Here is a 60,943-nt window from a genome sequence, read left to right on the forward strand (position 1 = left end):
GGTGATTACTGATGCCATAAACAATAGTGTCAATTTGTTAAGTCAACAACAGGAGTCACTGTGCACTTATTCCTCATGTAGGATCTCTGTCCTTAATGTGCTGTACATTGTGATTCAATGCTATAACTGGTACTCCAACAGTATTTTTCACTTCGTGTTTCTATGTGGGTGCAAACTGTTGAAATCTTTACTTAATATATGCTAAACTGATCTTCTGTATATAAAGAGAATTGAAAATGAATCTTGATGTGAATGGAAGGGGAGAGGGAGCGGGAGAGGGGAGGGTTGCTGGTGGGAGGGAAGTTATGGGGGGGGGAGCCACTGTAATCCATAAGCTGTACTTTGGAAATTTATATTCATTAAATAAAAGTCAAAAAAAATAAAAGATCAACTGTTTGTACCATCACAAGGAGAATTTTTTATTTACTATAATATTTGCATTTCCTCAAATCTTTATTGCCATTAATTAGTGAGCTTTTACTCTGTTCCACTGAAGTTAATCCAACGACAAGTGCTATTGCCAGAGGAGACTGCTACGATATGATGGAAGAATAGGAGGAAATCTTTGCTACTGACTTCCCTGTGTAGCAAGGAAGAATCACTGCACCATGTATGAGGGACTCGATTTACCTCAGAAGGTTATTTTGTCTAACAGATCAATACTGTGGTCTTGAGCATTAACCCAATACTCAGTTTCCTCCTTGATCACCTATCCAAGACACACATCTCTCTTCACTGAGGGTAACTCTAGAGTTAGGCCTTATACACCACCTCTAAGGGGGATAAAACAGCTATTCCCATTGGCTGGCATTCTAGGACTGGGGCTGTACCAATGGGGTGTACACCATATTATTACCATAATATGTCCTGGAAACAGCATTTCTTGTCTTGGGGTGGTGGTTTGTTGTTTTGTTTTCTTCCAATCCTTGATGATCTCATCTGGCTTGTCCTCTAATGAGACATTTCCCCACTTGATAGCAACTATCATTTACTATTTTAAGTGAAAGAACTCAAACCTACACAATCTGGCTTCAGAATCTCTAAGATAACCCTGACTCCTTGCTGAATCAGGTATCATTTTTATAGGGAAAAGGCAAAAATACGACACTTAGTTATAAGCTACAGGCCCATGACTATTCTAACAAAAAGGTGTTGTCACATTATTCTGACAAGCTTGAGGGAGTAAGCATCATTTACTTTTTAGCATTTCACTCATTTGTTTGTTGAATTGTGTGTACCACACACACATTTCGGAAAGTTTGTGGAAAATGAATTTAGATGTTTGTTTTGTCGCTATATATTTTGAAGTCCATGCAGCTTCTTCGTAATATGTATTTCCATCAGCTTTTGACATCTTGTATGCATGGATTTCAAAATTTTTGTACCAAAATACATTTATTTAAAAATTCTGTTTCCAATTAGTTTTTTTGAAGTACCCTTGAATATACTTGTATCATGCTGTGCCTATATACATATAATATTGTGTTTTCACCAAAGCACTTGAGATTAACTTTCACAGATGGCCAAATTCTATTTTAGATCCACCTCATTCATTCTCTTAAAAGATCCTGAAGAACAGGATATGAAAGTGCTGGGTTTTTAAACTGACCAAGTACATGCCTACAGTATAGTAAAAATAATGGTAATAATAATGCATGGGACTAGATAGAACAGAAAACATCTCTAAGGCTGTAAGGATAATATTATAGTCTCCTTTATGGTAGAAGAGACTGAATCTCTCAGATTTTAGCTGTTAAAGTAGTTGAGCCAGTAGTCGCTTGTCATTTTGGCTCCAAAATCTGCACTGTTTTCATTAAACACAACTGCCTTTCAATGTGTACTAATTCCATAAAGTTTTTAATTAACACACTGTAATTGTTAATATCCTACTTGTGTCACGTATGCGAGACTGTTTTTATATGGATCAATGCATGTAATTTTTAGGTTATACTTTAATATTTCAGTTTTAGAAATGTTTAATCCTGGCCGGTGCCGCGGCTCACTAGGCTAATCCTCCGTCTTGTGGCGCCGGCACACCCGGTTCTAGTCCTGGTCCGGGCACCAGATTCTGTCCTGGTTGCCCCTCTTCCAGGCCATCTCTCTTCTGTGGCCCGGGAGTGCAGTGGAGGATGGCCCAAGTGCTTGGGTCCTGCACCCCATGGGAGACCAGGAGAAGCACCTGGCTCCTGCCATCGGATCAGCGCGGTGTGCTGGCCACAGCGTGCCAACCGCGGCAGCCATTGGAGGGTGAACCAACGGCAAAGGAAGACCTTTCTGTCTGTCTCTCTCTCTCACTGTCCACTCTGTCAAAAAAAAAAAAAAAAAAAAAAAGAAATGTTTAATCCTGACAAAAGATGAAATAATACAATATATATACTACTTAGATATACCAGCTGTTATTGTTTTGTTACATCTGCCTTATTTATACCTATGTTGTGTATGTAGAAATTTTTTGCTGAAACTTCTGAAAGTAATTTGTATCATAAAACTTTATATTCCAAGAGCATGAGCACATACCTGCTAAGAATAAGAACATTTCCACTCTTTTTTGAGGAGTTTATTAATACATTAGATTCTCTGGGTCATAGCAAATGAATGATAATTACAAAATTCTCACCAATTCTCTTGTTAATGTGATATTAATACAAAGAGAACAGATTAAATATAGATCACACATACAATCCTGAGAATATAATGTACATATCATATCTGATAGTGTTAAGGTAAATCAATATAATATTATCTAATGTACACATTGTATAAAATGCATGCTATGTTCAGGTTTTCCAATGGGGATGTTTGGGAAGAAAAGAAACATGAGTCCCTCCCTGTGTGATTCACGTGCGCATATTCAGGACAGTTGGTATGAGATATCCAATGCCTGTGGACCTGAAAATACCACTGCAGTTTCAGAAGACCCCCTAGCAGCAGGAGGAGGACTCCATCATGGTAGCTAAGACTTGTGTAGAAAATTTTCTAAGGAGCATTTGCATTCAAATGACGAGCATGAGATTCAAATCTTTCAACAGTGGGGAACTGAGACATTGGGATCACTTGACGAGAGCATCGCTTTGCCAACTTTTAGTGTTGCTATTTATGCATTCATTTACTTCACAATATTAGGCTAGATGCTGGCAGTCCTTAAATTTATGGCACAATTCTAAACCTTGAAAACCTCACACTAATGATAAAACACATGTAAATAAATAAGTGATAGTAGACGGTCTTCTGGAGACCGAACTGAAGGTGAAGTCAAACAGAATAGAAGCAGTAAAGTGAGAACACTTAGGGGACTGTGAAGTCACAATGAATTCTAACAGATGCTGAAAGATGGAGTGGATGAGGCTGAATAGAAAGACTAGAATTCAGGACACCATTCTGAGCATGCTTCCTTGGGTAGCCATAGAAGAGACAAGAGTCCTACGAAAACAGGAGATGGTTCTTCCTTCCTTCGAGGGCTGGAGAGGAAAGAGGAGGGTTCAAGATTGTGCATAGGAGATTCGAGCATCAAACTTTGCTTCCTTTTCCTCTCCCAGCTTTCAGACTGTGCACAGCCAGGCTTATCTTCCTAAGCAAAACAAGACAAAACTGTATCACTGTTCTAAGGAAATTGAAGGAGCTGGGAAAATCCAAGTCTGATTCTTGATACTTTTCCTAGAAGCTCTCAACTTCTTTATGTTTGAGGGTCCATAGCCTAGAGCAGACATTTTGCTTTTCCTAAAGGACCAGGGAGAGGCAAAGAGTGGATCAGCCAACTGACACATGGGACAACATGGTGGAGTGTACCACAAACAGACTTCAATAATGTGCTGGAAAGAGGGTAACATATAGTCACTGGCACCTGCTAGAAAGATTAATTTGGGAACCAGAGGAGAAGTTCTGAGAATGTTTATTATGTTTTATCATAACTATTATTATTATTATTATTATTATTATTTTAATTTATTTGACAGGTAGAGTTATAGACAGTGAGAGAGACAGAGAGAAAGGTCTTCCTTCCATTGGTTCACTCCCCAAATGGCTTCCATGGCCGGCGCTGCACTGATCTGAAGCCAGGAGCCAGGTGCCTTTTCCTGGTCTTCCATGTGGGTGCAGGAGCCCAAGCACTTGGGCCATTCTCCACTGCCCTCCTGGGCCACAGCAGAGAGCTGGACTGGAAGAGGAGCAACCAGGACTAGAACCCGGAACCCATATGGGATGCTGATGCTGCAGGCGGAGGATTAACTAAATGAGCCATTGTGCTGGCCCATCATTACTATTATTTTAAATAAGCAAATGTATTTTTTCTGTTACCAACACAATGATTTGCTTTCCAAGGAAGGAGATTAATCTTGTCCCTCTCAGATTTATTTTCAGTCACGATTCCCAGTGAACAAAATGCAAGGAAAATAATAGAGATATCTGCAAGTTCAGAATCTGGATCAAAGCCCACTAGAATATGGCCAAGGAAAATTAGAATGTGGCCTTGAGGTTGAAAGCCTCCTTTCCTCCTTCCTCTTTCCCTCTTTCTCTTTAACTGATCAACCTCTCCCCTTACGTGTTTATGTAAAATGCAAAGACATAGAAAAGATGGAGTCCTAATCTAGAATGGTACTGGAAATTACGTTGAGATCCCACAGAATCCCAAAACTACTTAGAATCCCATGAACTAGAAAGATGCATTACTAAAAGTTTTTTTACATCTCCTTTAAGCATCTATTTCAATGCTTCTATTAATTCCATATTCAATGTGTATTTGAATACTATATGTAAAATGCAATCCAGGTTCAATTACATATGATATGTGTGGATTCTCTTTCTTAATATTCTGTCAATACTTTCCAATGCCATTGAAATTCTCTGAAAGTGTCATTTTTTTTTAAATTTTTTTTTTTTATTTTTTGACAGACAGAGTGGACAGTGAGAGAGAGAGACAGAGAGAAAGGTCTTCCTTTGCCGTTGGTTCACTCTCCAATGGCTGCCGTGGCCGGCGCACCGCGCTGATCCGATGGCAGGAGCCAGGTGCTTCTCCTGGTCTCCCATGGGGTGCAGGGCCCAAGCACTTGGGCCATCCTCCACTGCACTCCCGGGCCACAGCAGAGAGATGGCCTGGAAGAGGGGCAACCGGGACAGAATCCGGCGCCCCGACCGGGACTAGAACCCAGTGTGCCGGCGCCACAAGGCGGAGGATTAGCCTAGTGAGCCGCGGCACCGGCCTGAAAGTGTCATTTTTAAAGACTGCATAGTATTTCCTAATATCAATTTTCCTCTCATGAAGTTTATACCAAATGTGTCAGTTATAAATAATTCATAGATGTGGCCAACTCCAACACTGTCTGGAAACACTTATGCTGACAGCCAAAGCATCAAATCAATGAGTCCTAAGAGTAGAAAAGATGTGAGATTTCTCACTCTAGTGACAGGCAATGTTGTGATTAGTACATTGATCCTATGTCTCATCTCCATGGTGAATTTGGAAAGGAAAGGTCAAATCTTTAGTGGGGTGAACTGGCTACATTCCTCTAATCAGTGAGAGAAGTGTGATCAGAACCCAAGTCTGCCTCACACCCAAAAGTATCCTTTTACTTCTCTGTGTATTCCGACTCAGATTGTGCTATGTGATTCCCGTGGGCCACTGAGTATCACAGGTGTTGTGAAACAAGACCCAGTTTACAGCTGTAGTTGGTGTGCAGTGTTTCCCCAGTTGGATGAAATGGTTCTGTTTCTGTCATTCAGCAGCTGAGTCAGCTACCCTGATGCAGAGGAGGTCTTTTTTGTCTTTGAAGATCTTTCTTCCCTTGCCCTGGTATCTTTTTCCTGCAAGCTCTTATACCCACAGCACACATACATGGGCACATTCACATGTTCAGATTCATGCTGCTTGCAGACACACACACACTGCTGGTGCCAGAGACCTGGGCTGTCTGCTTGGAAGTGTCAGTAGACTCACAGAAGGAAACCGGGAGTCAAATGGTCTTGTTCTGGCCTCGTGGCCATTACTGCCACATGGTGTCACTGTTGACGCACAGGCAGACTAGCTGCCCCGGTGCAATCTCCTTTGTCCCAACAAATGGGAATGGGTCTCCCAATCCCAACATTCTCTCTCTGAACAATTTAGTGACTTGGTAGTCTGATCAAATCTCTGCCTGCTTTCTGGTTCAGCTCTTTCATGGGCACTTCCTCCCACTGGGAAGATTCACTGTCATACATTACACAAATGTACAAGACACACAGGTATAGGAACTACCTGTCTCAGGTGGGCAAACTTGGTCTACAGGTTCATGGACCTCCCAGACTGGTTGTCTAGGATCAACACTACTCATTGGTAACATGGCTTCTTGAGTTTAGACAAGTATTGGAGGCAAGCTGCTACAGATAGTTTAGTTCTTTTTTTTCCCACTCCTTTAGCCAAAAAGATTAGAAAGGTCTTTGCTGCTGAGTGGGGGTGGGGTGGGGGGGGGGAGGCTGGATGCTAATCCAAGGCCTGGAGGACAGAGATTATCTCTGCTGACCTCACTCTCAGAGACAAAGTAAGTCCTTCTTATTTTTAAGGTCTAGGTTTTTCATTCTTTCAGAGGAAAAGTGGTTCTTTTTTTTAACAATTGTTTTCCTTTTTAGTATGTGTGTTACTCAAAAGTTCCATGCCTTCTCTTGGGTAGCCACTTTTTCTTTTAGAGTGAACAATTGACCCCATGAGTATCCCTACATGTGGAAGGAAGGGCAAGGCAAGCATAAGTTTTATTACAAGCAGGTGACACCAATGTTCTGGCGCAATACCATGGGCCAGGATCAGGAAATTGTTGGCACAGAAACATGAATACCATACCCAGGTGTACCTCACTGCTACTTTTTGGTACCAGTTACAGGTGCTATAAAGCAGGGGAGATGTAGATACAACTTCCAAAGAACCTGGGTGGCCTTATCCTGCAACTGGTGATGGCTCTATTCTCTTGAGATTGAAAGGGCATGCTGGGAGATTAGAATATGAAGGGAACCATAACACCTGTGGCAGCTGAAAGACACCGGGACACCTCCTTTCTTGGGGTGGACATTCGAAGGAAGCCACCTCTGAGGCATGGAAGATACTTAGTTTCTTTGTCTATTTAAAGGAGTGTGGGAAAATCTTGGAGTCTAAGAAAATCTTGGAGTCTTGTGCCAGTCTGGCATTCAGATGCCAAGCCAGATTAAATTCAATCTGCAGACATTAAGGTGCTGTGAGACTGTTCAGATTACTGGGAAGACCTGAAGTTTTGTGTGGCAATGCTCATAGGTTGGAACCATCAGTGACATTCATAATGACCCCAAAGAAAGAAGCAGACATCCAAGGGCAGGTCAAATGGTGAAGAATGGATCTACTGAGAGTGATACAGAACTGTCCAGTGCAGACTTTATAACCTTAGTAACAATTGACACAACTAATTCAGTGTTAGTAATTAGTGTGCATAGCAAATTATATGCCATTAGCAACATCAAATGTATATTCAGTCCTTCTCAACAAAGCCTTGTGTCATCCTAGCAAGAATGGGAGAGGACTGTTGCATCACTCTTATTTAGTATCATATGCTGTCCAGCTCTCTTTAAGACTCCTTGTCATTGATTATATTTTGTCTTCTGGGGCATAGATTCCTTGTCCTGAGCCTTTTTCTGTCAAAGTTTAAACATACTCCAGGCTCTTCCACCTTAATCTTTCTATCATTTTCAAGTTACTTATTGCATAAGCCCCTCCTTTTTGGATAGACCATGGACCAAAGCCAGTAAGAGTGATCTTGTTCTGTTATCTGAGTGATCAGTTGCCACAACAGTTGACATGCTTGGGGCTGGAACTCAGTGCTGCAGCTCAAAATCTATCTTCCTTTGAGATACAGCTAGGACTAATCCTATTATGTCCCAATTCCCTCTTTGCCTCTGTCATCCTGAGAAGTCCAATGCTCTACAGACATTATCAACTGAAATCTTCATTATAATCTTCTCTGTGTACTCCTAATCTCTCCATCCACTTCATCCCAAACCATTTCTCTGAGCCTTCTGCAATTCCTGCTGAATGGTTGGCCAACATTTTTGTGCCTTAATCAACTTGTGCTGCCATGTAAAATATGATATTTTGGGGGAGATTAAACAAAAGAAAATTAAAATCAAGGTCCCAGCAGAGTAAGTTCCATGTAAGATCTTCCTTCCTGGTTTGCTGACAGCTGCCTTCTCATTTGCCTTCACATGGTGGGGAGACAGTCAGCTCCAGTCTCTCCCTTTTCTCACAAGCACATAGTTCCATCCATTCTCAAGACCTCATCTAAACTCTGTCACCGCCCTAAGCCTACACCTCTGAATGCCATCACTTTGGGGATTAGGACTTAAACAAATGAATCCTAGGAGTATACAAACATTCAGTATGTAATGTTTTGCTCCTGCTTCCACATTCATGTCATTCTTATATTTACAATGCATTCATTCTACCCCAACAGCCATCAGAGTCTCAGCTTGTTTCTCAATTAACTCTGAAGTCCAAGGTCTCATCTAAGTATCATGGAAATCAGACATGGGTCACACCTGAGCTACAATTCATTCTGAAGTAAAATTTACCTCCCATTGTTACATACTGTAAAATTTTATAAGACACATGTTCCCAAATATAAGATGGGGCCAACACGCAAGATAGAATTTCCCATTCTAAAAGAGAAATAGTAAGGCAATAGATAATGACCAGCCTTCAACAAGTCAAAAACTTAGCAAAGGCAAATGGCATTATATCTTCACGTTAGGGAAAAATTCCCTTTGGTTTTAGGTTCTGGCTTCCTCTGGAATCCTGAGGATTCTGCCTTGGGGCCACTGCTCTTCCTCCACAACTGTGCAAGGTAAGGATTGAGTCCCCAAGGCTCCCATTTGCCACGACATAGCCTGTTGAAAGTTGAAACTGAGGTGATGAGCCCTTATCTGACACACTATGAAACCAAAGTATGAGCCCTTATAGTGCTTGAATAGCCTCCAGGGCCATTCTTCCCTTGTCTTGAATAACATGTTAGCAACCAGAGAGTTCCATGACCTGGTCCTTTAGGAGGTCTGATAGCCTTCCTTCTTGTCCTCCTGTCTTCTGTCTATCCTCACGTCTTTTTGCGGTGTTCTTTGCACTTACAGAGAAGGTGCCTCCTTAATTCTCATAACCACTTCTGAACTGTTAGGCTTGTTTTTTCTTTTTCTTTTCTTTTTCCCCCATCACAACTCCATACTCATACCATCTGACAGTATCATGGTATCAGTTAGAGACCCAGCCAGGGAACAGATGGCATGCCAAAGTAGGAAAATTCAAAGAGGATTTTAAAAAAGGAGCATTTCAAAAGATGTAAGGAGTAGGGCAGGGATTTAGAGCTAGTAACTGAGGTCATGGCAAGGGAGGCAGGAGAGGGTGACTAATCCCAAGATAGGAGAATCATGGGGATGGTTTGCCTTGTTTGGCCAAGGGAAAACACCTGTGGCAACCTGAGGAATAAGTGTGCATTCTTCCCTCCAATCTCGTGAGGTGTTCCCCACTAACTGAACCCTACAAGAGACCAGAGGATACTGAATTCCTTTGAGGTGTGGGTATCTATGGGTCACAGAGCCAGTGCAGAGCTGATTGAATGGGCATGTTGACACAGTTCAGAACAGTCTTTCTCTTCTCCATCACTGTTGTCTTCTAATGGCTCCTGGCCCCTCCTCTTCATCCACTGAGAACTTGCTTATCACAGCCTCCTCTTCCCTCCCACTCATAGCATCCTCAGTGACTCCAACATCTTGGTGCCTGCCCCATCTGGCGCTGCTGCACTCTGGGTTCACTGACCAGTGTTGTTCTGGTGATCTTTACCTTTCACTCCCCACCAGGCTGGCACACTCACATTCCACCCTGGAAACTGACATCTGTAGAAACAGCACTGACTTTGAAATCTCCCCTGTATCTCAATTCTGCAAACACCTCCTTTGCTAACAGCTCACTGGCTCAAATAATCCTGCTGCAAAAATCCTTATCACAAATTCAGTCCTCCAGTTGACATACCTCAACATTCTCGCAATTGAATAGCCCCTTCTGCTTTCATTTTCTTCCTTGTGCAGCTCAAAGTCCATGGCTTATTTTTATTATTACTGTCTTGAAGTTTTCTCAGTCTTTTTTTTTTCTCCTTCTGTCGTTCTTTTGCCTGGTAAAACCCCAGTCCGTAATGACTCAACCATGCAAACACATGTTCAGTGCTTGTGTGCCGACAGCTGAAGACTGCAGGAGGAAAGTGAAGTAGCCAGGCAGACTGGCTACCCTTTAAATAAATTATATACTCATAAAACTCCAACAGCCACTTAATGCTCACTGACAACGCATTTGTATTTGTCTTTTAAAGTGATTTTCTCACTTCTTGAGTTAATACTGTACCTTTCTCCACAAATTTCTTATTTCACTTTCCTATACTTTCAACCATGCTCTTAATCTCATTTCTTATTTCCCTTAAATATCAAAATCATCTGCTAGGAATTTCTTCATCTTCTCACTTCCAAGTTTAGAAACCTACCTGCATCGGAACTCATATCTGTCCCTCTAAGTGCTAATTTTTATGGAAGTTCAATGCTTCCACACCTTCATTTGGTCTCTGGATTTCATATCCCTTAAGCTTTGCCTACCATTTGATTATTCCTTCACTCTCTAGCTTTAGGAATCTTTTGTACCTTCTGTCTGAAGACAGTTAAGTCACTCCTTTAACCTTACCCTTCTCCAGTCACTGTATTTCTCCACATCACTTCTTCTGCCTTTGCTTGTTACCCTCCACCCCTTGATTTGTTCCACCTAAGTGACAGCTTTTCCCTAGGCTCCTTAGCTGGAATTTCCTGCTGTATCCAACCTCTACCTGGTGATGCTCCCCAAGGATCAGTCACAGGACTTGTCTTTTCCTTTGGAGTTTATGTCCATTCCATTAAATACCACTTAACATGTCAATAATATTTTTCCCTCTAGGATTGTCTTCCATGGTAACAGGAAGTACAGGAAGTACATATAAACTTAAAAACTTGTAACTCAGGTGTGCCCACTTCCTGATTCTCGTCATAAGTGCTCCTTTGTAGATGAGGATAGTTGGGCATGCAGGAGTCATGAGGCTTCAGCCATCTTAGAGGGAACAATATGCATTCTAGATTGTCTTTTTATCATCATGGTCTGGGTACAGAGAATAGATGCAGGTCTCATCTGCTCTTTTTCTGTCCTCTCATTGTGCCAGGCACAGGGCAATAGCTGATTGAAACACAGTACCACAACCTTTCCCAAGGAGCTGTCAAGTCATCCACTTCCAATTTATCTGATCTGGCACAGCAGATAAATGTGATTTGCTATCCTTGGCCTAGACAATTTCCTAAATTTAATGATCTTTCCATTAAAGACTCTTTCTAGTTCTCCAATTTGGGAAGCCCATTGAAATGACAAAAACCTCTTGTAATGTTGTGAATCATTCCATGGAACACGTGTAATATCTACATCAACAAACCAGTCTTCTTATTTAGATTTATGAAGCTATTTTTCTCCAGGCCTTTTCCTTCCTGAAGCCTTAAATTCACAGCTTATTTACAAAAACCTATGACCCCTTCTATCTCTGTCTAAAAGCAGTCAGCCTCACGGTATCTTAGTTGAGATATACTAGGCTTTGCCAATTGTATGCCTTACCATGACATTAAATGGGTTCATATCACCTTAACTACATAAAGGTGTGGAATCTTAACTACTTTGCTGGATTCCTTGCAGAAACTGATGTACCACCTTATAGCAGAAGTAAAGAGGTTGAAAATAAATGTCTAGTATACCACTTTTATTTTGAGTTGTCAAAAATGTTTCTAGAAATGGATTTTAGAAAATAATTTTCTTCATTTCTCAGCCTGAGGATCTTCTTTCCAACTATACAAGAAAATATTCCTGGCAGGGAGAGTATTTGTTATAAACCCCTCTATTTCAGTAACAGAAGCTCCAAGGAACAATTATGGAGCTTTTTTCATACAATAAGAATTGTTTCTCTGCATCTCGATTCATTCTTTCTTCCCCAACAAGCTGGGCATGTTTTAGCAATTTCTTTCAATCTATGTCCTGGACTGTTTCGATACTTGATTTAATGATCATTTCCTCCTAATACTCTTAGCATTTAGTCTGAAAAGCAAGATGTTTGGGAATCCAAATACCAGGATAACAATGACAATAGACTTCTGAGGAATGAATAAGGATTTTAATTTTACCCAATCTTTTTCTGAGGCCATGCCTTGGAACTTTGTATCCATAAATACATTATATTTTTTCTTAATCCAACTTAGATGGATTATTTTTCCAACTCTTCAATTAGCATTTGTCAGTTTTAAATTCTTATTGCATATACGTGGTTTTATCAAATAATCTAAATATAACTACTCATTAATAGTCTATTTTATATGATACTCGACTTAGTAAATAAGAATTTGTTTAGTTTTCACTCTTTTCTCCCAAGCAGCAGGAAATGAAGGACGGGACTCACATTTTGCCTTTAAGGTAGTCAAGATAGAATCAGTTGTCAATAATCTCTCGAACTGAAAAAGTAGGGACGTTTCCTTATCTCATCAAAGTGGACCTATTGAAACTGTGTAGAAAGAGAAAATGTTAATCAGATTGAAGCACCTTAATTCTTTTTCACCAGATGAATAATCAATACAGATAAATTTGGGTCTGATCTGTTAAAGGTTAAGATAATTAGCAACTAGGGTTTTGCAAGATCTGATATTTCCATAGGGGTTGTAGAAGGTAAGGAAGAACTAGGCATTAGGTAACCTGTAGCACTGATGATTGAACTAGAAAGGACTTTACTCCTAAACTGCCATTCAGCATTAACAGTTGCATTTATAAATAAGTGTGGCCCAAGTCCTTGTTTGATTCAATGAGCTACATACTTGAGATTTGAACAGGGAAAAATAACCTAGATTCCCTCCAGGTATAGCTTTATAGTCCTTAATATCAGCAATAATGTCTCTAAATATTATTCTGGCTTTGGAAACAAATTAACAATTTTATTTTGAGACATAAAGCGTTTTAATTCTTTCTACTTATACAGTATTTGAAAAACATATTTATGTATAAAACCAAAATTGTGTGACTTCTTCAAGAAGGATTTCAGGTTGAAGATTAGTATACAGAAAAAAAAGAGGAGGTCAAGATAATAGCGGTGGGGGAGCAACAAGTAAAGACATCATTAAAAATGAGATGCTGTTTTTGAGCATTACATGAAAACAAGAGAAAAGGAACTCTGAGCTTCAGAAGTTTATTAAAGCTAGCAAATCAGTCCTCCTTCTTACAGTTAGGAAAACAAAATTCACTTGAAGATAAGTGGTAGAAAGTTATTGGGATAAATTCCATGAAAGAAAAAAGTACGGAGGAAAATAACATTTTAAGATAAGAAAATATGATGGAAAAACAAGTCAGGAAAATGATATACATGCTCACACACTCAAACACACAAATCCTAACTTTATTTATAAGAAGATCAAGAAAAAATGACTATGCCAGTATCAATAAATATCCATAGCAACAAGATGTCATCTTTATTTTTTTTTAAGATTTTATTTAATTCTTTGAGAGATAGAGTTTGAGAAACAGACACAAAGGTTTTCCACCTGATGGTTCATTCCCCAGATAGCCCCAATGGCCAGAGCTGGGCCTCTCTGAAGCCAGGAGCTTCTTCTGAGTCTCCCACCTTGGGCCATATTCTATTGCTTTTCCAGGTCATAGCAGAGAGCTGGATGGGAAGAGGAGCAGTTGGGATATGAACCGGCGCCTATATGGGATGTTGGTGCTGTAGGCAGATGCTTAGAATACTACACCACAGCTGCAGCCACAAGACAGTGGTCTTAAAGACCATTTCACTTTCTTTTAGAGGAGTTGTTGGAGAGTTGAGTGTGGAAAAGAAATACACAAAAATGAGATGGGAACATTTTGACATGCTAGATAGGAAGGAAGTTATAAAGACTGCTAGGTTCATGTCAAAAGGATTCAAGAGTCACTTTAAAGAGGCTTATACTGGCCAAGGTAGGAAGAACATGAGCTTTAGTTAGAATAAAAATTATAATGGGTTAAAATCCATTAAATGTGCTTAAATGAGTTCATAATGACTGTATCTAATGAGAAAATATCAATCATTTATTTTGCCAATTCTTTTTTTTTTTTTTTTTTTTTTCACATTCTAATGAAGGAATTTTATTTTTATTTTTTTTTTTATTTTTATTTTTTTTATTAAACTTTTATTTAATGAATATAGATTTCCAAAGTATAGCTTATGGGTTACAATGGCTTCCCCCCTCCCATAACTTCCCTCCCGCCCGCTACCCTCCCCTTTCCCGCTCCCTTTCCCCTTCCATTCATGTAAAGATTCATTTTCAATTCTCTTTGTATACAGAAGATCAGTTTAGTATATATTAGGTAAAGATTTCAACTTTTTGCCCATATAGCAACATCAAGTGAAAAAACTACCATTGGATTACTAATTATAGCATTAAATAGCAATGTACAGCACATTAAAGACAGAGATCCTACAGAATTTTTTTTTTCAAATTAATTAATTTTCTATGCCATTTCCATTTTAACACCAGGTTATTTTTTTTTTTTCATTTCCAATTCTCTTTATATACAGAAGATCACTTCAGTATATAATTAGCAAAGACCTCATCAGTCTGCGCCCACACAGAAACACAAAGTATAAAAATACCGTTTCAGTACCAGTCGTAGCATCACTTGGCTTTAGACGACACATTAGGGACAGATCCAATTCTTTATAACCTCTGCCTCCAGATGATCTAAAAGTAGATGAGGGGAAATGTATCCTTATATGATAATACCCATTAATAACTGAAAACAAGAAATATAGCACTATACTAAATGAAATATAAATTATCATCACTTGGAAAACTCCAATGAATTTAAGGATCTAGACACTGAGCATTAAAGACTACTAGCACTAAAAAAGGAAAAGCTGATAAATATAATGTACTTCTAGATGGGTGAATATGCCAGCACTCTAACCTTGTCAATGGATCAAGTGAGGCTAATCAAGACTCCAATTGTCAATTTGCAAGAAGTATAGAGGAACATGTTGCTCTGAAGTGGGGGTATGCACTCAGCAAAATCCAGACTGTTGGAAACTTTAGGTCAAATAGATTAGATTCTTCAAACAATGAGTTGTAAGAAAAGGAAGAAGATGGAGTTTGTATATTTAAATTTGTTTTAAAGAAATGGAAAAGCTAATCTACAGTATTCAGGGATACAAACTAGGGTAACAAATTACACAGAAATAACCTAAGGAAGTGAGTGCCCTAAAAGCCAGGAGGGTCGTTCTTTCCAAGGGAGTGAATGAGGTTGCTATAGCCACTCCGCCACTCCGGGGCTCTCTGGTATAGCTATTGTTCTTTTTCTTGAGCTATAATGTGGTTGCAGGGATTTTGATAAAGACAGCATTTGGATAAAATTGGCTGATTTTCCACCAAGAATGAGAAATAGTAGAGATAGTTTATAAATTATAGTGTTATAGGTCAGAAAAAGAAGTTTTCTCAAACCTAAGTATTGAAGTATAAAATTGATGATTTTTTTGGAATATAAGAAAACTTCATTCCTCTGGGAACTAGAAATAGAACTGTGCAAACTCAAAATTAGCAGAAAGAAGGAAATGATAAGGATCAGAGTAGAAATAAACTAGTGATAAAAATTGTAGAAAAACATCAGTAGAAATGAGTTGGTTTTCCAAAAAGAATAAATGAAATAGAAAATCTTTAGCTATACCAAGAAAAAATACAGAAGTCTCAAATAAAATCAGCAATGAATGTCACAGGCATTAAGATTCAGTCTTAAGGTAAGGATCAAATAAAGAATATGGTTGTCACAGCCATTGCTAACACTACGGAGTAGGTTAAGGCTTTCCTAATAAATCCTTTTAGTTTGACAAAATGGCTTCAGAAAAAGAGACAAAATGAGCGTTTCTCCCACCCATGCCTGGTCAACACAAAGTGCTTTGATTTATACTGGCTATGGGACATGGGACAAAAATGCTGATTGGATGAAAATGGCTGAGACTGTCCTTTGGAGAGAATTGTAACAAAGAGCTGCCAGCTTGAACTAAAAGACAGGGATGGACATTTCAAAAGCCATGTGTGTTAGGAAACTGGGGCAGTTTTAGCCAGGTGGCCGCATGGCCCAGCAACCTGAGCCAGGCTCCACCCCCATCCTAATGGGATTAGCTGCTCCTGCTTCCCTGCCCGCCCTCAGGCAAAGTTTTAAAAGGGCCTGTTCCTGAACAGGTTCTCTCTTGGTTCTGCTCTCTTGGCCCTTCTCCCCTGCACTCTCTTGGTTCCTCTCTCTAGCCTCCTCTCGTCTCTTGCTTCTCTCTTGGCTCTCTCTCGGCTCCTCTCATCTCTCCTCTCTCTCTTCTCTCCTTGCTAGCTCCTCTCCTCTGTTTCTCTCTTAGACTCTCTTTCTCTCTTTTTCCTTCCCGTCGGGTGTTCCCCAATAAACCCTTTCCCTTACTCTGGTGTTCGGTGTGTTTTGTGACAGCTAACATTAATATATAACAGTGTGGCCAATCATTTATAAGGGAAGGAAGTTGGCTAAGAGAGCTTCCCAGTCCTTCCATGCTCTCTCAAGTTGTGTAAAATGGTAATATAAAAAAGGGATGGGGGGAGGGACAGAGGAAGGAAAAGAGTAGAATTCTAAGAATATAATAATATCTATGAACTATATTGAATCTGTTAAAACTGAGCAACTAGAAATAATTTTTACAAAGGAGATTTCATAGAGAGTTAAGCCAAGGGGCACAGGGAACAATGGACTGGGTAGGTCCTTCAGGGAGCTCAGTGTACCTCACCCCCAGATATGAGTCCCTCGTGACATACACAGGAGATCTTTGGGATTGCTATTACCTAGTGGCTTCTGTCTCCTACTGCTGCTCTTTTGAAATAGGAGAGTGTATTGGTGTTATCCTCACTGTCTTTTGGAAATGCCGCCTTCTCTAGTTACCAAGTCTTCAGATCAACAACCACATCTAGATGTGATGTAGGTTTAGTGTATGCCACTCTGAGATTCTGAACTACAGACAATGACGGGATGGACTTTTTTTTAAAGAAATTCCTTTGAGAGAAGATGAGTGTGCCTTGCACTGAGAAGGGAGAAGGAAACAAAAATAAATTTGGTGTTCTTTATGGTGGACTCAGAGAAGATGCAGGACCAATGATCACTCCCTGGTTTTCAAATCTACCAAACTCAGGTGTGGTCATGAAATGTGAGTTAGGCAACAAAATGTGAATGACAGTGATGTGTGTAATTGTTAAGAGAAGGTTCTATAGTATTTCACTTTACCGTTCTCTTCCCCAGATTTCAACTGTAGTTACTAGAAATATTCAAGTACTCTGTCAAACTAAGTTCTTTCCTGAAGACAATGAAATTATTTGTAAAACTATTGTGAAGCAAAAGATGACATATTCCTTTGAGGAAGATATTTATCTTTTTTTGGAAACTATAAAAAAACATCTACTTGTTGATTTGAAGCTTGTTCAGTCATTCTGTCCATGGAAACCATCCTTGTTTTCTGAAGTAGAGTCTTTCATGACCCAACCATTGCCTTTTGGGGACTCTCTGGCCTCACCCAGCGAGCTCTGGGTATTGCTGCAAGTATAATTCAGCCTTTGAGCTGCTACTTCCTCTGACAGATGCCTCCAGGAAATAAAAAGTGCTATATACTGGGCAAGAGTTTCACACTGATATTTAGGATTCTTGGCCCCATAGTTTCTTATTTCTTTATTGAAAGGAAGATTTCTTCAGCTGTAAAATTAAAATAAATTATCTACCCTTCCATTACTAATAAGGGAAGTAAGATTTTGATCTCTATATTTTCAGGTTCCTATGGAGGCACTCATTCTGTTTTTCAAGAGCAGACGACATTTGGTTTCTTTGGGGGGTTCAGATGCTTTTTCTCCTGCTTGAAAATTCAGACTTCAAGTGTAGGCACATTAATCCAATGGAGACTTGATTGATTTTATTATATTTTATATAACTATTATATATGAATATTTTTAATCAATTGACTTTTAATACAAAGGGACAAAGGAAAGACACAATTTAAAAATACAAAGCAAATGAAAAATGGAAATGGCTGATTTTATTCTAGGGTAGCCGGATTCCAAAACACACCAATAAGATGAGCATGTGAAACATAACTGAAAATTCAAGAGGTCACTGATAATAATATTACAGACATTACTCAATGTTTTTCTGAGTAACTTCCTAACTGCATTCACTTCCTCTTATTTTTGGGAGAGAAGTTTCTGATAACACTATTAATCTGTATATTACCTAAACCAATGATTCACTATCTGTTACACAATTATGTTCTAAACTTCCATCTAAATTCCCTAACACACGTACGACTCAATGTCCAGTTTGTCCCTAAAGTCAGTAGTTCAATGCCAAGATCCCCTGATGTCATTTCCCCTATCTATCTCAATGACTTCATAAATATCTGATTGCCTATTTTAAATTCTCAACACCTAAAGTGATTTCTCTTCCCTCAATAAAGCACTGACATATAATCTCTTTTTTTATTTGAGTTTACTTTTATGCTTATTTGAAAGCCAGGATGGAAACCGTATTCTTTTCTAAGCCAAAACCACCATTTCCTCCTCCAGGAATTCCCTCCTGATCTTATTCATGTGATTTGAATGAGTATTGCCATATTTTACACACACTATACCATGACTGTTTTTAGTGGTCCCAGGGATGGTCAACTTGTTAGGAAGTCAGATATGAGCTTATGTGTGTGTGACAAAGGCCTATGTCCAGCATCTGCATCTGCATCTCAAAGTCATCCTGATAACGTTTCAGGGGCAGCCCAGTATTCCCATCCTGCCCTGCCCCCTCCTACCCCATAACCTGCCAGGTGGGGGTCCCTGCCCCTTCTGCCTGACAATCTTCCACAATCTGACAATCTTTCAGATGCAGCCCAGTATCTGCATTTCAAATACCCTGCTCCGGACCTGCTCTGGATCCCTGGGTTAGGATGGCACCAGCTAGGCTTCCTCCTGTCTGATACCTTCAGGGGAAAACTCAGATAGGAGCTTCTTAATATTTACATCCATAAAATCCTTTGTTTTGGGAGGAAACCTGTGAAGACAGACCCATCTTAGCCACGCTCAGCCCTCTGCCTCTATGCTGAGTTGCCCACCTGCCTGCCCAAGTGTAATCTCTCCACTCAACCATGTAACCTTGCTCCTCCCCCCAGTCCAAGCCACTGAGCACTCTCTCTCTCTGGTCCTGTCTGGAGAGGTGCCCATTTGTGCTTACGGATGTCCTTTTCCCTAATAAACTTTGTTACCTTACTTTCCACTACTCTCTCACACCTGAATTCTTTCTTGCATGAAGACAAGAACCCTGCCATTCACTGGTAACAAACAGATCTAAGCTGATAAGTCAAAGCATTTTCCAGGAATTTCTAAAATTGGGTCTGGACAATCAGTCTCAAGCCTTCTGTAGTGGTGCAGTAGTGGGATGTAAGACCGAGGGTCTTCCAGCAGCCATTTTTCCCAACCTTCTCAGGAAGCTGCTCTGGAAGATAAAGCTGATACATTGAGGAACAGAGATAGCAGGGTGGAAACCTCTTTTCCTTTCAAGCTTGAGTGTAGTTTTTCCTCTTCTCATAGTTAGTGGAATCAGTAGTTAGTTTTGTATTGAATAATTTAAAAAATTCGACCCATGTGAAATATTTGATGGCAAATGGATAGTCTGTAGTTGGTCAATATATGGACACTAGAGCTTTAAGAAAAGTAGTTCATAATGTATAGCCAGTATTAGAAGAGGATATTAGAGACGTTAGAGCCAATTTTCGCCATATTGATCAGAAAAAAAGATACATTTCCCTTCTTCCATTTTCTATTTGTGAACAAATACTTATGATTAAAGGATGGTGAAATTTAGGTGGTTAAATTTAGATGTTTAATGTATCTGGAATATTATTTTATATATTGTTATCCTTTATGTCACAGTCTCATGACAGGGATGCAATATAAAAACCGAAAACCAAAACTTCATAGCAACCACCAAAAATCAAATTGATATTTTCATGGACCAGAAGTAGAATAGAAACTCACAGTGGGAGTGGAGACTGTAGCCAGAACGGAGCTCTGATTGATCAGGGCAGTTGAGACTTTTGTTGTTGAGAAATGAGATGACCTAGAGGCCAGCAACTAGGATGGGATTCCCCATTTTGCCAGTGTACTCTGAAATATAGTTGCGCTTGTTACCACCTGAGGCTTTAATAGTAATAGGCTTGGGGAGGGGCTGAGGAAGTAAACATGAGTCCTCATGGCCAGGTATTATGTTGGGAATTTAATGTGCATTACCCAGAGTGTGACTGGATGCTGTGAGCACCAGAAATGCTGTAGTTTCTGTGCTGGACTGATCTTGGGGTGTGGTGGCAGTCAGTCACTAAACATAGTTGGAGTCAAAACAGATAAGGAGCAAAGCAGCCTAAAAAAGGGTCCATCTGCTCACCTCCTTAAAGCCAAAATTCTACCACATGTCTAAATAAAATACTAAGACTACTAATAAACTCAACAATCAGAATATGAATTACTCTGTGTTCAACTTAGTTCATGGAATGATGCGACAAAGACTGTAGAGAAGCAAAAATATAACCTACATCAAGCATGAGCAAGAACTCATGATCCTAAGGTATAAAGTCAGAAGGCATCTGGGGCAGGAATTTGACCCAGAAGTTCAGATACCAGCATCCCACCTGTGAGCGCTTGGATTAGATTCCCAGTTCAGCTCCCTGCTAATACAGATCCTAGGTAGCAGCTATGATAGTCTAAGTAAATATGGTCCTGCCCTCATGTGGAAGACCAGGATTGAGTTTTCTGTTCCAACTATAAGTTCTACCCAGGAAGAGGGGCATTGTGGGCATTTGGGCAGTGAATCAGCAAATGGAAGATCTCTTTGTATCTCAGATTATTTTAAAAACATTTTTTTAAAAGAAAGTATAACTATTTCTTTTGGAATTTCCGTTTAAAAATGGAGAGAATAGCAAAGAATAAATATTTGAAGAGATAGTAACAGAATTTTGGAATGGAAGATTTGCATACACTGACACGAATTTAAGCCTAATAAATGTAACTCTACTCCTAAATACACCATAGAGAAAATGTAAATCATCTACAAGAACAAGAAACATCCTTAGTTACCAGAGAGCCATATAGGTTATCTACAAGGGAAAGACAGATTATTAACAGAATTTTCATCAGCAGCATACAGATTAGGAAGCAATGAAATGAGAAACAAAAGTCTACCTGAATTTTATACCTAGCCAAACTATCAAGAGTAAGACAAAGCAAGTATTAAGGAATTTCCAGCCATTGTGATTGACTAAAAGGCTTATTCAAAAGTATTCAGTAAGATTAAAAGTGAATCTGGGGGAATGTGTTCGGCACCAAGATCGTCACCATGAAGTTCAACCCCTTCGTGACCTTGGACCGCAGCAAGAAGCGCAAACACCACTTCAATGCGCACCATCGCACGTGTGCAGGAAGATCATGTCGTCCCTGCTGTCCAAGGAGCTGTGGCAGAAGTACAACGTCCTCTCCCTGCCCATCTGCGAGGACGACGAGGTCCAGGTGGTCCAAGGACACTATAAAGGTCAGCAGATTGGCAAGGTATGCAGGTGTACGGAAAGAAATACGTCATCTACATCCAGCAGGTGCAGTGTGAGAAGGCGAACGGCACAACCGTCCACGTGGGCATTCGCCAGAGTAAGGTGGTTATCACCAGGCTCAAACTGGACAAAGACCGGAAAAAAATTCTTGAACGCAAAGCCAAGTCTTGACAAGTTGGAAAAGAGAAAGGCAAATACAAGGAAGAACTCATTGAGAAAATGCAGGAGCGAACAAAACCTTTTTTTTTTTTTTTTTTGACAGGCAGAGTGGACAGTGAGAGAGAGACAGAGAGAAAGGTCTTCCTTTTGCCGTTGGTTCACCCTCCAATGGCCGCCGCGGTAGCGCGCTGATCCGATGGCAGGAGCCAGGTGCTTCTCCTGGTCTCCCATGGGGTGCAGGGCCCAAGGACTTGGGCCATCCTCCACTGCACTCCCTGGCCACAGCAGAGAGCTGGCCTGGAAGAGGGGCAACCGGGACAGGATCGGTGCCCCGACCGGGACTAGAACCCGGTGTGCTGGCGCCGCAAGGCGGAGGATTAGCCTAGTGAGCCGCAGCGCCGGCCTAACAAAACCTTTTGTACAGCTACAGTTGAACTGCAGATTTCTAGCCTTGTGTGTGTCTCTTTGGAACGTCAGATGTCTCTGGAATGTGTTGTTTCCCTGCCGTTTTGTTAATGATCTGGGACTTTGTGAATCTACTTTTTCAATTTTGGTTAATAACTTTGTGAATAAAAATTGGAAATGTTTTTTTTTTTTTTTTTAAAAGTGAATCTGGGGTGGGGGGATATGTAAGATTCAGAAAGCAATGCTGACTGCAAATGTTGATAAAACACATCTACAAATAACTGCTGACCACCCAAATGACCATGAGTTTTCATTGAACTAAGACAAAAGTTTTTACAAACTGTGACAAGATCAAGCAGGAGAAGGGCTGTTTGCATGGGTCAAACTTTGCAGTGACAAGGAAGAGAGAAATACTGAGTGATTATGAGGTCTGTCATTATGGGAAGCAGGGTATCATTATGTTCTTAAAAATGTTTGAAATACATAAAATCTGTTCCCTTTATATCAATACATAAAATTTTTGAATGAATGGCTGTGCTGTTATTTTCTTTTCTTTTTTCTTTTTTTTTTTTTTTTTGGACAGAGTGGACAGTGAGAGAGAGAGACAGAGAGCACAGAGAAAGGTCTTCCTTTTCCATTAGTTCACCCCCCAGTGGTTCACCCCCCAGTGGTCGCTCCAGTGGTGCGCAGCGGCCGGTGTACTGTGCTGATCCGAAGCCAGGAGCCAGGTGCTTCTCCTGGTCTCCCATGTGGGTGCAGGGCCCAAGCACTTGGGCCATCCTCCACTGCCTTCCCGGGCCACAGCAGAGAGCTGGACTGGAAGAGGAGCAACCGGGACAGAATCCAACGCCACAACCAGGCCTAGAACCTGGGGTGCTGGCGCCACAGGCAGAGGATTAGCCTACTGACCCGTGGCGCCGGCTGTGCTGTTATTTTCAATTTGCCCCTCTTGCTTCTGGGAAGTGTTCCGTTGGAGCCTTCATTGTATCTGAAGGAGGCAGCGGTATGAGGTCAGGGTGCATAGCTTTTCTACTTCCAGGTTTGTTCAGATTCTGCCCTTCCAGGACTAGAGGATGGCAATGTCCCTGCTATAGCATCTCTTGTGTTTTCAGAACAATCTTCATAATTTATCCACATGCTAATGTAATATATTTGTAGCTAATACTTTATTAAAATCCTCTCAGATAGCTGACTCCAAGTGAAATATCTGGGACCCTAAATAAGATAGGTATATATCTTTTTAAAGAAAAATAAACTACAAAAATTGAAACCTGTGATTCCTAAGCTTGTGGCAAGAAAGGAGATTCATCATAGTTCTAGAATTCCTAATTAGAGGAATTAGGCAAAAGAAAGAAAGAAAAGGCATAAAAATTAGAAAGGAAGAATTTGTCTGTCTGTAGGCAACATGATCTTATATAAATAAATTTTAAATATTTCACTAAAACTGTCAGAACTAATAAATGAGTTTAATAAAGTTGTAGAAGGTAAATTCAACATGTAAAAATCTGTAGCATTTCTATACACTAACAATGAATTATCTGAAAAATCAAGGAAATAATCTAATTTATAATAGTGACAAAAAGAAATAGGAATAACTTTAACCAAGGAATAGAGGACCTGTAAACTAAGCATTGAAACACAACTGAACAAACCTGAAGGAAACACAGATAAATCAGACATGCCATGTTCAAGGAGTAGAAGAATTAATATTGTTAAAATATCTGTAACATCCAGAGTGGTCTATGAATTCAGTACAATCCCTCTCAAAGTTCCAATGACATTTTTCACAGACATAGTAAAATTCTTAAAATTAATGTGGAATTTTGATTTCTATTGTTTGGTAGTGTATTTTGAAGTCGGATAGCGTGGGTCCCCCAGCTTTATTTTTTTTTTGTTCAAGGTGTCATTGGCTATTCTTAAAATTTCATATGATTAATCAAAATAGCATGGTACTGGCATAAAAACAGACTAATGGAGCAGAATAGAGGGCCTGGAAAAAGCCATATATTTACACGAAGTAGTCTAATTTTTGATATACAATTATAACATTGGAGGGTACAAAGGGTTAATGAAGCTTGTTGCTTGTGAATTGCTGGTTAATTTTTTCACTTTCTGTTAATTCTGATGTGGATGGAGGTGATAGAGAAGAGGTAACAAATGATTTTTTAGCCTTGGAAAAACTAAAAGTCCAAGTTTTATATTTAGCCCCAATTTGTGGAAGAGGTCAAAACCTGTACCACATCCTTACATATCAAAAGCCAGATTCTAAGAGACATCCATAAAAGCCCTTTCTGCGGGTAGCATTGCTTCCCTCTCACTCTCTCCATCTCTTCCAGTCTTTCTCTCGTCCTCTTTCCCTCCCTTCCTCCCTCCCTCCCTAAAAGGTGACAAAAATGGTCAATTTAGGAGAAGAGAGAGAATTAATAGGGGTGGTCTGGATTTTAGAACTTCCATTGATTGCTGTTATGGACTGTGTTCCCCATTGAATTCATTTGTTGAAGCAACCCCAGTGTAATGCTATCTGGAGGTTGGGCTTTTGAAGGCAATTGTAGTCTGGTGAGGTTGTGAAGATGTGGTCCTGGTGATGGAGCAGATACCAGATAGTGAGAAGATGGCCATCTGCCAGCCAAGAGCAGAGGCCTTACCAGAAACAAAACCAGCAGGAACTTGCATCTTTGACTTTCCAGCCAGGAGGAAAATCAGTTTCTGTGGCTTAAACCACCCAGTCTATGGTACTTTGCTATGGCAGACTGAACTGACTAATACAGTTTGTGTCATGCAGACCAAACTGAAATCTTCTAGAGACTGAGAAACATTTTTTGCCAGGCCAGCAGGCTTGCCAAGTTCTTATAAATTGGCTGGCTAAATGCTAGAGATAAAATCAGCAGACGTGTGTAATGCAGATTTGAAAAATTTTAAAAAATAGAGCTATTAATCCTCAAATATGTTAGTTATAGATTAGTGATCTATTTGGCTTGAGTTGAATGTTACTCAGGGTTGACTTTTGTATGTTTAAGATAAATGTTTTTCATGTGCATAAGGTAACATATAATAGATGGGAGAGATGTGCTATTTGAGAATAGACTCTCCCACAAAAAAATTATTTTTTTAAAAGATTTCTTTTATTGCTGGCGCCGTGGCTCAATAGGCTAATCCTCCGCTTGTGGCGCCAGTACCCCGGGGTTCTAGTCCCAGTCAGGGCACTGGATTCTGTCCTGGTTGCTCCTCTTCCAGTCCAGCTCTCTGCTGTGGCCCGGGAGTGTAGTGGAGGATGGCCCAAGTGCTTGGGCCCTGCACCCGCAAGGGAGACTAGGAGGAAGCACCTGGCTCCTGGCTTCGGATCAGCATGATGCCAGCCACAGCAACCATTGGGGGGTGAACCAATGGAAAAGGAAGACCTTTCTCTCTGTCTCTCTCTCTCACTGTCCACTCTGCTTGTCAAAAAAAAAAAAATTTATTTATTTGAAAGACAGAGTTACAGAGAGAGGTAGAGACAGAGAAGTCTTTCATCTGCTGGTTCACTTCCCAAATGGCCTTAACGGCTGTAGTAGAACTAAACTGAAGCAAGGAGCCAGGAGTTTCTTCTAGGTCTCCCACATGGCTGCAGGGGCCCATGGACTTGAGCCATTTTCCATTGCTTTCCCAGGCCATTAGCAGAGAGCTGGATCGGAAGTGGAGCAACCAGGACTTGAACTGGTGCCCATATGGGATGCTGGTGCTGCAGACCAGGCCTTTAATCTGCTGCACCACAGTACTGGCCCCAGAATTTAATCCCTTTTCAATGCTTAGCACTCAGTTTTTAAGGAATAACTAATTTTTTATGTATAAAGTATCATTAGACATACTCTTTGAACTTTATGGTTAATCTTCAAGACTCATCTTTGCAAATTAATTGGAAATATGTACTTCAGGTAGCTGCTTTGTTGACACCTGAGTACCTTAAGGTCCAGAAAACCCTTCAAAATTAAAATATTTAAAGTGTTCATAGGAGTACTGTCATTGAAATTTAGCCTTGGATAGAATCTGTCTTAATGGAGCTGTGTGGTATCATGGGAAACTCTGTGAATTTCAGTTTTCTTCTCAGAACCATATTAGTGCTTGCAGTATTGCTGAAACTGTAGATTAGTGGTTTCTATAAACCTTAGTACTTTATTTCTTTATAAACTTTATTTTATACTTAGTACTGTGCTTGGTACTATGTAAATATCAGGGAGATTTAGCTATCCTCATTATCACCATCAAATCGGGATGGATCTGAGTTAGTTACCTTTGAGTGACTTCAAGTTCATTCCATTATGTCATATTGAAATAAAAAAATTAAGGCTCACATTTTCTGAAAATGGTCTATCACTTGGAGACTTTCTTTGCATTAGAGTGATTTTACTGACGAAATGTATGCTAGTACCTCAGGCATAATGGCCTCCTCTGCTATGGTTTGAGCATGATTTGGCTCCAATGGTCTGCTGAAGTTTATACCCCAAAGTCATAAATTATGATATGAAGAGGACAGAAATTTAAAGCAATTGTGGTGCTTAAGAGGTGGATCTAGTGGGAGGTCCTTACGTCATTGTTGCTGTGTCTTCCAAAGGTAATTCTCTCAAGATTACATAAGTGGAGTTGAACCTCTTTCTTTGTCTGCTTCCTGGTTTACCATGTGATTCCCTGCATGCGATTCATCATTGTCATCTACCACTGTTATCAGATACCAAATCAACGGTGTTACTTGATCTTGGACTTGAATTTCCAAAACTGTGGCTCATACAGGTTTATAAAGAAATAAAGTTAGCTACCTCAGGACTTCTGTTGTAGTAACAAAACATTATTATATCCACTAACTATCCAGTGTGAACTCTCTTGAAGATACTAGATGTATGCAAGAAAACTGTACTCAGCAATGTCTCCTTGCAAAAGTAACCTATCCTGGACCATGGATCTTCCTGGAGGCTCTGTTCCCATTCTGATTCTCAAAGCTGTGCTCTGAAAGATCTTTTCCCAAGCCAGTTGTGTTTCAGGAGCAAAAAAGGTCAACACCGTTCTTTCTGTCTCATAGCTCAGTTTATTCCAATGGCTTTTGAGTAAAGACTCCAACTTAGGTGCAGTCTGTATGTCTTGCTGCTGTGTGGACATGAAGATACATATGAGATTTGCAATGGCTTTATTTATTTTTTTGGTTTTAGTTTTTTTTTTATTGAAGTTTAACACAATGTAGAGAAGTGCTCAATTCACAACTGTTCAATGAATTTTCAAAACATGTATACATCCATGTAATAAACAGAACCTAGAGCAAGAGTAGAAGTTGACACCCCACATTTCTCTACTCATTACTTCCCCAAAGTAAAATTCCTTATCTTAAAGCAGCACACATTAGCTTTGCTTCTTTTGATGTTTATATAAATGGAATTATACAGTGCTACAGTTTGTGTCTGTGTTGTATTCTTTTGAACATTATTGTTTTTGTGAAATTCATCTAAATTTCATATGAACATGCAGTTTTCTTTTGTCATGGCTATATACTGTTCTGTGTGAATATAGCCAAATGGATCTACCCACTTGATGGCCATTAAATAGCTTCTTATTTTCCACGTATAGCGAGTATTGTTAAGAATGTTCTCATACATCTCTTTTGGGAACCTACAAGTACATTGCTTCTGGGTAGGTATAAAGGAGTGGAATACTGAGGGACAACAGATTTTTCCTGTGTTCTACTTCAGCTAATACTGCCAAACGATTTTCCAAAATAGTTGATCCAGTTTACACTCCCACTCAATAGATGAATGTTCTAATTAGTGTTTTCTTGATACTTTGTCATTTTGTTTTCACATTGATAAATAATCATTTAAACTCTTTTCTGGGGTTATATTTGACATCTCTATGTGATTTACATGCTGAGTAATGAGCACATTTTCAAATGTTAATTAGTAATTAAGCTATCCTCCTTTGTGGAGTACCTGTTCACAGTTTCTGCCCACTTTTCCATCATTTTGCCTATGTCTTCCTTTTTGATTTAAGATTTAAGAATTAAAGAATTAAGAATTTAAGAATAAGAATCTTTGCATATAACTTCTCCAGCCACATGAGTTGCCTTTTCACTTTATTAATGGTGAATTGTTGAACAGGATTTTCAGTTATTTTAGTTCATGTGTTTCTTTCATGGTTATTGCTTTTCCTATCCTGTTTAAGAAATGTTTATCTATGCCAAATTCACAGATGTTTTCTTATCTTTATTCTGAAATCTTTATTAGTTTGTTACTTTTTTTTTTTTATAGTCAATCTAGAATTGGTTTTTGTGTATGGTGTGTTGTGTCAGTCTACACTCCCCCACATGTAAAAAACAATTAACCCAACACAATGTATTAAGAGTTTATTGTTCTCTAATATAGGATAGTACCACTTTGTCATAAATCGGATTATAATACAATTGTGCATCTGTTTTGGGATTCTCTAGTTTTTCACATTGATTTATTTGTGTACTATTGCAATGATACCCCCTTAGCTTAATTGCCAGTGTTTTGAATAGGTCTTAATTTCTGATAGTGAAATTCCTCTAGTTCATTATTCAAGATGGCCTTGACTGTTCTTGTGTCTTTATACCTCCACATAAATTTTAGAATCATCTTGAGTATTTCACTAAAAATATACTGGGGTTTTGAGAATACCATTATTATGTGTAAAGCCTTCTGTGTATAGTGACAGCTTTATTGCTTTTTTCTTTTAAAAGGTTTTACATAAGTTAAGCCTCTCCCTACATTTCCAGAGCCCTCACTTAGTTTAGGTCCCTCCTTTCTGTAACAACTCACACTTGGTGAAATAAAGCAAGTACACTATCAGGAAATAGAGAAGAATGAGAGTTATGATGACATCTCTGCCTAAATTTAAAAAATTCATTATTTTAAATGCTAATATTTTTACATATAGCACATGCTCACAATGACCTAAACCTCTGGATAGTTACAGCTTGTTTAGACTTATCGCCAAGGATACTGGTAGGTCCTTCTCTGGATTTGCAATTAATAAATCAAATAAAAATAAAACTTAATAAGTCTTATACTGGAAACCTAGGGAAAGATGAAAGAAAAACATCATAAGAAAAAAAAGTTCAAGGCATTAGTGAATAGTTCTTTTTATGGAAATGAAACCAGGGTCTGGTACACCTCTTAATAGATAATTTGTACTGGATTAACCTTCTTCTAATAACAATGATCAGAGCTGGAGAAAAATGTAGCCAAAAAATGAAATGACATCAGAGAATTATCAGAACAGGTAAAAACTGGAGATGGTATGTCCTGGGAAGAATGGCACCCATATTTTCACAGCTTTTCCTTGAGAGAATTTTGTAGTTTGCCTTGTTGTAATTGAATACAATCTAAGAAGAATTGTTTATATAGACTTGTTACCAGAGAAAGCAAGGGTTTTTATCTTTGCTCAAGAAAGAATTCAGGGCCAGCTCACTAGGCTAATCCTCTGCCTGTGGTGCCAGCACTCCGTATTTTAGTCCTGGTTGGGGTGCCAAATTCTGTCCCGGTTGCCCCTCTTCCAGTCCAGCTCTCTGCTATGGCCCGGGAAGGCAGTGGAGGGTGGCCCAAGTGCTTGGGCCCTGCACCCACATGGGAGACCAGGAGGAAGCACCTGGCTCCTGGCTTCGGATCGGTGCAGTGCACCGGCCATAGCAGCCATTTGGGGGGGTGAACCAACGGAAGGAAGACCTTTCTCTCTGTCTTTCTCACTGTCTAACTCTGCCTGTCAAAAAAAAAAAAAAAAAAAAAAAAAAAAAAAGGAAAAAAAGAATTCAGGCGTGAGACAGAGAGCAGGGGAAAGCAGCATCTCAAGGTTTATTAGGGTAGGGACATCTGTAAGAACGGATGGGCACCTCTCCAAACAGGACCTGAGAGAGAGTGCCCAGCCACTCAGACTGGGGAAGAGCGAGGTTACATGGTTGAGTGGAGAGAATAGACCTGGGCAGGCCAGGCTGGCAGCTCAGCAGAGAGACAGAGGGCTGAGCATGCTGTCTGGTCCCCCTCTCCTCCAGGACAAAGGATGGGGAGTCCTGGTAGAAGGGTTTGTTGGGTGAAAATTAGCAAATCCCAGATTTGCTGGCTCCCTGGCAGAGTAGGGGGGCTTCCCTTAGGGCGTGTCTGAGAAGATTTTATTGCCCCATGTTATTGAGAGAATTCTGGGAGCTTTCGGGGGGAGGGGCGAGGGCTGGCACCACCAGGGAGGTTATCAGGGTCTGGGCAGGACTTTGAAGTGCAAGAAACTGGACTTCTGGAGCTTCCACAGGGAATGCTGGTCTTCGGGCCTTTCTCATACACACATAGGCTCAATTCCTGACTTCCTACCTAACAGACTGAGGGCACATTAACAGGAATTCAGGATAGTCAGTGAAGTCAAAAATTGAAAAGCAAAAGCACACAGGAGAAAACCACAGAGGAAGAAACAACACAATCTGGATACCTACTTTTCTCTGGTGTCGAATGCCACCTAAGCTACATAAATACAGGATAAGATGGCAGGAAACCCAACAGAACACAGCAACAGGAAAGCTAAACAGCCATGCATAGAGTTTATCATCTGCTTGGAGCTACGGAAGCAGAGACTGCAGTTCAAGTTCCACAGATTTCGAGAGGCTTGAAAACCTGGGACCTCAGGTGCACTGTACACTTGACAGGCTTAAAATAACCTAGAGAAATACTATCTGCTTTCCAGAATAAAAGAAAAATCTTGTTGTAAGAATGTAAGAGTATTTAGAGTTTGTCCAAGTTTCCATACACAATGTGTTATCCAATCAAATAAAACAAAGCATGATGTAAAACAGGAGTAATAGACTGGAAACCAAAGGAAATAGCAGGCTACAGAAACAGACCCTTGAGTGGTTCACTTAATGGAGTTTTCAGACAGGAACTTTAAAATAACTGTGATTAATATGTTCAATAGAGTAGGGGATAAAACATTTCAGCGGAGGCTTGGAGCCCAGAAAAAGAATAAAACTGAAGCTCTGTGGCTGAAACATAAAATAACTGAAATTAAAATTGCAGCAGATGGGATTATTAGCAGTACGAAAATGGAAAAGGATTTGTAATTCGGAAGACAAGGCAGTAAACCTTCTAAAGTGACACCCACAGAAAAAAAGATGGAAAAATAAAGAGTTCAAAAGATGTGAAATTGTGAAAAGGAGTTCAAAACAAATAATTAGAAACCAAGAAGAGGGAAATATTCAAGGGAGAGAAATACTGTTTGAAAAAAAAAAATACTTGTGGGACTGGCACTGCAGCACTGCAGGTTAAGCTGCCACTTGAAATGCCAACATCCCATATTGAGGTGCTCATTCAAGTCCTAACTATTCTACTTCTGATCCAGCTTCCTGCTAATGTGCCTAGGAAGACCTCAGAAGATGGCCCAATTACTTGGACTCATGTCAGAATATGGGAGCCCAGGGTGGAGCTCCTGATATCTGGCTTTGGCCTGACTCAGACCTGAAAATTGAAATACAACATATCAAACCCATATGATACAAGTGCAGTCCTGAGAGCAAGTGTGTAGCAGTTAGTGTCTGCAAAACAAAACAAATATCTCAGATTTGTTGCAGTATCTCAAAGAGCCAGAAAAACAAGAACAATTAAACTCCAAAATTGAAACAAAGAAATAATAAAACTCAGAGCAAAAATAAGTGACCTGGAGACTAAAAAAAATATAAAATGTACAGAATGAAGAGTTGATTCTTTGATGAAAAGATAAACAAAATGGATGAATCTTTATCTAGACTAAGAAAGTACAAAATAAGTTTCAAATACAGAGAGAGAATGAAATGGAGACATACCACTGACACCAGAGAAATATGAAGTTTGTTACAAATTACCATGAACACAAATTTGGCAAGAAATTCAATAACCTAGCAGAAATGGACAAATTCTTGGATATTCACATCTAACTCTGATTGAATCATGAGGAAATAGAATATCAAGACAGGTCAAGAATGAGTAGTGAGATTGAATCAGGAATAAAAAATCTACCATCAAAGAAAGGAACAGGATCAGATGACTTCACTGATGAATTCTACTAAACTTTTAAAGAAAAATTAATAGCAATCCTGTTTAAATTACTACAGAAAATAGAAGAAAGGGGGATTCTTCCAAATTAATTCTATTAGGAAAGAATTGCCTTGATACCAAAATCGTATAAGGGCACAACAAAAAAAAAAGGAAGATACAGACCAGTGTCCTTGACAAATATAGATGAAAGATCTGTTAACAAAATATTTATAAATCAAATCCAAAAACACAGTTAAAGGATTGTTCACCATGATCAAGTGGATTTCATCTCAGGGATGCAAGGATGGTTCAACATAAGCAAATCAGTAAACGTGATACACCACATTGACAGCATGAAGGATAAAAATCATATAATCATAACAATAGAAGAAGCAAGGGCATTTGGAAAGATTCAACATCCCTGTATAAGAACTTTGACCAAATTAGGTATAAAAGGAAAATATCTCTACATAAGGCCATATATAACAAGATTACAGGTAGTATCATATTGAATGGGGAAAAATTGAAGGCTTTCTAAGACCTGGAGCAGGACAAGTATGCCATGTCACCACTTTAATTCAACATAATACTGGAGATCTGAGCTAGAACAATTAGACAAGAGAAATTAAAGGCATCCAAATTGGAAAGGAGGAGGGGCCAGTGCTGTGGCACAGCAGGTAAAGCCACTGCCTGCAGTGCTGTCATCCCATATGGTCACCAGTTCGAGTCCTGGCTGCTCCACTTCCTATCCAGCTCTCTGCTGATAGACTTGGGAAAGCAGTGGAAGATGGCCTAAGTGATTGGGCCCATGCACCCAGGTGGGAAACCTGGAGGAAGCTCTTGGCTCTTAGCTTCAGATCAGTTCTGGCTATTGCAGCTGTTTGGGGAGTGAACCAGAAGATGGAAAATCTTTCTCTCTTTCTCTGCCTCTGTCTTCCTGTAACTCTGGCTTTCAAATAAATAAATAAATCTTTTTTAAAAAATTGGAAAGGAGGAAGTCAAGCTGTCACTGTTTGCAGATGACCTGATCTTGTAGATAGGAAACCTGAGGAGCCAGCTTTGTGGTGCAGTGGGCTAAGCAGCCACTTGCAACATCAGCCTCACCATATTAGAAAGTTGTTTTGGGAACTAGCTATTCTTCTATTCCAGCAACCTGGGAAGGTAGTGGAAGATGGTTCAAGTACTTGGGGACCTGTCATTTACGTGGGAGACAAGGTTGAAGTTCCTGGATCCACTTTCAACCTGGCCCAGACCTGTTTGTTGGGGCCATTTGAAAAGTAAGACTGCAGATGGTAAATCTTTCTGTTTCCCCTCTTTCTCTGCATTTGAAATCAATAAATACCCCCCCTTAAAAAAAAGAAAGCCAGAAAGACTCAATCAAAAATTTGTTAGAACTAATGAACATTTTCAGCAAAGTTGCAGGATACAAAGTTAAAGTACATAAATCAGTAGCATTGTTATATACCAATAGTTAATCATCTGAAAAAGAAATTGAGAAAGAAGTCACATTTTCATTAGCTACAAAAACCCTCAGAGCATATCTAACCAAAGAGGTGAAAGATTGCTACAGTGAAAGCTACAAATCACTGATGAAAGAAACTGAAGAGGACATTAAGCAATGTTCATGAATTCGAAGACTCAGAATTATTAAAATGTGCACGAGACCCAGAGCAATTTACAGATTCAATAGAATCCCTGTCAAAATCCCAATGATATTTTTCATGGAACTAGAAAGAACACTTCTAAAATCTGTATGATACTACAGAAGGCCTGACTACCCAAAGTGATCTTGAGCAAAACAAAGAAAGCTGTAGGCAGCATACTACCTGAGTTTAAAATATTTGTATGGCCCTTGCCTGTATTCCCACTGAACTAGGGTGTTTTCACTTGTTGAAATCTTTTTTTTTCTTTTTCTTTTTTTTTTTTTTTTTTTTGACAGGCAGAGTGGACAGTGAGAGAGAGAGACAGAGAGAAAGGTCTTCCTTTTGCCGTTGGTTCACCCTCCAATGGCCTCCGCGGTAGGCGCGCTGCGGCCGGCGCACCACGCTGATCCAATGGCAGGAGCCTGGGGTACAGGGCCCAAGCACTTGGGCCATCCTCCACTGCACTCCCTGGCCACAGCAGAGAGCTGGCCTGGAAGAGGGGCAACCGGGACAGGATCGGTGCCCCGACCGGGACTAGAACCCGGTGTGCCGGCGCCGCAAGGCGGAGGATTAGCCTCGTGAGCCGCGGCGCCGGCCTATTGAACTCTTTATTGAGTGGAGCATTAAGCTTTGGACTATATTGTAAATTAAAAATATATTACCTCAAAAATTTAAAAAGTCAGAAATAAATGAAGAAAGAAAGTGGGAGGGAAGGAGGCAAGAAGGGAATTATCATTATATTCTTAGTATTAAATCTATAAACTATATTGAATTTGTTCTGTTTGTATTACTATCAAAATAACAAAAATGTAATTATCATGCATTTTCTGTGACCCTGAGAGACTAATGTATTAATAACTTCGTTTAAAAATAAAAAAAATTAAAAAAATAGTAAAAGATGCAAAAAGGTCTTAAATAAAAACTTTATAACTGAAAAAATATATCATAAAGCTACCATCATTAAAACAGCATGATACAGGCATAATACAGATGTATAGACCAATGGAATAATTTGGAGGCCCTAGAAATAAACCCACTAATCTTTGACAAAGGTGCTAAAAGCATGCATTGGAGAAAGGCTAGTCTTTTTAATTAATGGTGCTGGGGAAATTGGCTATACACATGCAGAATAATGAAATTAGACCTTTATCTCACATCATTTACAGCAATCAGCTCAAAGTGGATCAAAAGCCTAAATGGGAGATCTGAATCCTTGAGGCTTAGTAGAATATATGAGGAAAACCCTCCAAGATATAGGAATGGGAAAGGATTTTGTGGATTAGACCTCTAAAACAGGAAAAAAGGAAGAAACAGGCAAATTGGATTTTATGAATACAAAGAACTTGTGTACGGCAAAGGAAACAACACAGCAGAAAGAATATGTACAGAATGGGAGAAAGTATTTGTAAGCTACACATTTGACAAAGTATTAGTAAGTAGACTAAAGAACTCAACACAACTGCATAAAACCGAGAATCCAATTAAAACATGGACAACAGATAGAAGCAGACATTTATCAAATGAAGGTGTACAAATGGCAACAGAAGCTTGAGTAAATGATTAATATGACTAATCTTCAGGGAAATGCAGTCAAAACCACATTGAGATATCACCTCACTCCAGTAAGAGTGCCTATTATCAAAAAAGACAAGAAATAACAAAGTGTTGGTAAGGGTATGGAGAAAAGCGAGCTCTTACACACTGTTTTTGGCAATGTACATTAGTGCATCCATGATAGAAAACAGTATGGAAGTTCCTCAAAAAACTTCAATTAGAATTACCCTGCGATTGAGCAATCCTGCTTCTGGGTATGCACATAAAGGAACCTGGAGTTCATCTTTTGAAGAGACATCTGCTCTGCACTCCCATGTTTACTGTAGCACCATTCACAATAGCCATGAATGGAAACAATCTAAGTGTCCATCAACCGGTGAGTGGATAAAGGAAATGTGTAGAAACACACACACACAAACACACAATGCACTACTGGCCATAAAAGATGAAATTTCATCATTTGCAACAACGTGTGGAACCGGAGGTCACTAGATTAAGCAGAATAAGCACAGAAAAGTACTAGATGATCTCATTATGGGATATAAAAACACTGATTTTATAAACGTTGAGTACAATGGTGGCCTCCTGGTTGGCTGTGCATCCTTCCTCTGCCGGCACTCCACCACCGTCATCCCCCAACCTCACCAGACCTCAACATTGGTGTCAGCTAATCTTGAACTTCAACCTCCCAAGCTGCAGAGTCACAAAAATAGGGCCGTCTTCCATCCTCCGCCTCCTCCCCCAGACAGCCACAATACAGCCAGGAGGCTGGAGCTCCAATCGGATCTCCTCTGTGGCGGAGGGGAACAAAGCACTATGCTACCCCCACCGCCTGTCCTGCCTCTCTAGGACGCACCAATGGGAAGCTGAACCGGAAGTGCGGAGGAGCCGGAACTCGGATGCGGATGTTGCAGGTGGCGGTTTAACGGACTTTACCACCGCGAGGGCTCTGGAAGCCGGCGCCTTGCAGTGCTGCAAGAGGATGGATCTGTTTTCAGGGAAGGCGGTACTGTTCGGTGAGATCATAGACAAAGAATAGCTGACCTTGCCTGGGGCTTGGTCAACAAGGGCATCACGTGGTTCTGAGTCTTAACAGCTGAACAGGAATGGACCGAACAGCGTTACAAAAAGGCCCCTTCGGCAGAGAAGACAGGGCTCAGAAGCCCCGGATCTTTGGCTTTTTGACCCCTGAACTCACACCGTTGGGCCTGGGGCTCATGGCCTCAGCCTCAGACAGATCCCAGTGACTACCTGGGTTCTGAGTCTTTCAGTTGGTCTGAGGCATGCTACCTGCTCTCCTGCTTGTCCAGCTTGCACACAGCCTCTCCTGGGACTTCCCAGCCTCCATTACCAAGACTCCTGGCCTATAGCTGAGCACTTCTTGGACCCTGGGGCCTGCAGAAGTGCCTGCACCTGGGTCAGTCCTCCTAGAGGGACTGCTCCATGCCACAACTACCAGAAGGAGAAAATGTCAGCGTGGAAATGTACCAGACCCACAGATACAGTCATGAAACTCAGCAGCACAGGTGACTCCGCTAGGGGCCCAGGCTACTTCTGTACTCTCAACACAGTCTGCTTGTGATCATGTTGTGGACCCTGGGGTAGAATGAACGTGGACCAGCGGAACCTAATGTTCCCATTACATCTTCGGAAAATAGTACCCAGGTAACGTGGATGTTGGGAGATCAAACCCAGTGTCTGCATTTCTGCTGTGCCTCAGCTCCGAGCCTTATCACTTGGGGACCACCATGAAACATTTGTTGCTAGTTGGGAGTTACCTTGATGGTTCTGTCAAGTCATTTTTCCATTTACCTTTTTGGAGACACTCCAAGTACTATATTAGTACCAGCTGAAGCTGGAGCATGCACAGTCCCAGTCCTGAGCCGGGAGGATGCAGAAAAGAACAGCAAGACAGTTGTGATGCAGAACAGCTGTAATCCATCTTTGGGAAGCATTCACTTTACCAACAGATCTGGGGGAAAAAAAAAAAAAAAAGATCATTCACTAAGAACCTTCTCCCCTCCCCCTGGAAACAAGCAAGATAAGACAGAGCAGGGGAAGGGGAAGAGCCTCATCTCCACAGCTTTCCTCAAGACTGGGATTCCGGCAGGTGATCTTCCCCTCCCTCCAGCCGAGGTACTTGGCCCACCTCTGTTTTCTGCTGAATGGAGGCCTCTGGGCATGCCAGACACACAGCATGGTGGACTTCCTGCCAGGCTCCTACTAGCTATTTTGAGTCCACATCATTGTAGACTAGGATCTCCTTGCCGTGCTGTAGACCTCAGGACCTCTCTCTCCTTTGCATCTGTGACTCTGTATGCTTTGGGTCTTTCTCTTCCTCTCCCCTCTCCGAACCCCAGCTTCTGGGAAGCATCATTCTCTTATAGTATGTAGTCTATCTTTTTTGGAATCCCCATAGAAGTGAGAATGGGCAGCATTTGCCTTTCTGTGGTGATACATTTGCCAGTCAACTTGTTGAACGCATTCCACAGTGCATACACATTGAAATATCACAAGGTACTCAATCCGCACAAACAATTGTTCTTATTCATGACGATTGTGATCAAAAGTCTAATGAAAGGGAAACAAAATTTGGGCAGCTTAACTTGAGGACCCCTACTCTTGACTGTTTCCCCTGAAATAGACCACATGGGAGCTACTTTTCAGCTCTGGACTTCAGGATCACTTTCTAGGGGTTGGCAGGATGCAATATACCTGCAGGAGAAACCCAATTACCCTCTTGCTGACTCCCTGCTGGCTCTGGCTCTTGTCTGAGGCAGTGGTGGAGGTCCTGGCCTCCTCAGGCTGTCTTGTTGGGACACTTTCTTTCTCTGCTGCTCCCAGGAAGCCATCCACTTTTTTTTTTTTTTTTTTTCTTTTTGACAGGCAGAGTGGACAGTGAGAGAGAGACAGAGAGAAAGGTCTTCCTTTTGCCGTTGGTTCACCCTCCAATGGCCGGCGCACCACGCTGTTCCGATGGCAGGAGCCAGGTGCTTCTCCTGGTCTCCCACGGGGTGCAGAGCCCAAGCACCTGGGCCATCCTCCACTGCACTCCCTGGCCACAGCAGAGAGCTGGCCTGGAAGAGGGGCAACCGGGACAGGATCGGTGCCCCGACTGGGACTAGAACCCGGTGTGCCGGCGCCGCAAGGCGGAGGATTAGCCTGTTGAGCCACGGCGCCGGCCTTTAATGAAAGTTCTTAATTCAACCAACCAATGAACCAAATTCAGACGCAGAATATAGTAGAAGAAAACAGTCAGCCACTTTATGTCCCATGGTCTGCAGAGTTTGTAACTATTTGGAAGATTATCCTGGGTTAGTCCTTCCATAAGTGGCCCACGCTGATCCCAGGGCTAAGTGTCAAGGGCAAGGCCACAACGACTGATTGGGAGATTGGGCCGGGACTGGAATTCCTCATTTGCACCTGACCAGATAGGAGAGTGTCAGGCCTTGGGGTTCTACCATAGGCCAGAAGCAGCAAAGGTTGGGAGGGGGGAAGAGAAGGCTCCCTTGTGGTTTTCCTCAGGTTCATGTACACAGGTTGGCTCTGTGGAGCATCAGGGCTTTGAGCGGAGACTCTGGCCTGAGATGTAGGTTTCACTCCTCTGCTCACTGTCTGGTAGACCAGTCTGAGGGACGTGGCACTGTCACAGTGATGGCTTTGCAGGGCCTCTTCTCCACTGCCTGCCTCAAAGCCCAAGCCAGCCAGGTATTCTCAGATTTTGGGATCCTGGGGAGAACCCAGAGACTCCATATAGGTTATTTCAGTCATTTCCAGTTCTTCTTGGCTTACACTGAGCCACTAGTGACCCATAATGCTTCTGCTGTGGGCCTCTGGGCTGGGGCCCACAGTTGATAATCTTAGGAAGAGCTCTTCAAGTACTGAACTTATGTAACAAAGGAGCTAGTAATAGCCACATGAGATGCAGTTTTCCACCTCTACCAGGTTCTTCCCACGAAAGGGCATGGACCCTGTCACCATAGCATACCGGGCCACTCCCAGGCTCCATACGTCTGCCTTGAAGCGTCGTTTCCTCTTCTAGAAACACTTCCAGAGCACACTGCTGGAGGGTTTCCTCAAAATGTGTCCAACTGTTGTCTCTCAGTTAGCTTGCAGCTCAGGATGAAGTTGGCTAGCAAACAATAGCAGATTCTCCAGCTTCAAGTCTCTGTGCACAAGGCATTTCCTGCAGCACGCGTGCACTGACAGGATCTGGTTGAACATGAGCGTGGCCTCCTCCTGCCGCAGGCAACCATGCCGCACTACCTAGTGCTGGAGCTGCCCCTGTTCACGCATTCCATGACGAGGTACAAGTGGTTTTCTCTGTGCCTTTTCCTTCAGGGGTTGTATGATGTTCAGGCGATTTATACCCTTCATGATAGCTACTCTGCAGGCTGGAGGAGTCCCTGTGGTCTTGCGGGATGATTTTCATGGCCACATGGTGCCCAGTCCTGGGTGGTGAGCTAGCTTCACCTGGCCGAAGCTGCCCTGGTCTTTGAGCCCCAGCAACCTGTAACCACCTGGAATGTCTGCCTCTCCATGTAAGGCCATGAAGCCTTTCATCATGGTGTCCACCTAACCATAAACTGCTCTATACATGCTAACTGATCAACTATACTGGCATGCCTAATGACAAAAATAAGAGTGGTAATCATGGCAATGCAACTCATGTACATACTGTATTGACTACACTAATGATACTAAGCAGTAGGGCTAAGTACTGTCTAAAAAATGAGGAAAACTGCAAAGAAAAATACTATATTAATGTACTAATAATACTAGTATGTCTAACAGAGCTATCTAAATAAAATTGAGGAAAACAATGAAAAATGCAAAGAAGACAAAATGGGAAAAAGAAAAAAAGGAAAAAAGGGGAAAAGTAGGAAAAAGAACAAATAAAATAGATTAAAAAAAAATGGTAGGCAATAATGCTAGATTGGTCCAAGTTCAATAGGTCACAGAAAACAACTCTCTGGGAAATACAGATTTAAAACAGTCAGGGGCTTATGTAGGCATTTGGAATTAGATAGCGATGGCTCAGGATGAAGTCAGAGCGAGAAATGGGCCAATCACAGGCCAGCCAGGGACTTAGAGGCTTCTGTAATTGCCTAAAAGTGGCTCAGTATGAAGTCTGAGCAAGAAATGGAACCAATCACAGCTTCAAGAACCTTCCCACTACAGTAAAAACGAGGACCCCAAAAGCCTTTTGTTTTGGTGATAGAAACTGATACTTTTTTTTTTTTTGAGAAGTTAACATGGATTGTTTCAATGCATTGCCTTTTCATTTCTAGCTTAAAAAACTGACTTTTGAGGACCTCCTAATGTCTGTCTACACTCAAAATAGCAATTCCTTTTTCTTTAAACTCAGAGTGATAGGTCTCAAAACAATGGTACAACTTCACTGCCTTCATGATATTGTAGCAAAATATTATGTTGTCCAAGACACAATCAGAAAAGGCAACAGGTGGCGAAAGGTGGCCTTGTGCAGTTGGTTTAAACTATCTGTATATATGTACTGAAAAGTTGCACTGTACCCTGTAAACGTGTGAAAGACTACATTTTAACTCAAAACTCAAAATTTTTTTTTAACCTTTATTTAATGAATATAAATTTCCAGTGTACAGCTTATGGATTACAATGGCTTCCCCCTCCCATAACTTCCCTCCCACCCGCAACCCTCCCCTCTCCCGCTCCCTCTCCCCTTCCTTTCACATCAAGATTCATTTTCAATTCTCTTTATATACAGAAGATCAATTTAGTATAAAGATTGCAACAGTTTGCACCCACATAGAAACACAAAGTGAAACATACTGTTTGAGTACTAGTTATAGCATTAAATCACAATGTACAGCACATTAAGGACAGAGATCCCACATGAGGAGCAAGTGCACAGTGGCTCCTGTTGTTGACCCAACAAATTGACACTCTAGTTTATGGCGCCAGTAACCATCCTAGGCTGTCGTCAGGAGTTGCCAAGGCTATGGGAGCCTTCCAAGTTTGCCGACTCTGATCATATTTAGACAAGGTCATAAAAGACAGAGTGAGGATAGTAACCAATGATCCTAAGAGTGGCATTAACCAGGTTTGAACAATTATACAGCATTAAGTGGGGAAGAGGACCATCAGTACACACAGGTTGGGAGTAGAGCCATTGGTGGTAGAGTAGAGGTTATGATTACAAAGGAATGAGGCCCAAGTGCACTAGACAGGGCCTAGAACAAAGGACAGAGTCATTATTAGAGGAGCTAAGAAAGGTGCTGTCTAAGCTACAAGTAATTTTTCTGATTGAGAGGCAAATAGAACCTGATAGAAGGGGCTTGATAATAATCTGGTGGGCTTTAGGCCTTGTAAATTCAGAGGCCCAGACCTATCTATCTCTTCACATGGGGTATATCCTAAGGGAGGTGTGAACCTCCTAGGGGAAGGCACTCTGTTGACTTTCATTACTTGGCTGGCCTGGGAGGAGAGCTGGCCAGGTAAAGGCAGGTGGCATCTCTAACAAGAAATTTACAGTTCTGCCTGCAATGTTGCTGACCCTACTTGACCATCCCCTCAGCTGCAGTGGTCACTTTGGAAGTTGGGCTGAGTGAAGGGCTTTTCAGCTTAGAGCCAATAAGATCTGTGGCTCTGACCTGGGCATCCTTCGACTCCAGGGCAGGTCCATTTCCAGTGATCCAACTCTTGGCAGAGCTGCCAGGGCTCTTCACAAGCTGACTTCTGCTGAAGCCCAGGCTTACCACATTGAAAGCCACTGCAGTGGACTGGCCTGTTGGGTCTCCTTGAGGGCAGATCACTGTACAGATCAGCCATTAATAGGCCTGCCACCCATTGCTTCTGATGCCTAGCTTTCTTTTCCTCCTGGTTTGTGTTAAAGCAGACCAGAGGATGCAAGTCAAGGGAGTGCCCGTGTCCCATCTCTAATCTTCGGTGGCCTGAACTACAAGTCTAGAGTCACAGGCATGTTCTGTAGTAGTTTTTCTAAGGTAGACAATGCCCATGAGGAAAATTATATTCTCACTTTAAAACTTTCTTTCCCTTTGGTCTGAAAGGGAGGTTTTTTCTACTTACTGTATACTTCGCTGATGGTGAAGTGAATCTAGCTATGAGATTATTATTTAAGTTCTTATTTTGGCTATGCTATTGCAGAAAAATGTTAGCCATCTCTTTTATAAGGTCTAAAGATTAAATTGTGCATCCTACAGATTCCTTCATAATAGAATTAGTCAAAATTTAAAAAAAGACAAGGGCTCTTGAAGTAACATCACGTGGTGGCAGTAGAGAACTCACCCCTTCAAGTCCTTTCAGAAAGTTACTCATCCTGTCCAGGAGAGAGAGCGCTGCCCTCTGGCGGCCTCTCCTAAATTCCCCACCTCTTGAATACGGTCATATGGAGCCGGAAGTTTTCACATGAAGCTTGGTGGGACATGAACGTTCGAACCCCAGCACCAGAGAAACCGAAGCTGAGGGAGTTTGTCACCGCTGGACCTGCTCTGCATGACAGGAGTTGCTTGGGCTGAACTAAAGGATGCTGGAAAAAAATGTGAAACTGTAGGAAGATCTCTGGAAAGGTTAACTGGTCTGGACGGTTTATACCAAGTATATGTGTTGAAATAGTACATAGTAGCCCATAAAACTACAAGTATGACATGCTAACTCAAAATTTAAAAGTACTCTTTATTTCATCAGTAATGCAGAGTTTTCATTATAGAGATCTTTTACTTCTTTGGTTAAATTTATCCCCAGGCATTTTATTTTTATTGTCACTATTGAAAATGGCGTTACTTTCATGATTTTTTCCCCTATTATTCATTCTGGGTGTACATGAATGTTGTTGGCTTTTGTATATTGACTTTGTAGCCTGCAACTTAACCCTATCAGCTTTTGATGGAGTCATTGCTGTTTTCTATATATGTGGTCATGTCATTTGCAGACAGTGACAATTTGGCTTCCTCCTTTCCAATTTGGATCTCATCTATTTCTTTCTCTTGCCTAATTGCTCTATCCAGAACTTCCAGTACTATGATGAATAAAATTTGAATAATCTCTCAAAAAACAAAAGTTAAATGGTGATTACCAGAGGCTGAAGAAGTTGGGAAAGGAAGGACTGGGAAAGATTGATTGGTACTAGAATTTAGCTAGGTAGGAGTAAGAAGTTCTATTACATAGTAGGGTGAAGATAGGTAATTTATCATATATTTCTCTAATAGAAAAGTGGAAGTTTTAGATGTTTTCACTATAAAGAAATATTAAATGCTAAAACAAATATATCTACCCTGGTTGAGTACATAGTGTATATATGTAAGGAAATATTACATAGTACCCCATAAATATATATGGTTTTTATTTTTTAAATAAAATATTAAAGCACATATAAGAATATACTATATGTCAGTATCAGCACAAAGAAAGGAAAGGGTAAATGGATTTAAACTTCTATAAATATTTTATATTATGAAGAATCTTAAATTTCTTGAAAGCAGAATTAAATGGCCAAAAAGTTTCAAATGGCTTTTATCGGGATCTGAGATTATAAGATTGGTCAGCTAGAAAGTAGCTTAGACTTTTACACACACAGTGAAAACATTTTTTGACAAAGAGATAGCAAAAGAAACTACTTCAGTGATGTAAATTCTGTTGGAAAATGTTCAAGGTGATATTTTATGAAAGATATAGTATCTCCAATTAAGCTTTCTAACTATGGTCTAGAGAATACAGGATGTTTTCTTAACAAAATAGCAATGATCTGTTGATTCAAAGTTTAAAAAAATTGTTTAAGCTTCAGATCCAGTTGTATGATATAAAACACTGCCTGGTTAACACTTCTGCTTTGTTTTATCCCAAAAGAGTTCAGTATATTTTAAAGGAATCTTTGATTTGCATCCAAAAATTCACACTTATGTCATTAATATGTTTGGATATTTTATACTTTTCAAAAGAAGGATTTCAGATCAATATAAAAATATCCTATCACAAAGGACAATGTTTCAGCTATGGTAGGGAAAAAATGCAGACCATCTCTTTGAAACAAGAGTTTGAAATTTCCCCAACTGCTCATTTTACTGTATGGTAAATATTCAAAAATGCTTGCATTCACGTTGTTGAAGTAGGCTGAAAAGTGTCATTGCTATGTTTTCTGAAATCACTTACTATGCATGAGAATACTTCAAATATTTCATGGAAAAATAAAATGATGAAATTTATTTTGTTGCAAAAAATTTCCAGTATATGCATTTTTTGTTATATGAATATTTCCTGCAGGATCTCAATTTTCTTTGCACCAAAGTAAGCTTATCTTTTAACTCCATTTCTCCACAAACTTTATGGAGTACCGTTATATGCACAAATACTATGATTTATCTATTTCCAGCCTATAGAAGTAATGAAATAGAAAAGGATTAATGATCTTGTGTGGGTGTTTGTGTGTGTGCGCCAATGCTGATTGGTTGAATCATGGGAGTTTTAAACAGATTTACTGCATTTTAAATTCCACTACTTGAAACACTAGTTAAGTATGCAATAGTCAAAGACAAAAAATGGTAGTGATAGATTTTTTCCTACAATCACATTTCATATGAATGAGCTAAATTTAAAGTGTCATGGAAAGGGATATTTATCTGTGACCTAACTGGACTGGAATAAGAATTTATGTTGAAATTGAAACTTTTAGTTGTACAAATCATAATGATTTTGTACATTTTCTAACATAAATCAGTATAAAGAATATTTTTTGCCTGTTTATCTTTTTTGAGCTTTTTATTAATATAAAGAAAACATTCTGTGCATTTCAAAGATATAATTCTAGGAATATGATAATTTCCCTCTCCCTTCTTCCTCCCTCCTCCTTCCTTCTCTGATTTTTCTTTTAATGTTTGTGATAACATACTTTCCATTTACTCTATAATCACAGGATTAATTCTCCACTAAATGTAGTGTTTTAAATTGTTATTAATAGCATTATGCAAGTTGACTTCAAAATCTATAAGAAAAATGAAATACATAAATTTAGAGTTGTCTTTTCAATTCATATAATACTTTTTAACTACATATAAACAAAGCTGTGTTAACACAAGATGAACTTATTTAGCTTGGAGAACCAATTTTGTAACTGGTATGCTTGTACTTCAAAGGCATGTAATTCTTAGAGAAAAATACCACAACTGGTTTTGCCAATGTAGATAAGACTAGTAAAGGAAAATGATTCTTTGGTAGTCATTTCAATTACTGGAAAACCCTTAGGTATATTTTGAACATCTTAGGTATGCAACAACTTTTTGCTCTGCAAATTTAATGAATTCAATGTAGATTAATCAATTCAGATGGAAATCCCTTCTATTCTCTATCCAGCTCCCTGCTGGTGCACCTGGGAAAGCAGCAAAAGCTGGATAAGTGCTTGGGGCCCTGCACCCATGTGGGAGACCTGGAAGAGGCTCCTGGCTTTGGCCTGGCCCAGCCTTGGCCGTTGTGGCCATTTGGGGAGTGGACCAGTGGATGGAAGTTCTCTCTCTCTCTCTTCTCTCTCTCACTCTGCCGCTTTCTCTGTAGTGCTCCCTTTCGAATGAATAAAGTAAATATTAAAAAGAAAAAATTTAGCATTTTGATTGAGATAAATGATGTCTAAAATACATACTGGATTTAAAGAAAGCACAAATGTAAAATCTTTCATTAGCAACTTGATTAGATGTTAAAATGTTTATTTTGAATTTATTGATTGAAATAAAATACATTATTAAAATCCATTTCACCTTGACAATACTTTTTATATAATCCAAGTAAGCCTAATTAGTTATGATCTCTGAGAAACATATATAAAAAGTACCATAAAATTGTAAAATCGTACTTTTAAGTTACATTTATATAAGTATGTTATTGATATAAATGCTTTAAAAGTTATATATTTACATGAAAGTTATCAATCTTGATTGTTACTGCAGTGATAATAAAAGGCTTGAGGGGGTGGTGTTGTGTGTAGTTGGTAAAGCCTGCAATGCCAGCATCCCTTCTGGGTGCTGGTTTGAGTCCTGGTTGCTCCAGTTTCCATCCAATTCCCTGCTAATGTGCCTGAGAAAGCAGGGGAGGGTGGCCGAAGTGCTTCAGCGCCCTCCGACCACATGTGATACCCAGGTGATGCTCCTGGCTTTGGGCTGACCCAGTCCTGGTTGTTGTGGCCATCTCAGGAGTGAACCAGTGGATGGAAGCTCAATCTCTCTCTGACTCTCCATCTCTCTGTAACTCTTTCAAGTAACTAGATTTAAAAAAAATAAATAAAAAATAAAAAGACTTGGAGACTCTTAAAAAGTGCTCCTTCCATCACAGGCCCACAAGCCTAGAAGCATGAAATAGTTTAAAAAAAAAAAAAAAAAAAAAAACCTGTGCATTTTTAAAATAAGATTTTTTTGTTTGAGTTACAGATAGGCAGAGGCACTCCCCAAATGGCCTCAATGACCAGAGCTGGGCCTATCTGAAGCCAGGAGCCAGGAGCTTTTTCCAGGTCTCCCATGCGGGTGCCGGGGTCCAAGGACTTGGGCCATCTCCTACTGCTTTCCCAGGCCATAGCAGAGAGCTAGATCAGAAGTGGAACAGCCGAATCTCGAACTGGCACCCATATGGGTTGCTGGCACTGCAGGCAGCGGCTTTACCTGCTATACCACAGCAGTGGCCCCCTGTGCATTTTTTAAAATTTTCATAAACATAGTTCTGGTTCTTCTCTAAAATTACAATAAAAATATCTAACAGCTAAAAAAGTCCATGTCCTCCTTTTATTTGCTAAATCAACCAATTCCAAGTTACTGAAACGTAGTAAACAAAGTTAAAAACTTTTTCTATACTTGTAAAAAAATTCATTTCACCTTTTTATGTTTTAAAATTTTACCAATAAAATTTTAAAATTACATTTTTTTCATGTATTGGTATTGGACAGTACTGATTGATGATTTTTATGACAGGCTTAAAAGTTTGAACCTAATTGATATTCAGATATCACTGCAGCCAGCCACTGCAGAGTACATTAGTTTCTCCTGTTCATGGAACAGTACCAGAATGGGAAATATTCTGGGCCCAAAAGTCATTCTCAACATATTTCAAAGTCTCCAATTATATAAAGTTTTTTCACTGATCATAGTTGAATTAAGCTAGAGCATTTTCGAGTATAGATGGAAAATCTTTACATGCTTGGCCATGAACTAATAGACATATCAGCAACCAGTTGGTCAAAGAAGAAATCACAAGGCAAATTAGAAAATATTTAATTGAATAAAAAATATGTCATTAAAAACTATAGAATATAGCCAAAGCAGTCCTTAAAGGAGATTAATGGCTTTAAATGCATATATTACAAAAGTCAAAGGTTAAAAATTAGTAATATAAACCTGTCCCTCAGGAAGCTGGGAAAATAACCAAATCAAATTCAAAGAAATGCAAGTGGAGATAAAAGACATAATGAAAGTTAAAAGTAGATCAACAAAAGATAAAGTCAACAAACCCAAAAATTGGTTTACAAAAAGATTAATAAACCTTTATTCAAAGTGATTTCTTAGAAAGATTAAACAAGTGATATTAGGAGTAAAAGGGGGCATCCCTACAGATCCAATATACATTAAAATTTTAAGAGGTGGTTTTAAAAAATTTGCCAAGTCATGTGGATACAATGAAAGATTTCTTGAAAGTCTCAAGCAAACTGACATAAGAAGAAATAAAAAAAATTGAAGCATTATATCTGTTAAAGAAATTAAGCCTGTAATTAAAAATTTTCCACAAAGGAATTATAGGTTCAAATAACTTTGCTGATATGTTTTTAGAAGAATTCATAAAAGGAAGTACTATTTTTTAATATACAGACTCTTCTAGAGAAAGAAAAAAACACTTATTTTCTAATTTGTTTAACCCAATACAATATAATTGAAATATGAAGTTACATTAAAAATTAAGAATTTCTGGGGCCGATGTTGTGGCAGGTAAAGCCACCGCCTGAAGTGCCGGCATCCCACGTGGGCACTGGTTTGGATCCCGGCTGCTCCACTTCCAGTCTAGCTCTCTGCTATGGCCTGGAAAAGCAGAAGAAGATGGCCCAAGTCCTTGGGCCCCTGCATTCACATGGGAGACCTGGAAGAACCTTCTGGCTCCTGGCTTCGGTTTGGCGTAGCCCCGGCCATTGTGGCCAATTGGGGAGTGAACCAGCGGATGGAAGACCTCTTTCTCTCTCTCTGCCTCTGCCTCTAACTCTGTCTTTCAAATAAATAAATCTCTTAAAAAAAAAAAGGCCGCTTAAATATAACTTCAGGAAAGTGCAAAGGCAAGTTGCAGACTGGGAGAAAGTATTTGTGATAAATCTTCCTGAGAGAAGATGCATATCCATATTATAAAGGATTCTCACGCAACAATAAGAAAAATATAGACAATCTAATAAAAAGCTAAAAAAAACAAACAAACAAACAAAAAAAAAAAAACAAAAACCTTGAGAAGACAGTTCACCAAAGAAGATATCCAAATGGTGAGTAAGCATATGAGAAACTGATAACAGTTACTCACCAAGGAAATAAAAGTAAAACCACAATGTTCTAGTACGCTTCAAATTAAAGAAAGGAAAATGTCAATTTTGGTGAAAGTGTTGAAATTCAAACTCTTGTGTACTACTGGGAGGGGTGTAAATTTTCACCACCGTTTTCAAAAACTGGTGATATTTGTTTACAGGTCAGCCAAGCCATATTTTCAGGTTAATCTGGGGAAGTGTTCACAAAAACAATTGGATTATGTCTGTCCTCCAACCAGAAATAAAGATAGTAACCAGGCCTGGTTTTAGAGATTTGAAGGAGTGAAAAATGCTAACCCTTTGATTTTATTTCTAGTCCCAGTCATTGACATTAGCAATTCCACTGTGACTTTATATTCTGTATCTCTCCCTCCCCTCAATATAATGTTCTCTAAATTCAGGTCACTTTTATGATTAAGTGACCCTGTATGGCACAACTCTTCTCTAGTGCCCCTTCCAATTATGGGCTTCCCTGGCGTACAGAAGAAATCTTCCGACATGTCCTTCCCACTCTATTTCATCATCTCCTTCATTCAGTAGCTTCCTGCAGCATTCACCAAAGTGCTAGGCTAGCTTGCATTCTCCACCTGCTTCCCCAACCCAAGAACTCATAGCTCAAAATAGCAATAGAGTATAAAGGCAGTGAGACCACCTGTGAGATGCTGACAGTACTGCTTACTGGACGGAATTATGTGAGTAAAATTGGATAAGAATATGTGTGGGCCGGCGCCACGGCTCACTAGGCTAATCCTCCGCCTGCGGTGCTGGCACTCCAGGTTCTAGTCCCGGTTGCTCCTCTTCCAGTCCAGCTCTCTGCTGTGGCCTGGGAGTGCAGTGGAGGATGGCCCAAATGCTTGGGCCCTGCACCCACATGGGAGACCAGGAGGAAGCACCTGGCTCCTGGTTTTGGATCAGCGCAGCACGCTGGCTGTAGCAGCCATTTGAGGGGGTGAATAAGTGGAAGGAAGACTTTTCTCTGTGTGTCTCTCACTATCTAACTCTGCCTGTCAAAAAAAAAAAAAAAAAGTGTGTAAATTGTCCAACCTATTTGATACTTGGTTCCCTCAGTTTTGAAATAGCCTTTCTTTCTATAGTTACTGTGAATGATAGACTCAGATGAATACTTGACAGGCAGCAAACGCTCAATACATTCTAGCTGTTGCTACCTGATATTGTGATGCACACTTGGTGATCAGAGATTAAAGCTGACTTCGCTGTACTAAGTAGTTCTAAGATTTACACTACAAGGTTTCTGTAGAGCAAGGCTCATGGACTACTATGGATGCTGTGTGGCACAAGTAACCAACCTCCAGATTAAAAATAAGGTAACAATCATAGCCTGCCTTTAATAATGACTCAGATTTTCCAGATGGTACCTTGAAAATGCTCCTTGGCAGGTCCTTCTGGGACCATGCATGTAATGTCTATTACAACTATCTTGAGCTGATCAAACAACAGACATTAGGAAATAGGATGATACTGTGTTTCCTAATGAAAGGGGACCTCTTGTTCTTCCCCTATTTGTGACCCACTGTATAACCTATGTTCCAAAAATGTACTTACTGTCTGTGTACCACAAAAATGTACTTACATATTAGGCAAACACTTACATGTTAGGCAAACTTATGCAGCCTCTCTGTCTTGATTTCCTCACTGGTAAAATTGTGATTATGGGGCCCTACCTCATTTGATTGAGGTGAGAATTCTTAGCATAAATCAAGCCCTCACTGAAGCTATCTACCATCATCACTGGTGTTAGTGCTATCACCCCATCTTATGGTGGTAACGAACATCTCACCTGCAATGTCCTCTCTGTTAGCTCAATTTCCTACTCTTCTCTGTGTACCCAGAGTCTTACCCCAAAGACTGCAAACCTGCATTCCCCAGTCCTCTATCTTCTGGGTTGGTGTGGCAATGGGAGCTGGCAGCAGGAGAACAGGGCATGATGGGAGGAGAAATGGTTGAAGGTATTTCTTCTCCACATGTTCTGTGATCCTCCACATGGGTCTAGGAAGTGGCTTTTTCTCTTAATCCATATGGCTCCATACCACTTGCAAGTCTTCTGTTTGGGGCATTCTGGCTCTCTTTGTAATCTAGTGATGTATGTCCTCTACTTCCCCTTTCAACAGAATGTTTCCTGCTGTTGTTGATGTCTAGGGGTCCTTGGCATCATCAGTTAGTTTCTCTAACCCTGCTGATATTGCTTTAAGAAGGTGTTAATAAATACATGCTTGTTGGTTAAGTCTTTCTGGGAGAAACCTCTAAGATCTTTAAAATGCAGGTTGAGTTTAGATGTATCCCTCTCACTTCTCCCTCCTGGTTCAGCCAAGAGTTCATGGAAGATGGGCCATAATCAATCAATTGTATACTTTACACTGTATTTGGAAACCACCATTCCTTTTGAATTGGAGTCTATGTGCCGTGGTTCAGCCTGTGTGTCTGAACACTCCTCTGAAGATCGGTCTCCTTGAGCTCATGGTTCTTTTCTTGGTTCTCCTTGGCCTACAGGCCAAGCATGCAGTACTTTTTATTTTTTGTACCAAGCTTCCTTTGGATGGACCAATTAGAAAAAAGTCACTGCTTTTCTAGACTGGCCAGAAGCAGCATATCCTCTGGGCTGACCAATTAAAAAAAGGCACTACCTCTGGCGTACCAATGAGGAAAAGGAAGCCGACTTAGGTAAACCAATTAGACAAAGATGTCTTTTCCTGAAATGCCTACAATGGCCAGGGCTAGGCCAGGCCAAAGCCAGGGGCCTAGAACTCCATCAGGGTTTCTCAGGTGGGTAGTGGGGATTAAACTACTTGCTACATTATCTGTTGCCTCCCAGGAAGCTGAATCAGAAGTATAATGCTCAGGACTTGAATCAACCCTTCAGTATGAAATGTAGGTGTTGAAAGTGAGGGTTTAACTCATTGTGCTACAATTCCTACCATACATTTTTATTTTAAAAGATCAAATGATAAAATATTCTAATTTACATTAGAATAAGAAAATATATATTGATTAAGGAAGAGTAATTAATATTGAACTTAAAATATGGTTTTTGTGTCCTTTTATTCCAATTTTATTCAAATTGTAAATTCCTTAAATGCCAACTAAAACATTGGTCTGTTTATGTTTGCTTAATTACTTATGTATAGTTTCTTATTATATTTAAAAATTCAAACAAAGCTAATGCTAAGCAGTAGTTATGTTGAGCCATTACCCTGTGTGTATGTATTCTAATATTTATTTCAGTCAGAAATGTAATAAAACGAAAGTGCATTATTGTCCAGATGCCAATAATGCATTAAACCAAATCAATGTTCAAATACAACATTTTAAACATTTTTCATGCCTTCATAGACAGCAATTCAATCACAGGCACTTAAGTCTACAATATTGTAAATGTTCATCAAGATGTCGTTGATGTGAAACGGGATTTTTTATGATAATGTCATGTTCAGAATCTAAATTCATGTGGAATTGAAATATTCAGGATATGGATAATTAAACATGCATACATCTGAGATTATTAGGGTGCTAGGTGAATCAAGTTAACTTTAATGTGTGCCTCTGGAAACTTACTATCCAGTAGACTTTTATTTTTTTTGGACTATAAACTTTCTTTGAGTCAGCATTTTTCTTCACTTAATTTGTAACCTAAATGTTAGAATATATATTGTAATTTACAGCTTGATTTTGACAAATTGTTTCATGAATGACACATTTTAACTTTATGATAGGAAATTTTGATTTGTAATTAAAATCCATACATTTTCTTATGTGAGCTGAATTTTATAAACTCCTTTGTGGAGTAAATATAAAAAAATAAGTCCAACTAAGTCATTTTTCATTCAATTTAAACTGAACCGTGCTACAGATTTCACATAATTTTCTTCTATTAATGGAAGCCAATGCTGGGGTTCCCAGCAAACATTTACAGAAGGAGATTGTGTCTGTTTTCATGTGTAAATTGTGTGTGGAAAAACATGTGGATAATGGATTGAAGATCTCACCATCATATCAGAAGTTCAGTTATTAAGTAAACCACCACAGATTCAAAAGCAAATTCTTTATCAACAAGGTACTACGTACCTGTAATAATGAATCTAGACAGAGAAAGCCATGTGTGTCTCTCTTGGATCACTAGGGCAAACTGAAGGCATTTGATATTTTTCAGTTCTAGAGTGTCTTAATGTAGGATTAGGAACTTTGAGTTGTTGGAAAGGCTGGGCAGGGACAGTCAGGGAAACTCATACAGGATCTCAGCCTGAAACATCCAGATTCGATGATGCTGGGAAGCAGCTGGATTCTCAGGAATCTCAGTCTGCAGGTGCAGGACCATGGTTTTTGGGGATGTGCCAAGAATCCACCATGAACATCACCTTGACTACCAACTGCCTTCAGAGAACAATGACTTGTCCTTCTTTTCTGCCATTGAAAGCTCTTCTGACTGTTTGTCAATGGCGAGAGCTAACCTACAACGATATAAAGAGTGATCTGGGAAATTGATTCCTGGCCTCTTAGGTACTTGGACCTGAGCAGGGTGGTGCTGGGTTGAGCGCAGAGGATTCATCATGCAAAGAGATGTTCTTTTTTCTATTTGGGCATATATACCATCATGTTATTCATATTCCCCAGTTATTGAGGTTTTTTAAATGATTTTTTAAATTTACTTGAGAGTTAGAGTTACAGAAAGAGAGAGAGAGAGAGAGAGAGAGAGAGAGAGAGAGAGAAAGAGAAAGGTCTTCTATTTGCTGGTTCACTCTCCAATTGGCAGCAGTGGCTGGATCTGAGCCAATCAAAAGCCAGGAGCCAGGGGTTTCTTCCAGGTCTCCCACACAGGTGCAGGGGCCCAAGGACTTGGGCTGTCTTCCACTGTTTTCCCAGACCATAGCAGAGATCTGTATCCAAAGAGGAACATCTGTGACACCAACTGGTACCCATGTGAGCTGCCGACAACACAGGTGGAGGCTTAGCCTATTATGCCACAGCACCGGCCCTAAGATTTTATAAACTATTGTCCAGTGTAAATAATATTCTAAGTTTTAGAACATAGAAATTTCTTTCCAAATTGAAAAACTTCAGAGGAAGTCTAAACTTACTTACTCAAAAGTTGTCCTATTCAATAGGTATAGAAATGAAGGAACCAGAATCTCTGTACAGAAAATGTAGACTTCCCTTTTAGAATACTTCAAGTTTTATGTAACAATGATTTTGAACTGGACCATACTTCCTATAAAAAGGAATAGCAAAAATTGAGGTTAATGGGGAGAAAGTACAGTGTAGTTTGAAATAGTCTAAGAAATTACCATTCCTGAGGTGGGAATTTTGCCCAAGAATTAAGGCTGTATTTGGGATTTGTAGCTCCCATCTGCTTCAGACATTGCCAAGGGGGGCAACTTTTCTCTTGCTGGGGGTGTACATGGACCTGGGCCACCTTTTTTTTTTTTTTTTGGTCAATCCTTTATGTATGGGCTGAGAGAAAGTTCATGTCGATGAGGAATGAAGCTGCATGGCATGTGGCCAAGAGAAGCTCATATTTCTGAGGACTCAAGGGAATTCACCTGCTTTTGCCTGTTTCTCTTGGCAAGTTCCTCACAGTTTTATCAACATACTCTCCAAACACAATAGGAACAAGAGTTTTGAATGTATTATTTCCTAATATTTAGGTGGTCTTAAAGGTGATAATTCTGCCTCTTCCCTTCTACTTCTGAGTCAAGATGCAATTTTTAAAAATGGCCACATAAATTATAAAGATGGAAATAAAACTACTCACTGTATTACTGATAAGATTTTTCAGAAGAAAATCTGACCTGTGAGGAAGAATTAGACTCCCAGAATACTTCCCCCACATCTGGAGTACACAGGGATACCCAGAGCTTGAATTGGGGAGCAGACACACTTACCCTGCACCCTGCCTCCCCCATGCACTCATGGCTTGGCTTGGCTCTCTCCAGAGGATGAAGATTCTATTGCATGTGGCTTATTTGGGAGGGATGATAGCAAAGGGAAGGGATAGATACAAGGTATGGGAAAGAACCGACTGTGTAGTGGTCAGTCAAATGCCCCAGTGGGAGGCTGTATCTTAATTGCACAAGAAAACACTGGGGGTGGATGTAAAACACAACCTTCGTCATTATCCCTCCCTAGGAGCAAGGGAACTGGAGTAGTTAATGATGGAGAAGTGGACCCTTAGAGTGTGAATTCCCAGGCTTTCCTGTGAGTGCTCAGACAGAGGGGTCTTTTGTTTTTTGGAGGAAAAAAAGTTCCTCGGGGCTCATTGATGGAGATGCTGGCAGCCAGAGGTTGAGTAAAGGACGCTGATACAAAGCATGAAAGGGAAATACATATGTGGGGCACTGATGATATTTAATATGCACCCTGTAAACTGTTCAGAGAGAGTTTCGTCTCCAGACCTGCTTTGAGAAGGGCAAGCACTGGGTCTGAGCCTGACCCAATACTTCTGCACAGAGGAAAGGAAGCAGAGGCCTCTGGACAGCTGCTACAGCAGGCAGATCTCCAACACAGAGAAAGAAGGGGCTTGGCCACGTACATCATTCCTCCTTCACTGAGGAGTTGGGAGATGCAGAGAGGAGGACTGGTTACCTTCCCAGACTGCAGAGGTTTTCTGTGCTATGTAGTTCAGTGTAAGAACAACAGGGAGAGGAAGAACAGGATATTAACAAGTAGTACAGGAATGTGAAATTTAGAATTATACTTGTACAAACAGCAAAAGGTTCAATTTATTTGAGAGACCGAGACAGAACACTCCAATCTGGTGTTTCACTTCCCTAATGCCTGGGAATTAGGAACTCAATCCAGGTCTTACATTTAGGTAGGAGAGACCCAACAACTGAGCCATGCCATAGTCTCCAAGGATGTGGACGAGCAGGAAGCTGGAATCAGAAGTGAAGCTAAAGTCAGAAGCGGAGCTGGGACTTGAACCCGGGCATCCCAACATGAGATGCATGTGCCCTCAGTGGCATTTTAATCACTATGCCCAACACCTGTACCAGCTTCAAGTTTTTGAAAGTGGTTTGCAAGGTAATATAGCTAGCTAGGACCTCGAATGATGGTACTTCAAAGTGTTTGTGGAAAGTTGGAATTGAAAGATAATGTGCATCTTCCATGGATGTTTGGTCTTCCTTTTGTATCTCTAGTCCCTCTATGACCAACTCTTCTGATCCTTTTTCTTCTGCCTTTGTTCTCCTTTCATTGGTAAAAATTTTACTGTCATAAGCTCTAAACTACCAATTCAGTAGGAACTAGGAAAACTGAGAACTGACAGTGGGGTTTTTCCAGATACCGAGGGTAAGCAAGGGTACTTTATAGGAGGCAGTAGCGATGAGAGAAACACTGAAGTGAATGGAGAGGAGAGTGGACAAGTGTAGACAAATGTAGATAAAGCCACAGGCTCTATGCTACTAATGTACTTTATCCTTTTGCCCACAATGTAGTGTTTTGTTACAGCAGTAGTAGGGAACTAAGGCTTAAACAAGACAAGTGTTTTCTTGTCACTTATCAGAGGCAGGAGGATAACCCAGCTCTGTCCAAGGTCTTAGGTTTCTCCTCCTTGTCCTACATAGTTCTCAGTTTATGTTTCTGTCTAAGCTGCTCACATGATTAATTTCCAGCTCACATGAAGGATAAAAGAGAGCAGTTGGTGGAAAACAACTTCTTTTGAAGTGTGGCGGTAGCCAGCTGGAGGTGTCACTTTTGCTCATGTCCCATTGATCAGTATCTAGTCACATGATTATATAAAACTATAATGGGGTTGGGAATTATATTCTCCATATGAGTACCCACATGCCCTTCCAAAGCTGTGGTAGGAGTGGGCTTTTATGACTAAAAGGAGAGTGAAAGGCAAGAGAACTGGAAATCACAAGGCATGCTATGACAATTTTTAAGGTTTTTGTTGACAACTCTTATGAAAATTCACATGTCTAATATTAAAAATATATATTATTGTGTCATGAAATTTTTGTAATTACTTGTATTTTTAGATTTGTAAACTATGATATAGTGAATAAAAGTGTAATTTTTAAATGAACCTGGTTATGAGTACTGGGTCCATTTTTTATGAAAATACAATCTTACAGCTTTTTTTTTTAAACCTGTGCACTATATACTTTACTGTCAATTCTTACAGTTTTATTGAAGCTTTCCTTATTTTTATTGAAACAAAACTTAAATAATGGTGTAGGACTCAAGTCAGCAAAAATAAATATTTTTGGATTATCCCTGATCATAACGTAAGTTAGCTCTTGGACCACCTTTGTTATTATTGCATTACTGGTAACTTAGTTCAATTTCATGACTTGGTGTCCAATATGGAGTCTGAAGCAGCTACTTTCACAGAATAGATTCTCAGTTTTGGTTTAATGATAGAATCAGGCTACTCAGAGCACATCAGAAACTATGGGTTCTTTGGACCAGAAGTAACCTGAAGTGGTGTTACTCATCATTTCCAGGCAAAAATAAATGCTTTTATTGTTGTCTGTTTAATTGGAATAATAGTCAGTGTGACGTGAGTAAATAATGATGTATCAGTGAATATAGAAAAGAAACATATAAATGTCAGAAATCCATATGTTAAAAAGAAGACTTTTTCTTCTTTTAAATTGCTAAGAATATGAGATGTGACTAGCACAGTGTTTGGCATAACATTCTCACTGAAGAGGAGTCACAGTTAATTACCTTTTATATTGTTCCTTAGTTCACAGGGCAAACTAACAAGTCTCCCATGGATATGGAGCACAGGAAGCTAGCTTTTTTTGGTAGTCCTTCTTTAATAGGAAACAAACTGACCTTCACAGTGTAGAGCAGAGAGTAAAATTTGGAAATTCAAGAAGATCTAGTTTGAAAATTCTTTTAATACAAATTGAGCATGTACAAAGATCTATTAATCTCCCTATATTTTACCCTATCTGTGAAGTACCCCAGGGAAATCAGCAAGCTTTTATAGAAACTTAGAGCCTGGTGATTTTAGGAAACCTTGATGTAGAATTTAAAAGAAAAAGATTTATTTATTTGAAATCCAGAATGGCAGAGAAATAGGGAGAGGAGGAGAGGGAGAGGGAAGCAGGGAAGAGAGGAAGAGAATGAGGGATCTTCTATCTGCTTGTTCAGTCTTCCAGTAGCCATAACAACAAGGTCTTGGCCAGGTCAAAGCCAGGAGCCTGGAATTCTATCCTGGTTGCCTGCATGGATGGTAAGGGTTCAAGTGCTTGGGGCCATTTTCAGTTGCTATCCAGGTATATTAGCAGGAAGCTGGATTGGAAGCAGAGCAGCTAGAACTTGGACCCACACTGTTAAAGGGGAAGATGGCACTGTAAGCAGAAGCTTAAACTGCTGTGCCACAATAATGGTTCCTTGATGTAGAATACTTTTTATTCACCCATTTCTCTGGTACTTTCCCAGTGGTAATACATTGGGATACTCTGGAACCCTCTAGAGGATACCAGAATGCTATAGAAACAGCATATGATATCTGTCCCTGATTGACATAAAAAATTATTTCTTAATTATTTGACAATGAAATTGTCATTTTTCCTCTCCCAAAAGACAATGCTTCTCTGTTTTTGAAGTCTACTTCTCAATGTATGTCATCAGGCATTACATTCATGGGCTTTTAGCATTTCCTCTTTCTTTACTTACCAAATGTTTTTAGACTGCTGTTAGTCTTTAAGCTATATGTCATGATTCTTTGACAGAGAGGCCATCACTATATAGCTTTCCAATTTCTGGACTTTAATAGAAGTACTTGTTTTAATTCTTACCTTGACTGATGTTTCCCAAAAGGCCAGGATATTCGATTTAATTTTTGGCATCCTGAAATGCCTCATAAGGATCAGAAAACTGAGTGGGAAAGATGTTTATTATATTTTTGTTTTTCAACACCTGGCATTAAAGGAGTTCATTTTTTCTTTCTTTTTTTTTTAAGATTTTATTTACTTATTTGAGAGGCAGAGAAAGGTCTTCCATCTGCTGGTTCACTCCCCAAATGGTTGTGACTGCCAGAGGTGGGCTAATCCAAGCCAGGAGCCAAGAGCTTCCTGAGTCCTCCACCCAGGAACAAGTTCCCAAACACGTAAGCCATCTACTGCTTTCACAGGCCATAGCAGAGAGCTGGATTGGAAGAGGATCAGCCAGGACTGGAACCTGCATATATATGGGATGCAGGTGGAGGCTTAGCCCACTACACCATGAGGCCTGCCCCCAGGAGTTCATTTTCTTTAAAATCAGACTCTCATCAGTCCTCATATACATAAATCTATATCTATTGTTTGGTGATAGTTTGATGTACCATACAGTGGAGGCATTTTTGATACTAGATGGAACTTCTAAAATGCATTTTTAAATTAAAGTTAAAATTATTATACCAATTATCCTATAAGATGAAGACAAATTGGCATAACTTTAATCCATTTATTTAAGAGTGAGTGGTCAGTTCCCAAATATGGCAAAATGCTACTTTTTATTAACTTTGAGTAGTGAGCACACCGGAGTTGTATATTCTTTGTAATAGTTTGTAGTGCTTTGTACGTCGTCTTTTTCCACAATAAAATAAAATAAACCAAGGGCTCTGACCTTTGGTTTTCTGGCTGAGTGGGAAGCTGGGTAATAGCTTCATGAAGACAGAAAATTTGCCCATTTTGTTTGGTTAGATTGGTGAGGGTACTCTGCCTAGATGAGAAGTAAATGAGGGTGAACTTAGTGCTAGTCAGCTGTACATGGCTGCTGAATCCAGTGCATCAGGGCGTGATTTAAACAGGCTGCTTTCTGTACAAAAAATTATTCCAGGATAATGGGCTGTTTGTCTAGCAAAGACATACATTGGTCACTGTGCATGTGTCCCTACCCAGGGAACTATAGTTTCCCTCCTCAGATTTTAGTGGCTGTCCTTTGAGCAGGCTGTGTATGACACCCTTCTGGCTTACGCTGGTTTGTGTTTTCCAAACAGCACCTTAAGTGGGACTCAAATAATAATCACAGCAGCGGGAGCTTCCCTTGACGTTGGGGCTGCTTTTGAAAAAAAGAAAGAAAAGAAGAAGAAAAGGTGGCGCTAATGCTGTCTGTGCGGAGTGCATTTAACTCCCGTTTCTCTTTCTGCTCCCACCCCCACCCCCACCCCAGGCATTCTCTGAGGTCTACTCTTCCTAATTGTCCAGTCTCCCTCTCTACCTGCACTTTTAACAGAAGGCTCTTGGGGTGCCTGGGAGGGCCGGCCGCGGGGGCCCGGCCGGGGCAGGGCCTAGGAGGGCGAGGGTCCCGGGGCGGCCCGGGGGAGCCTCCAGGAGGGGCGCAGCACAGGGACTGCAGTGACAGTGCCCTCCCCGGGCGGCTTGAGGCACCTCACTGGTGACGGGTCTGAGAGCACGTGGCTACGTCATGGAAAGCCAGTCTTTTCAATGCAAACTTCAACTCCTCCTCCTCCTCCCTCTAATGCCTGTAACTCACAGTCGAGGCTGGGCGAGGAATCCGGAGGGGAGGTTTTTCCTCATGCTCACGGCGGCGGCTGGAAGCTGGAAGAGTGAGAGGAAGCAGCAGCGAGGGGGTTCGTGGCGCTCTGGACCTGCTACGAGACTGACGAGGGGAGGGGGCACCTAGAACCGCATCTTTTCTCCGTGGTGATTGGGAGCTGCAGGTTCAAATGCGATCCCACTGAGCGCTGGCGATCGATTATTAAAAAAAAAAAAAAAAAAAAAAAAAATCGACCCTGGGAGAAGGGAGGCTGCCTTCGGCCGTCAGACTCCATCCCGGAGGTGGTATTGGTGTGTGAGTGTGTGTGCTGGTTTTTTTTTTTTTTTTCCTTCCTTTCTTTTCTTTTTTCCTTTTCTTTTTTTCCTTTCCTTTGGTTTCCCTTTTGCCCCCTTTCTCTCCTAGGGCTACACAATGGCAGTCTTCTCTCAGTGAGCTGAATCCAGCCTTCCTCCTGCAGAGCCACCCAGCCCTGTAGCGACCAAGTACAAG

The 60,943-nt window shown here is 40.3% G+C and overlaps 1 pseudogene; it reads left to right on the forward strand.

The window, feature by feature from the left end:
* Nucleotides 1-21,463: 21,463 nt before the first annotated feature.
* On the forward strand, nt 21,464-36,496 carry LOC133762033 (large ribosomal subunit protein uL24-like; annotated as a pseudogene).
* Nucleotides 36,497-60,943: the final 24,447 nt, after the last annotated feature.

This window comes from Lepus europaeus, chromosome 6, assembly GCF_033115175.1.
Source record: "Lepus europaeus isolate LE1 chromosome 6, mLepTim1.pri, whole genome shotgun sequence".
In the NCBI taxonomy this organism is placed as follows: Eukaryota; Metazoa; Chordata; class Mammalia; order Lagomorpha; family Leporidae; genus Lepus; species Lepus europaeus.